The following is a 64830-nucleotide window of genomic DNA, read 5'->3' as shown; positions in this document are numbered from 1 at the left end:
CCTCCCTGATGAACAGTCCCTCCCCATCTTTCCTGTAGGCCCCTTCAGGTACTAGGCGGCCGCAATTAGGTCTCCCCGGAGCCTTCTCTTCTCCACGCTGAACAATCCCAACTCTCTCAGCCTGTCCTCATAGCAGAGGGGCTCCAGCCCTACGATCAACTTCGTGGCCTCCTCTGCACTCGCTCCAACAGCGCCATGTCTCTCCGCTGAAACCGGGGCAGGCCCCACCTCAGCGCTGGCACCAGCCCCAGGGAGGTGATGGCCATGTGACGATGGGCAGCGGTGGCCATGGCACTGTGATGTCACTGTGCGTTTGTGACACGGGCGCCCTGGCTGGTACAAAGGGAGCTGCTCCCAGAGCTGGGGAAGCATCTGGAGGAGAACCCAACCTGGGTGCTACTGGGCAGGAGTTTGGAGAGGAGTCGCCAACGACCTGTCCTGTGTCCGCCGTGCAGTGGAAGGCACCCCACGGAAAAGAGGAGGTGAGGGCAGAGGATGCCCACGGTCCCCGCAGGCCTCGGCCGGGGGTCTGCGCGTGTCTGCCAGCGGCGGGGGGGAAGGCAGCTGCCTGGGCCGGGGCAGGGCCGGGTGGGGAGGACGCATGTGTGCTGCTGGGGCTTATGGGGGGGGGCGGGGGGGGGACCGGTCCCGGGTGCCCCCCACCCACCCCCTCCTGCCACGTGCCCAGCCACCCCCGGCTGGCGCAGGCCCAGCCGGGCACAGAACTAGTGCGTGTGCGCGCACAGGACCGCTGCCTGCGGGGGCTGCAGGCGCGTGACTACAGGTGGCTGACGGTGCTCCTCTCTGGGGGGAGGCTCCCGTGCCAGCCCTGGGCAGCCCTGACCGTGACCGTGACCGTGGCTCCCCCCGCGCAGGTCCAGCCATGCAGCTAGAAGCCGTGAAGCAAGGCCTCCGCATGCTCTGGGAGCAACTGGCGCAGCGTTTTGCGTGGTCGGTAAGGCGCACGCAGCCGCTGCGGTGTCTGGTAGGTGTGGAGCGTTGCCCGTGTCCCCGGGGGGCTGGGGCTGCGAGACCTCTGGAGATCATCTTGTCTCGTGCCCTGGCCCCTGCTCGAGCAGGGCCAGCAAGAGCCAGGCGCTCGGGACCACGTCCAGGCGTGGACCGTGTCCAGCGTTGGGCCTGGGGGTCCCTCTGTCTGCCCGCAGTGCCTGCAGGGCTGGGAAGGAGAGGGGACGCCAGGGCAAAGGCAGTGCCCAAAGGGAGCCGGGAGGGGATAAGGCGGAGGGCAGTGCGCTCGTGGGAGTGTGCCGGTGCCCTGACGGCTGCTCCTCTTCCCCTCCTCTCCCGCAGCAGAACTTCCAGAAGGAAAAGAGGGAGACACCCGCAAGCCTGGAAGAGGCGCAGAAGGGAGAGGGGAGAAGGAGGCCCATCCTGACAGGCTCCGGGAGGGGGGTGCCAGTGCACCCAGCTAGCGCCGGCCGAGCCGGGCACAGGGCGAGGCACCGCTGGCCGGGGGCGGGTGTGCAGGCGGCTGATGGGCGCTGGGGCGTGGGAAGCTGGGGCAGCGCCACGGGCGAGGCGGGTCTACGTCTGTGCCAGGGAATCTGATGGTTCCCCATTCCTGCAGGCAGCAGAGGCTCCGGGGACCGATGGAGGAGCCGGCACAGATTCTGTGCAGAGCTCCACCAACATGGCAAAGAGCAAGGAGCTACTGCCAGCATATGGTAGGTGTGGAGTGGCTCCCGGTCCGCGGGGGCCGGGGCTGCAGGCCCTGAGCCCCTGCTCTCCTTTCCGCATGCAGGAGGAGACGCATCGGGATGTGCGTGAAGCCATAGACAAGTTCAACAGCAAGGTCGGTGTCCTCTCCTCTGCACAAGTCCCAGGGCAGAGTCGGCTGGGGCTGAGAGCTTTGAAGGGACTTCTGGAGGTCATCTTGTCTTGACCCGCTCAAGGAGGGTCACCTCACGCCGGTCGCCCAGCGGCTCTGGGCAGGAGCGTGACCGGGGAGGACGTTTTCCCCAGACACTGGGGGCATCCACCACTTACTTCCCTATGCCTGGCCCTGCCAGTCGCCCAGTCTCCCAGTGCCCTGGGGCTGGAGGGGGGTGAGGGTGCCCAGGTCCCAGCCCAGCCGCCCGCACGATGCGCCCGTTGTTTTGCAGGGGGACAAGCACTATGCCCAGATGAAGGCCTGGCTGCAGGAGGACAAGCGCTACAATGAGGTAGTGCCAAAAGTGCTGGGGGAAAACGGGTGGGTGCCCACGGGCCCTGCGCGACTAGGGGGGGCTGGAGGAGGGCCGCGGCGGGCTCAGGGACTCAGACCCTTCCTTCTCCCAGGTGCTGCGCCAGGAAATAGGGCAGCTTGAAGAGGCAGTGGAGCAGGAAGAGATCTGGTGAGCTGGGCCCCTGCCCCACACGGCTGTCCGGTGGGGGGCCTCTGCGGCACCCGGAGCGATGGGGCTGCCAGTGCCGGTGCCAGGCAATGGGGTGGGGGGGGACGTGCAGCACGCACATGTGCAGCATGTGTGACAGGGGAGCCCAGTCCCTGCCTGGGGTGGGGTATGTTTGGAAGGGGACCCCCCGCGTGGCCGTGGAGGTCCGTAACTCGTCCAACCAAGCCCTGTTGCCTGCAGGCAGCAGCAGAGGAAGAAGGAGGCAGAGGCGCCGCAGACTGTGCTGCCGGAGGTGGTGGAAGCACAGCTGGTAAGCGGGAGAGGGGTCCGTGGAGGTCAGAGCCATGCGTGGGCTGTAGTCCCGCGCAAGGCGGAGGGGCACCGCGCAACCCCAGCTGTCCCGACCGCGCGGCAGTGCCTGACAAGTGTCCTTGCTCTGTGTTGACCTGCAGGAGAGGGACCTGCTGGCAAGGAGACGTGGCTTCACGTATTGGCTGCAGTGAGTGTCCCCTCTGGGTCCCCTGGGGCCCGCTCCCGGGCAGCGGCTGCGATGGGCCGCACACCTGCTCCAGCCGCCGGGGCTCACAAGTCCAGGCTGCTGGGGAGCTGCTGGCCGGCTGTGGCCTTTGCCGCTGGCGAGTGCTCAGCGTCCGTTTACCCTGGGCCGGGGCGTTCTCCCAGGCTTGCGGAGTCTCCTGCCCCACCCTGCCCGAGGCAGCAACGCGAAACGGCTGGGGAGGCAGCCCCCGGGACTCCCAGGACAGCCCCCTCCATCCCATAGGCAAGATGGGCTGGCGATGCATCCACCCTGCCCTCTCTCCCATCCCTCTTCTGCCCCACAGGATACTCTGCCTGCTCCTGCTGGGCCTGCAGCTGGCCGTCGGCTTCGCTCTGGCTGCTGCGGTGCTCTACGCCGCCTCCTACGACCCCGAGCTCTTCTACCGCCTGCTGCCGCATCTGCTGTGTGAGGAGACCTACACCCACCTGGCCTACGCCCTGGGAAAGATCCTCCCCGTGGCCAGTGAGGGGCTGCTGCCCTTTTGACAGCCCCCGCCAATAAAGCCTTTTCTGTCTCCACCTCCATCTGCTCGGGCGTCTTTGCTGGGGCTCAGGGAGAGGGTCCTGCCCCGCGGTCCGCTCCCCCCAGCCCCTCCAGGCCAGGCCCAGTCTCATCTGCAAGGCACCGGGCGCCGCCACCCTGCCTGCCGCAAGCCAGGCCCCTGCGTGCCAGCCTCACCCGGCATCCCTCCCTCCCTCCTCCCTCCTCCCTCCCTCTGTCCCCGCAGGATTGATGGCGCTGGATAGTCAGGTGGAACCCCTGGTCTCCTCAGGCCATGGTCGGGGTTTTACTCCCCCTTTTCGGCAGCCCTTTAGCAATGTGCAGGCCACCCCGTAAGCGTGGCTGAGACTGCTCGGGCTCCAGCAGCCGGGAACTCATTTACACCGAGGCCGGCAAACGCAGATCGGCCGTCCCTGCACATGTGCACACCTGTGGTGCACGCGCCTGCGTGAGAGCGTGTGCGTGTGCCTGCTGGGAGTCCACGCGCAGCTTGGCTCGTGCCGGGTGCTGGGGTGGGCAGCTCTGACAGTCACATCGTCCAAGAACAGGGAAACCCCACGGGGAGACGCCGACACAGGGTGCCCGCGCTTGCTCCCGCCCGTGCCCTAAGAGTGGGTGCTGAGACGATGCCCTGTTTCACCGGTGGCCGCCGTGGGGCCCTGTCGTGGTTCAGCCCCACTGGCAGCTGAGCACCACGCAGCCACTCGCTCACTCCTCACCCCCGCTGAGGTGGGCAGGAGAATGGGAAGGAAAAGGCAAAACCTGGTGGGTTGCCCAAAGCTCCCTCCAACCTGGCCTTGAACACTGCCAGGGAGCCAGGGGCAGCCACAGCTTCTCTGGGCAACCTCTGCCAGGGCCTCGCCACCCTCACAGGGAAGAATTTCTGCCTCACATCTCATCTCCGTCTCCCCTCCTCAGCTTAAACCCATTCCCCCTTCTCCTGCCACCACGCTCCCTGATGAACAGTCCCTCCTCATCTTTCTTGGAGGCCCCTTCAGGTACTGGAAGGCCGCAATTGCTTGGAGGAGAACATTGTTGGCCAAAGCAGCCTTCTGATGACACATTTGGACCCCAAACCTTGAGGAAAATGCCCTGGGCAGCCCTGACTGTGACCGTGACCGTGGCTCCCCCCGCGCAGGTCCAGCCATGGAGCTGGAAGCGGTGAAGCAAGGCCTCCGCATGCTCTGGGAGCAACTGGCGCAGCGTTTTGCGTGGTCAGTAAGGCGCACGCAGCTGCTGCGGTGTCTGGTAGGTGTGGAGCGTTGCCCGTGTCCCCGGGGGCTGGGGCTGCGAGACCTCTGGAGATCATCTTGTCTCGTGCCCTGGCCACCTTCCCCCTCCCCCCCCACCATCTCCACTCCTGCAACGAGTGGTGCCGGTCTCTGCACCGTCCTGTGCTCAACCTGGGTGGGGGACACAAGAGGGGATTTGGTGACAGTTGCCTCCTCACCCCCTCCCTCATCACACCCCTCCCTCAGCAAGGGGACACCCCGGCATCCGGGCTGTACCGTGGGCTCTCCGGCGTGCCGCCAGGATCATGGCGATGCTGAGCAGCCCCAGGAGGATGCCCAGAGCCACAGCACCATCTCCAGCACCTCGGAGGGGTCGGGGATTTGGGGCACTAAGGGGAGACACGCGGGGGGTCACTGGTGTCTCCCCAGCAGCCCCGTCCCCGTCCCCATGCTCACCCCAGTAGGCAATGACGGAGGAGTTGTCCCCTTCATGGGTGACCATGCAGGTGTAGACGTCACTAGCGCTGGGCGTCACCGGCAGGTAGGAGAAGCGGACGAAGGCCAGGTGGGCCGTGGGGTATAGTGGGTGTGGGTGACCCCTTGGGTGACAGGGACCCCATCCAGCTGCCAACTGATCTCCACCGCCGGCAGGAAGACGTTTCCCACCAGACACACCAGCGTGTTGGGTTCACCCAACGCCAGTGGTCGCACCAGGAAGACGTCGGCCACCGGGACACCTGCAGTGGGTGAGAGGGGACGGGGTGGGATAGAATCCATCAAAGGACCATTTTGGGTGGGAAGGGACCTCTGAAGGTCATCTCCTCCCTCAGCAGGGGCATCTTCAACAAGCTCCTGTTGCTCACAGCCCCGTCCAGCCTGACCTGGAGTGCTTCCAGGTGTCACCGAAATCCGGGAATCAACCTCGGAACACCAATGTAGTGTTAAAAGGCAGGCATTCTTTATTGCAGCGCTGGATGCACGGGGGATAGCTCCACCCAACGTGCATGCCAGGTGATCACCAACACACAGGTTATGTAGGATGAAAACATACATATTCATCGTTTTTCTCAGAAAAGGCAGTCCTATGAGAATCATTCCTCAGAATCCATTTCCATATTCTCCTCCCCGTCACGCATGCTCAGTGATTGGAGTCGGTGGTCCTCAAGGGGTCTCTGATGGTCGTCAGTGGTCTCGCACCTGTGTCCGCTGGGTGTCCCTCTTCGTGCAGGCATGCGCAGTACCCTTGTTGTAGGTTCACCTGTCCATAGCAACTCCCTTAATAAGATTAAGATCTCCAAACCTATTGTTCAGTTTGGTAGGGACTGTACATGGAACGCAGCAGCATTGTACCTTGCCATGATCAGTTAGCTTCATTACCTATTACCTTGGTTACAAACTAATTAGCTCAACCTGATTCTATAGTTTCTGTTTCATGGCCCCTATCCCACGGTTACACTTCCCCCCTTTGGAAGTTTTGAAATAATAACTTTTGAATACTTCCACTCATATTTTCCTATCCTAGACACGTTACAGATATTCTCAAACTTGTAACCATAGCATCTATACCCCAGTGTGTCTGCTCATGTTTCTCTTTTGCAAGTTCTAACATAACTTGTGGAGGTTACTATTGCCTTATTTTCTGGTGTTACCCACCATCCTTCCATATCCTGAGATGCCTTTAAGTGCTCTGCCAATTGTTCACCTAGTTGACTGTATCTTGCTTTTAAATTTGGAATTTTCATCTGTTTTACTGGTACTAGTGCAAGGACACCTTGTTCAGCAGCCTCCTTTGCAGTTTTATCCGCCAATCGATTACCTATATTTATAGCCGTCTGACCAAATTGTTGTGCCTTGCAATGCATTATGGCCACTTCCTTCGGTTCCTGCACATCTTGTAGGAGTTGAAGAACTTCCTCCTTATGTCTTATTGGTGATCCTTGGGCTGATAACAGTCCTCTCTCTTTCCAGATAGCTCCATGAGCATGGATCACACCAAATGCATATTTGGAATCCGTCCATATGTTTACCCTTTTCCCTTCTGCCATCCATAAAGCCTGCTTTAGCGCCACCAGTTCTGCTTTCTGCGCTGATGTATTGGCAGGTACCGTCCCTGATTCCAATATCTTGGTGGCGGTGACAACAGCATACCCGGCTATTTGCCTTCCTTCTTGCACGAAACTGCTTCCATCCGCAAACAGTTCCAGATGAGGATCCTTCAAAGGTTTGTTCTTCAGGTCTGGTCTGCTGGAATAAACTTGTTCAATGGTCAGCAGGCAACCATGTTCCAATTTCTCGGTAGGATTTTCTGTTGACAGGAACATTGCCGGATTTACAGTTGCTGTGGTTTTTAATTCCACATCATCTTATTCCAATAGGACAACCTGGTCTTTCAACATTCTGCTAGGGGATAGCCAGTGACCCCCCTTTTGTTCTAAGACAGTTATTACCATATGTGGTACATATACCCCTCTCTTTTGGCCCATAGTCAATTTTCCAGCTTCCTGAATCAGCAGCACCGTTGCTGCCACGGCACGCAAACATCCCCGCCATCCTTTACTCACGGTGTCAAGTTGTTTGGAGAAGCACCCCACCGGCTGCTTCCAGGATCCCAGCCGTTGTGCCAGCACTCCAAGGGCCAGATGTTGCCTTTCGTGCACAAACAGCTCAAAAGGTCTGGTTAGATCAGGGGCCATCATTAATGCCTTTTTGAGTTCTTTGAATGATTTGTGGCATTCAGGTGTCCAAATCAAGTATTGGTCTTTGGATTCCTTCAGGGCTTCATACAGGGGTTTCACATACAGTCCATAATTTAGAATCCAGAGTCAACACCACCCAATTATTCCCAGAAAGGCTCTCAGTTCCTTTGGACTGCTAGGTTCGGGGATCTGACAAATGGCTTCTTTTCTTTCCGCTTCCCAATTGTCTCTCGTCCTTGAGATGTCTCAAATCCCAAATAAATCACTGCTTCTTTCCCCATCTGGGCCTTGTTTCTAGAAACTCTATATCCTCCTTGGCCCAGGAAATGCAATAAACTGATGGTCATTTTAAAACATGTTTCTTTGCTTCCTGCTGCTATCAGGATGTCATCCACATACTGTAATAATATCCCTTCTCCTTGATTCTGTTTCTTCCACATTTCTAACTCTTTTGCCAATTGATTTCCAAATATTGTAGGGCTATTTTTAAATTCCCTGTGGAAGCACAGTCCACGTTAGTTACGTTTTTCGTCCTGGTAGCAGGACTTTCCCATTCAAAAGCAAATATGCTTTGACTTTTTGTATCCAGAGGTATGCAGAAGTAGGCCTCCTTTAAATCCAGTACAGTAAACCATTTATGTTCCTCCTTCAAAGAGGTCAGGAAAGTGTATGGATTGGCCACTACTGGGTGTATATCTCGAACTATTTGATCTACGGCCCTTAAATCCTGAACTAATCAGTATTCCTTACCTCCTGATTTCCTTACTGGTAATATAGGGGTATTGTATTCTGATTCACATTCTACTAACAGCCCATATTCTAAAACTTTTATGGTTAATTCCTCTCATCCCTTTCGAGCCTCCCACTTAATAGGATACTGTTTTTGTCTTACCGGCTTGGCCCCAGGTTTTAAAGTCACCTTTGCCGGTTCTGCCAGTTTGGATCGTGCCGGAACTTCACTTGCCCATACCAAAGGGGTTACTGCATTGTCCACCACTTCTGGAATCTGTTCCTCCTTGGAGGACTCCTGTAAGCATAAACACTCTCGCCTCTATGGCTTTCAATTCTGGTATTAGTAATCTGATTTCTCCATCTTTAAAAATAATTTGTGCATCTAATTTGCTTAATAAATCTCGTCCCAATAAGGGCAACGGACATTCGGGCATGTACAAAAATTGACCCGCTGTTTTTCCCAGCTTCAATTTTTAACAGTTTCAAGAAAGGCTAGTTCTCTTTTCGCCCTGTCGCACCAACACCCTCTGCTGATTTATGGTTGAGTTTCGCTTTACACGTATTCAATACCGAATATGTAGCCCCCGTATCTACTAAAAACTCCGTTTCTTCATTCCCTAGCTTTAATGTAACCAGGGCCTCAGCTAGGGTTGATTCCCCCTGGTCCCCTTCATGATTCATTATCCAAAGTCATCAATTTAACAGCCTGGAGTGTTGGACCTAATCTTCCAGCTTTAGGGCAGTCTCTTCTCCAATGCCCAGGCTTATTGCAAGCATTTTACGTAAGTCTCTGGACTCAGCCCCTTCCAATTTTTTGGAGCTTTTTCCTGATGTCTGGGGCTGATTGTCCCATAAATATAGAGGCCAATTGTATAGCTTCCTCCGGTTTTTCTGGTTCCAAATTACTGTAGTTTCTAGCAGTCACCTTCAGTCTTTCCATAAAGGCTGAAGGGGACTCATTTCATTCTTGTCTCACTTCATCAAGTTTAGACCCATTAATTGCCTTTGGCATTGCATGTCTAGCACCAAATAAAATCCACTTCTGAGATCTAGTCAGCATCCCTCTGGGTCCCTGGCTGATTAGGGTCCCACTCAGGATTTGTGGATGGAAAATTCTGGTCCACTGTCCCTTGTATAATCCCATTTGCATGAGCTCCTTCCACTTGTTTTCTGGCCGTATTTAATACCATTTTCTTTTCAGTGTCTTCCAACAAAGTATCCAATATTACTTGCAAATCCTCCCAATCGGGGTTTTGGGTTCTGATCATTGTTTCTACTACTTTGGCAACCCTTTCGGGATCATCCCGATAAGTGCCCGCAGTTTCTTTCCATGCTCTTAAATCAATTATTGAGAAGGGAACTTTTACCATTACCGGACCCTCATTGCCAACTGCCTGTCAAAGAGGGGCCTGGAGGGGAGTTAATCTGTCTCCTCCCCCTCTTCCCCTTGTCCTCCCAGCAACCGGGCTGAATCCTTCTGCCTCCCCTTCCACAGGAGGGGTGGAAGCATTATTAACCTCCAGATTTTGATCCCCCTGATCATTTCCTAGCCTTCTACGAGGTGCAACCAATAATTCAACATCATCGTCTTCAAATTCACATGTAAAACACCGTTTACCAATATCACAAGCTGAGCAAACTTTTTTCAAATTTTTATCAGGTTCCTGCCCATTTAATGCCATTACCGCAGAACTAGGTGAAACCAATTCACATTGCCTTTGCCATTCCGGATGATTTTGCAGTGTGAAAAACAAATCCACATATGCCATTTCATTCCGTTTACCTTCCCTCTTACAAAATAGCACCAATCGCAAAATTGTGTTATACTGCAACGTCCCATTTTCCGGCCACTTTTCCCCATCTCTAAAGTACACAGTGGCCACCAGTGATTACAATATTCAATCTATTCTTTCCGAGTCAAAGGATCAATTCTTCCCAGATCTTTCCAATGTTCCAAAATACATCCCAGGGGTGTTTTTCGCGGGATTGGTTTCTTACTCGGAAAAGTACCCATCTCCCAGGGACTTAGTGGTTGGGATTGTGCACTATCACAAGCACTAGTCGGAGGGACCCCAAGTCGCGTTGGAGCTCCCTCAGGGATTTCTCTCAGTGCGGGCCTGTCCCGCCACGGTGGTGAGAGAAATCTCAACCTTGGAGGCTTCCCCTCCCCTGTGGGCCCTGCTCCACAGGCTTTTGCCTAGCAGAGACTTTTACCTGAGACGTCTCCCTAGCCCAACTCTGCGCAGCTTTCACCGCGCCTTACGAGCACGGTGCTCTTGGTGCGGGCCTGTCCTGCCACGGTGGTGAGAGCCACAGGGCTCCTTGAATAAGGCCTTCAACTTGTGCTCTTGGTGCGGGCCTGTCCTGCCACGATGGTAAGAGCAAATATTCAAAAAACTAACTATTTAAGTCAAATAAGAATGCCTTTACCTCTCCCAGGGGTCTTGCTCAAAGCTCTTCAGTCCGGGGATCGGAGGTTCTCCCGGAGAATTCCCCAGTGCCGGCTGGAGGTCCTGCGATCCCACGGATCCGTCGAGGTTCAAAAGCAGGGTCCCATCTGGGTCGCCAGAAACTGTCACCAAAATCCGGGAATCAACCTCGGAACACCAATGTAGTGTTAAAAGGCAGGCATTCTTTATTGCAGCCCTGGATGCACAGGGGATAGTTCCACCCAACGTGCATGCCAGGTGATCACCAACACACAGGTTATGTAGGATGAAAACATACATATTCCTCGTTTTTCTCAGAAAAGGCAGTCCTATGAGAATCATTTCTTAGAATCCATTTCCATATTCTCCTCCCCGTCACACATGCTCAGTGATTGGAGTCGGTGGTCCTCAAGGGGTCTCTGGTGGTGGTCAGTGGTCTTGCACCCACGTCCGCTGGATGACCCTCTACTTGCGGGCATGCGCAGTACCCTTGCTGTGGGTGCACCTGTCCATAACGACTTCATAAGATTAATATCTCCAAACCTATTGTTCAGTTTGGTAGGGACTGTACATGGGACGCAGCAGCATTGTACCTTGCCATGGTCAGTTAGCTTCATTACCTATTACCTTGGTTACAAACTAATTATCTCAACCTGATTCTATAGTTTCAGTTTCACAGCTGTCGTGGTTTTACCCCAGCCAGCAGCTGAGTACCACGCAGCCGCTCGTTCACTCCCCCCCCATCGGGATGGGAAAGAGAATTGGAAGAGTTAAAGTGAGAAAACTCGTGGGTTGAGATAAAGACAGTTTAATAGGTAAAGCAAAAGCCGCGCGCACAAGCAAAGCAAAGCAAGGAATTCATTCACCACTTCCCATGGGCAGGCAGGTGTTCAGCCATCTCCAGGAAAGCAGGGCTCTATCAAGCGTAACGGTTACTTGGGAAGACAAACGCCATTGCTCCGAATGCCGCCGCCCCCCCCCCCCCCTTCCTCCAAGCTCCTTATAAACTGAGCATGACTGTCATATAGTATGGAATACCCCTTTGGTCAGTTTGGGTCACCTGTCCTGTCTGTGTCTCCTCCCAACTTCTTATGCATCCCCAGCCATCCCGCTGGCAGGGCAGTGCAAGAAGCAGAAAAGGCCTTGGCCTCGTGTAAACACTGCTCAACAATAAGTCCATAGAACAAAAACATCTCTATATTATCAATGCTGTCTCCAGCACAAATCCAAAACATATCCCCACACTAGCTACTATGAAGAAAAATCAATCCTCTCAGCTGAAACCAGGACAACAGCCCCTATCCTACGGTTACAAGTCCACGTGGGAACAGGACACCTCAAAACGCCTGTGGCCATGAAGAAGTCCAGAGCAGAGCCCCTGCCCTTCTGCAGACACTGCCCGCTCTCCTCTCCTCCATCCCGCAGCAGCACATGTCCCTCTCTGCCCTGCCCAAGCCCACCCTGCCCAGGCACAGCACCATGGCCTTCAAGAAAGCTTTGGGGGTGACCATGGAGTCTGGCCGTGCTGGTTCCTGGGGGCTTTTTGTCCTGATTCCTGCCTGCCCAGGAAGGCCATTTGCAGCCAGCGCAGTTGGAGCAGTGCTTGGAGCAGGAGCCTGGGGGCAGCTCCCTGCAGGATGAGCACGGGCAGTGGGGGGCGGAGGCGGGGGGGCACTCAGAACTCAGGCACCCCCTTCTCTTCCTTCTGGGCACCCCCAAACTTTGCCAGCACCCTGTGTCCCCAGGATGCCCCTGCTCTCTCAGCATCCTTCTCCACCACACAATCCTGTTGGGAGCAAGACTGAGTTGTCTTTCCCTGATCCCCTTCCTCGCTGGGCACTCGGGACAGGCGGCTGCGGCTCGTTGCTGCTTTTGGGGATGGGGCTGAGTGTGCGAAAGCATCTTGGTAACCGAGTGGCTTTAGGTGCAGCAGCAGAGGAGCCTTCTGAGTGCAGAAAGCATTTCCCAACCTGGGGCTCTTTTAGGGGGATATTTAGCAATATTGATGGCTGTGGCTGCTGCTGCTGTGGGGTTTGGTGCTGCAGTGGGGACTGTGGGATGGGATAGGTGGGATGGGATGGGATGGGATGGATGGGATGGATGTGATGGATGGGATGGGATGGGAGGGTGCTGGGAGCAGGGGCTGGGGGTGGCCAAGCCTGGCAGGGCGCAGGAAGGGGTGGGGGACACACAAGAAGCAGGGGGCTGGGGCTGTGGGAACCAAGAACAAAGCAGAGGCCAGGCAGCCCCGCTGGTCGGAGCCGGTACCGAAGGTTAGAGCCGCTCCTGGTGAATGCCACATCCCTGTAGGTAATGGGTGGAGGATGGCCAGGGCTGGGGACGAGATCCCCCTGCTGCACTGACCTGGGGGGTTGTGGGCCATCCTTCTGCTCCCCCTGCCCTCTTTTGAAGGTGGCCTCTGGTAGACAGCGGGTGAGACATAAGGCACAGTTTGGCCCCTTTCGGGGTCCAGACGAGCCCGCAGCCCCAATGTGAGTGGGGCCGTGCGAGGGCCGCTGAGGGAGGTTTGAGGCCAGGCAGCCCTTTTGGGGCTGGCACCTTTGGCCTGGGAGCAGGGGCTGGATGCTGACAGTTTGGAGGCTGGACGAGCGAGAGTGACAGTAAGCCATGCTCGGACTTTAGGTGTCTAGCCAAGGGCGCAGCCCCAGGTTTGGCCCTGGTGGGACCCCATGTCTCCCTGTGTCCCCCCGTAGATGACGGCACCATCCCAGTTTGGCCAAGTCTGGCTCTGATGGGAGCTCATGTCACCACATGGTTGAGAGTGCCATCCCAGCATGGCCCAGTCCTGCCCTGGTGGGACCCCCACACCATGCCATGTCCCCATCCAGGTGTCAGTGCCATCCCACTTTGTCCCAGTCAGTTACTGGTTCTTCACCTCCCAGTGTCCCAACACTTTTTTTTCTTTCTGTTTTTACAGTTTTGCCCCTTTTTCGCACCGTTTCTGCCCATTAAAGCTCATGGTGGTGACATCACCAATGGCACTGTGTCCTGTCGGGGGTAAGTTGGGGGGGGGGGCGTGGTGGATGTCCCGCAAAAAGGAGGGGAGGGTCCTGCGGGCGGGCAGGAGGACCCGGGGGGACGCCCGCTGCCGTTGCCATGGTCACCCGTTGCCACGGCGACCCCGCAGAGAGAGGCTGGAGTGCCATCCCCTTGGCAACGCTCGTCCCACCCCCCCCACGCACCGCCATTGGCTGCCGTGCTCCCGCCTTACGTGCACTGATTGGCTGGTGCAGAAGCGGAAGTAAGAGGAGGGGGCCCTGAGCTGGGAGGCGGCCCCAGAGCAGTGCAGGGCCTGAAGTGGGAGCTGGGCTGAGCCTGGGAAAGGGCCTGAGCCTGGAAGGGCACCTCAGCTGGGCCAGGTCCTGAGTGAAACTGGTCTGGAGCCTTGGACTGGTGTGGGATGTTAAGTGGTAGAGAGTCTGGGCTGGGCCTGGGCTGGGCCTAGAGGCCTGGGCTGAGTTGTGACTTGAAGTGGTGCAGAGCCCTAAACTGGAACAGCTGTCAGCTGGGCTGAGACCTGAACTGGGCCAGGAGCTGAGCTGGGACTGCTGAGAAATTCTTTTACCAAACAAGGATTAGCTTTGACTTTAAGAAGGCCTATGAGTAATTAACATGTATGGAGAAGATATCCTACCCTTGAGAACAGAAACCTCCTGGCAGGATTGCCCAGACAGGGTTGATCAGGAAGAACAGCTTGGCCGGACAACACCTGATCTAACCTGGTTTACCGTTTTAGACCTGAAGGGTGCCTTCTTTTGCCTCCCTCTCCGTAAAGCCAGCCAGAAAATATTTGCATTCGAATGGGAAAATCCTAAAAGCGGTCGTAAAACTCAGCTTACTTGGACGGTGTTACCACTAGGGTTCAAAAACAGCCCTACTATATTTGGTAATCAACTCGCAAAAGATCTTGAGTCTTGGGAAGCCCTGCCTGAGGAAGGGAAACCGTTGCAATATGTGGATGACATCCTGATTGCCACCAAGGCAAAGGACGCTTGTATGACCTGGACGGTGAGTCTGTTAAATTTTGGGGGGCTCCAGGGATACCGGGTATCCAAGAAAAAGGCCCAAGTAATGCAGCGCAAAGTGATTTATCTGGGCTATGAAATTAGTGCTGGACAAAGGACTTTGGGACAGGCCCGAAAAGAGACAATATGCCAAACCCCGAGACCACAAACAGTGAAAGAGTTACGAACTTTCCTGGGGATGACTGGGTGGTGCCGACTATGGATCTATAATTATGGACTGCTTGTTAAACCCCTGTACGCACTAACAACCACTGAGCAGAAACCCCTTAAATGGAGCAAAGAGACCATACAGGCCTTTGAGCTGCTAAAGAAGGCCCTGATGTCGGCCCCAGCCTTAGGACTCCCAGATGTGAATAAACCATTTTTCCTTTTTTCCCACGAGAAGCAGGGGATTGCCCTAGGAATATTAGCGCAAGATCTGGGCCCGTATCGACGAGCAGTTGCCTACTTTTCCAAACAATTGGATGCAACTGCAGAGGGCTGGCCTGGATGCTTGCGAGCGGTTGCGGCTGTAGTACTAAACATCCAGGAAGCCCGAAAATTCACCCTGGGCCAGAAAATGACTGTGTTAGTGTCCCATACAGTATCTGCAGTACTGGAAGCGAAAGGTGGACGCTGGCTTTCCCCACAAAGATTCTTGAAATAGCAGGCTATAATGGTAGAACAAGATGATGTGGAGATTGTAGTCACTAACATTGTCAATCCAGCCTCTTTCCTCAGTGGAAACACAGGAGAACCAGTGCATCGAGACTGTCTGGAGACCATCGAGGCAACATATTCGAGCCGCTCGGACCTGAGAGACAGTCCTATAGAAAACACGGAAAACTGGTTCACGGATGGAAGCAGCTATGTCCTAAGCGGTAAAAGACATGCCGGATATACCATTACCACCAGCCAGGAAGTAACAGAGTCAGGGCCCTTGCCCATGAATACCTCTGCGCAGAAGGCAGAAATAATTGCTCTGACCCGTGCCTTGGAATTGGCCCGAGGCAAAGCTGTAAATATCTATACAGACTCGAAATATGCCTTTGGAGTCGTGCATGCACATGGAGCAATTTGGAGGGAGAGAGAATTACTGAATTCACAAGGCAAAAACATCAAGCATGCGGAGGAGATCCTGAAGCTGTTGGAGGCAGTCTAACTCCCTGAGAAAGTGGCAATCATGCACATGAAGGCGCATCAGAAAGTGAACTCGGAGTTGGAAAGAGGAAACGAGCTGGCGGACAGAGAGGCAAAACAGGTAGCCAAAACAAAGGTAAAAACAGAAGGGGCTTTGGTCCCTGACGGACGAATCTCCCTAGAAGGTAAGCCAGAATATACCAAGGAGGATCAGAAGCTAATCACAGATCTAGAAGGGTCATATAATAAAGAGGGGCGGGCTCTCACCCCACAAGGGAAACTAATCATTCCCTCCTATCTAACATGGTCTCTGATAAGGGAAGAACATAGGAAGAGGCATTGAGGGGCAGAGGCCCTATATAAACACCTAATTAGAGAGATGGTAGCTAGAAATTTATACGCCACTGTGAGACAAGTGACTCAACAGTGCGATCTTTGCCTCCAGACTAATCCCAAGAATACCCCCAAACCGGAAATGGGCCAAATTGGGAAAGGCAACGGGCCTGGGCAACAATGGCAGATTGATTTTTCGGAACTCCCGAGAAAAGAGGGGTATTGATATTTATTGGTATTAACTGATACCTTTTCAGGTTGGCCAGAAGCATTTCCTACCAGGACAGCCAAGGCTCGGGAGGTAACCAGAACATTAATACAAGAAATAATACCACGCTTTGGGGTTCCAGCAACCATATCTTCTGATAGAGGACCACATTTCATTTCAAAAATAGTACAACAAATTAGCCGCCATTTGGGTGTAGATTGGCAGCTTCATACCCCATATCGCCCTCAGTCAAGTGGCCAAATAGAAAAAATGAACCACTTAATTAAACAGCAAATTGTGAAATTGGGACAGGCAACTAACTTGGCCTGGCCTCAGTCTCTTCCTTTGGCTCTCTTGCGCATATGAACCAGGCCAAGAGCAAAAGAGGGGCTGAGCCCTTTTGAAATTTTGTATGGACGACCCTATGGAATACAGAAGGGGATGTCCACACAAGCGGGGGATGAAATCATGACCTCCTACCTGGTGGCATTAGGCAAACAACTCAGCAAAATTGAGAAACACGTGGTTGGGACTCGAAGTAGGGGTTTGGATAGGCCTGTACATAACATACAACCTGGAGACTCTGTATATGTTAAGTCTCTTGCAGAGAAAACCCTGGAGCCACAGTGGGAGGGACCGTTTCAAGGGCTCCTTACTTCTTTTACTGCAATCAAGATTAAAGAACAGAACGCCTGGGTCCATCACTCCAGAGTGAAGAAATCTTGCAAAACCCCATGGAGGGTAAAACAGGTGCAACCTGGAAATTATATTTTTCATGTTCTTAACTCCAGAATATGGATGGGATGACAACTTGTTCATACAGTTTACCCATAACGTAACAAATACATTAAATCTGTCTAATTGCTGGGTGTGCACTGCTCTCCCCAGAAATGATGGAGGCGAAACGAAGTTCCCTTTCTTTGGGATACCGGTGTCTTATGATAATTGGAGCTGGCCATATGATAATTTAGTTACATCCTCCTTGCCTACGGGAGAAAGTATAACCTGGAGAGTGGGAGGGTCTTGTGCAGATGGTCAACAAGAGGTTAAGCTCCCTACTGGAGAATCTATATGTTGGGGTTATGAATCCCCATTGCCGAAAAAAAACCGTAACAGACTTAAAATATTCTTGCGGACCTCATGTTGCCCACCCTGTAAAATTTGACTTACAAGTTCTAGGAAAACCGATTTTTATAGAACGATTAAATAAAACTGCTCCAAAGGTTGGAAACTTTAATTTTAATCTGAGCACTATTAATGGAACTAAGTGTACTCGACAAAGCGATAACTCTTCAGAGTGTCCTCTCACAATTAGAACAGGACTGCAGCTTAATTACACATATGACTGTGTACCCGATGGATTATGGTGGTTATGTGGAGACGGTCAGGCCAGGAAGTTCCTACCTCATTATTGGGATGGAACTTGTACTTTAGGATATGTAATTCCCCAAGAGTCCATATTCAATCACTCTTATCCACCTCCAGGAATAATTAGAACTCACTGGAGAAAAACACGTCGTGTTCCATCGAATCCCCTCGTAGAAAAGCCTTCAAGCTTTCACAGTTTTGTAAGATGGCTATTCCCCCCACTTGGCGTTAATGAATTAAAAAAGGCCATAGTAAATATCTCGGCCACAATAGAAAAGCTCGAAAACCTGACGATGGATGCCCTTTAGGGACTCCAGACAGAAGTATCATCCTTAAGCAAGGTAATATTACAAAACCGCATGGCCCTGGACCTTCTGACCGCGAAAGATGGGGGAGTGTGCATACTAATAAATCAAACCTGCTGTTCCTATATAGACCAGGAGAAACGAGTTGAGACAGACTTAGAAGCTATCTGGGAGCAGACTAGAATTCTTCACGAAGTGACTAAAGATGATACTTCGTGGGAGTTCTCTGAGTTATGGAACAAGTTAACATCTTGGTTGCCAAATTTATCATGGTTAAGGCAATTGTTTGTTGTGACAATTATGATTATAACGCTGGCTCTAGTATTGTGTGTGACAATTCGGTGCGCTTTATGGTGTTGTCAGAACACGGGTGATTCTTACAGTAAGTGGAAGAAAAATCAATTACGGAGGAAGCTAGAATCCAATAAATACTTTGAAAAGATGTTAGATAAGGAACAGCTATATTAAAAACAGAGTATTAAATTAGGGGCAGTAAAAGAATTTACTGATTTTCTAGAAAAGGGGGAGAATGAGACGGGGAACTGGGAACTGTGAATTGCGTTTCTACTGACTAGCTTGCAATTGTATAGCACGAAGGGGTTAACCGAACGGAATTTGTGGTGTGAGGGCTTACACAAATCAAGCGAAGCAAGAAGCTCCATGGACCTTGTCAAGGATGACTCCTGATAACAACTAAAAGTCTCTCTCAAGAGACCGGCTGAAACCAACCTTGCAATTTGGACAAGAATCAAGGAGTAACTGAGTCTGCGCAAGAACAAGAGGTTACTTGCGGTGATGAAGAAGAGCCATCAGCCTTCATCTTTATGACCCCCCACGACCACCACCAGGAGGTGCTGCGCAAGCGCAGGGAGGAGGAGTTATGGAAATAATTCCTTGAGATTAATTTTAATACGACGCGGGGACAGGTTATGAATATGTATAGGCATGTTTTGTAATCTTATGAATATGTAATCACTACACTGTATAAAACTAAAACAAAGTAGCAACGTAGCACGCACGATTTTGGTGGGATGACCCCCGTGCTGCCCAGCGCTGAATAAACATACCTACTTTACAATTTTCCCAGTTGTGGAGTCTGATTTTCCGCACGTCACGTTGAGGATGAGGAGGGCAAGGGAAGTGTTTGACAGTGTCAGGATGGCCGAGTGGTCTAAGGCGCCAGACTCAAGGCTCTGCTTTCCCTGCCCCGGGGTTTTCTGGTCTCCGAATGGAGGCGTGGGTTCAAATCCCACTTCTGACACACCTTTTCCTTCGAAAAACCTTAATTTTTTTAGAATTGTTTTTAAAGAATTGCCCCCATCATCCCCACACCTGAGTTAAGGAAACGCCGATTCTTCTCCTCCCCGCAAAAAACCCCAACCCAAAGTTGCTCCTGTGACCGTCTCTACCGTTCGCCGCTTGCAAAGTGCAGCCACGCGTGGAGAAAAAGCACGGGAAGCGGAGGGGGAAGGGAGGGGAAGCGGGCTGGACGCTGCCCCGCGGGTCCCTCGGTTGTGGGGAGAGGCGGGGGCAGTGCAGACGCCCCCTCCGTGGGGGTCCCGTGGAGCGGACACATGTGGGGCTGCGGCAGTACCGTGTTATCACCGCTTCCCTGGTGCTCTACTGGTTAGGATTCGGCGTGCTCACCGCCGCGCTGCGGCTTCGATTCCTGGTCAGGGAAACTCGTGGGGGTTTTTTCCCCCCCTTCAATAAAATAATTTCTTTTCCCCTGCTGATGATACTGGCAATAGGCTTTTTCGCAGCAAATGCAACCCTCGAAGCAGACACAGCAACCACCACCATTGTTCTAAAAGCCAGCTGGCACCCTTGCTGCACAGCACGTGGCTGGGCTGATCTTGCTTCTTTTTAAGAATCACTGCTTGAATTGTCATGGCCAATAACGAGGAATACGTTTAACAGAACTGGGATATCACCACCACTATCCTAGGGCAATTTCGACTAGTGGGACTTTTTCCCCTGCTTGCAGCAACTCCCATCATCTGCTGGTGATTTAAATACATATATTCAAGTATATATAACCACCTACTTGCAGCAAGAAGGGCATGAAAGCCCTTATTTCTCTAAGGTAAACCACCTACAGATCCTCACTAACGAAACACCGAGCCACAGCCCAACCCCTCATCATCCTTTCCTGCAAAAGAAACCCCTGACACCACCAAAGGCTGCTGCATTTGGGCTTTATTGCAACACCATGTTATTTCATTTGACAGACTCCCCAACTCCACGTGGTGCGTTGCTCAGGTCTTCCCAGCCTGGTGGTTATGCTGGTCTTTTCAGCAGCCGGGGTGTGTTGGTGTTTTAATTCCTCTCCCTTGGGCTTTAGGTCTTGCTCGGCACCCATCCAAAGCTCAAGGGAAGGAAGACGTTTCGCTAGTGTCTGTTTCTGAAGAGCACGGTGGGCATCTGCTTCCACCTCCTCTTCGGCATCACGTGCTGCAGGGCAGCTTGCACGTGCGTGGGGCTGATGAGGGGATCACGGCTCTTCCTCCGCAGCCGCTCGGCCTCGCTCAGCACCTGCTGGTAGATGTTCTCCACGAAGCTGATCATGAGCCCCTTTGCCCGGTGCGAGAGGAACCGGCTGTCACGCTTGATCTGGTTGAGCATCTTGGCATTGACGGAGCGGAAGGAGCGTTTCAAAGCCCTTTTCCTCTGCTTTGCCACATGTTGACGCTTTGCCTGCCCCCGATGCTTCCTCTGCTTGGCTGGAGATCTCCTGCCACGACTTTTCTGCCTCCTTCCATGCTGGGATCTCCTTTCCTTCTGGGATCTTCTTCCCTGCTGGGTCCTCCTCTTTCGTTCCCTAGCAGATGCCATGGCTCAGCTTTGTAGGGTTGTGAGGGTCACTCGAGGGGTTTTTAGAAGTGAGAGGACAAACATCCCCGCCTCCCCACTTTATGCAAGTGAGCATGCAAATGAGGGGCAGCTCTGAGCCCTACTATTGGCCAAAGGAACAATGCCCCCTCCCCACTTCATAATGGATAGAATCCTGACCGGTGCTGGTCACTGAGGTCCCTCTGGGCCAGGTCAACCAGGCATGATGAGTGCCCGCAAGGTTTGAAGACCTCCAGGACCCCTCACCTCTCTGGGATGCTGTCACGTGAAAGGGTACAAGTCTGATACGTGGCTGAGGGAGGCCCTCCCGTTGAGTCACGAGGTTCAGAAAGGACCCCCTTGCTTTCTAAACTCCTTCTCAGAGAGGAGCCTAGGTGCGGCTAGGTCCAGTCTTAGGTCAACGGTTTATGTCTAAAGGGTTATGTGTGTAGCCACTTATCAGAGTGTATTGGGTCTGGCTGAGATGGAGTTAATTCTCCCCACAGCAGCCCTCATGGTGCTGTGCTGTGTAGTGGTAGCTAGCAAACTGTTGATAACACACCAGTGTTTTGGCTACTACTGAGCAGTGCCAGCACACCTCAAGGCTGTCTCTACAACATTTCTTTTTCCCCAGCAGCAGGCTGGGGGTTGGCAAGATCTTGGGAGGGGACACAGTCAGGACAGCTGACCCAAACTGACCAAAGGGATATTCCATACCATATGACGTCTGCTCAGCAATAAGAAACTGAGAATAGGGGGAGGAACAGGGCGGGGGCATTCGTTGGTTTTGGTTTTTTTACAATGTTTGTCTTCCAGAGTAAGGGGCACGTATACTGAAGCCCTACTTCCCGGGAAGTGGCCGGACATCGCCTGCTGATGGGAAGTAGAGAATAATCTTTGCTTTTTGCTTTGCTTCCGTGCGCGGCTTTTTGCTTTAGCTACATTAAACTGCCTTTATCTCGACCCACAAGTTTGGGATTGTTTTTCTCCATCTTCCTTTCTCCCCTCCCTGCCTTGCTGAGGAGGCGAGTGATAGAGCGGCTCTGGTGGGCACCTGGCCCCCAGCCAGGGTCAACCCACCACACAGAGTCAACGTTTGCCTGTCAGAGCCCCACTAAGGACTTTCACTGAAACAGTTGCGCAAAGTTGAAAAGAGAAATAGGTAATTTATTGAAGCGACAGATATAAAAGTTTGGAATTGCCATTGATAAATGCACTAACTGCAACAATTTTGAGCTCAAGTTAATAGTTCAGCGCTTTTGTTAATGATAGTTTTCCCGGGGTAACATCCGACATAATTGGAGGCGCAAGTCTTACCAAAGAGGCGTCCCTGCTTGGGGAGGAGAGAGGTCCAGGCCCGTCGACCCGTCCGGATAGTTGGAGTTCTCGTCCTCAGAAAAGAGGATTCTAAATGCCAGATTTATACTTTTGGCGAGGTGGGACTAAGTCAGGTATTGTGTGTCGATTGGCCCTTAACAAGGCTTGTTGTGCAGTTGATCGGGGCTGGGGGGGGGAAGTGGCAGAGAACAAAGGCATTCAGTACAGAGGAGCGGTGGTCTGTTTAGTTTTACCAAAGTAACGTCAAGCTGTGAAGGCTCCCCCTCACGCCAGGCGTCACTTAGTTGATTGAGGAGTAGACCCGTGAGGCGCTGCATCTTGTTAAGATGAACAAATTGCTCATCTCCTGCTCCTGTTCAGGTCCAGTGCTTACCAGTGCAAGATAAGCAAGTTGCTCAATCCCTGCTCTCGCCCAAGCTGGACTCCCCCAGGGCCCCTTCTGCTGCGTCATAATGGCCCTGTATTCGGCACCAACAAGCCTGGACAAGTCCAGCATCCGACAGATGCTCACCCTCCAGTGGAAATCTTCCACCCCGAGTCAAAACTAGCATTTACGTCTCAGAGTGTTGCCCCAATCTCAAAAGTTTTGTCTCACAGTTGCACAATCAAGCCAAGTACGTGCAACACATGTCTTGGGAGTCTTCTGCCTGAGAAAATCCTGACAAGAAAATCCTTTGAAAGAACATCTTTCCTCAGCAGAAACTGCCTGCACACCTTAGACCTGCGTCTGTCAGCTTGGAGATTCATTAAGGCTAATTACTTTATTAACAAATCCACCCAGAAACACCCTGGGTTTTTCCCTCCCCATGCTTTACATACATAGCTCATTTTCTTATCCATATGTAAATGGTCACTCATACACACACCTCCCATATTTCTTTCAAGTTCCTCAATGCGCTGTCAAGAACACAGCTGATGTCCCACACCAATGTCTACCTGCTCCAGTTCTGGAGAACCAAACCCTGACTTTTCTCCTCCCTTCAGTAAGAAAAAACAACATTAAAATCAGAAGACAATTATTTGGAAGCAAATCATTGTCCTTTCTTCCTCCATCCCACGCCCACTGATTCAGTTTGGTTTTCATCCCTCCTGCTGTCCTCCAAGCCTCATGTCGTAATTGATTTCAGGTGGAAACTTGGTTTCCAGTAGTCTTCAGGGAAGCAGCAGACAGGAGCAGGAACATGGGAGGAACTTCTTCTGCAATTGGTGTCATGCATTATTTATATGCAGACAATAAACCCTGTCATTTGAGGTTGATCCTAAAGCAACTTGTTAGGACACGCATTAATCTAGCTCTTATCAAAACAAAATGAATCAAAACTGCCCTCCAGAATCTCCAGCTGTCCTGGGAACATGTGTACATACTGATTTCATCATGTAATCCCCAAATACCCCAAGAATATCATTGCTTCATATGAAAGCACAATATGTGGATCTTCAGTGTAGACACCCACACGTATCAAGAATACAACCTGGCAATCACAAGCCAGTAAAAAAAAAAAATAAAATCAGACACCTTTTTTTTTTTCCCCCCAGAAAAATATTGCCTTTGCCTTTTCCAGATGTTAAACCTGAACCAAAGTGGTGGGTTTTCTTAAATAGAAAATCCTTCAGTTTTACTTAGAACGAAAGTTTCCACAGACATTTGTCACCCAGTTTTAATGAGGACAAAGGGGAATTTGTGGACACCACGATGAAATCTGGTCAACTGAATGCAAAGAATCAGTTCCTAATTTTGCCTTGATACAGGCAGAGATAGGTCCTGGAATTAAAAACGTCACCATTTTGGAAGAGACTGACCCTACCAATGGCACAGCCAAGGTGATACTAAAAGCACAATGAACCTCCTTGGCCACCTCAGCAGCACTACTGGGAATATGGTTTTGGGGAAGATTAGATTGCCCCAGGACTGGGCTACCTACAGAATCAGGCAGAGGAAATGGCAGCACAAAATCTCCACCGTGCTATAGAAACACACCTACACTCCATCAATGAGCACATTGCTGGGTAAGACCCACATCTCGGCTTTTTCCAAGAAGACCCATTGCACATAACGCCACAAAAGTCCACCAGAACCAAGAGATCCCACAGATACAAATCTATTCAGTGGTTCCTACTGGGCTGCAACAATTAACCCTTGTTCATCGGTGGCTTAAGCAATTTGGAAGCACCATTCCCCTAAGACCAGGGTAACCCAAAGGGATCTTAATTCGTAACTTCCTGAGAGCATGAGTTCATGGAAGGGGTAACGCAGGGGCTGTCCCTGCAATGCTCACAGTCTTGACCTTCCCATGGTTCTGCAATCCCCTCTTCTGGGGTGTTATTTAAAACAGTAGACCAATGTTGCATCATGAGTGGGCACCACCACCTGATCTTCCCAAGCCCCACGTCCCTTGCCGTGATTCTCCAAAACTCTACTCAAACTTTGGGAGTTGAACTCAATGGTCCTTGGGTTTCCTTGAGATATTTTATGATTAAACTTACTAAAACCCCACAATATTGTGGATACTTGAACAGGATAGACCGTGGTGATGAGGAGACTTGAGCTGTTGCGATCAAAGAACTAGAGGAAGTGGTACTGAAAGAGGACAGAAAAATAAAAATAATACCACCAAAGCAGCACTGTGCTCTCAACCTTACTGTCTGGATGGCCAGGGAAGACGTCCAGACATTTAAAGACCAAACTTTTAATAACACAAAGGAATAAGTTTGCTTCTGCTTTGATGCACGTAGCTCTGGGTTCCAATGCAAGGAGAACTGAAAACATTGCAGAAAAAAAAAAGAGGATTTCAATAAGAAAATAGTACTAAGAAAAGCCAATCACTACTGATGCTTGCAAAACCAATTCCAGCAAAACACTTTGCGGGGAAGCCCCTTCCATGAGACTGGCATCTGACTTGGTGCTGATATATCACCGCTCAGGGTCCAGAAGTCTGGGAAGAACCAACTTTGAGTTTCATTTCCTCAATCAAATCAGCAAATGGTCTGATTGACTGAAAAAGACAGTCTTTAGGCATAAGGCAAAGACAGAAGGTACAAGAAAGTTTGGAGGGAAAGGGTGGTGTGTGGTGGGTTTATTCTTATTGTTTTTCAGGAGCAGACCAGCCAAGATGCCGACACAGAGTTAGGCATGTCTATAGGGTGGGTAAGATGTGGTGAACCAGCCAAGGGATGGTTCCGCAGGTTGGTTTGTGGTGCTTTGGTAGATCAAAGATCTTCATTCTGGAAAAAAATGCTGGTATCACCCAGTTTTTGCCATTTCAGTGAAGGCATCTGAGGTCTGAGTTCCCTCTATAGTAACAAAGACAGGATAAAATCAAAATTGTGCAACTCTTAACATGAGTTAAGAGTTAACAGAGATGACCTGTTACCTGGAAATGCCCATTTTCATCACCAGAAAGGATATTTTGGATGCTAGCTCAGAGGTCTCCCTGGGATGCAGAACAAATCCCATGATACTTAGATAATTTAAATGGATACACCTTTGTGCAGTACAAGGAAAAGCCAAACCTGATATTTCACTGCTGGGAAGTTCTCTGCCCTTCACAAGAAGGGTGCGGTCACCCTTACCGTATTCTAACAATCATAACACTTCCTAAAATGTGCCATAGACTGATGGCTGACGTCCAAAACTGGCAACACCAGTGAGTAAAGAAAGAAAAAAAACCCACCCAAATTGCTGAGGGGTGCTGACTACATACTCAATTGCCGCTTCCCTTTCTTATGACAAATTACACTTTGCTCTCTTCTGGGGTGTACTGATTGGTAGAATTTTTTTGAACCACCACAGCTGGGTTGCCTTTTTTTTTTTTTTTTTTAAGCAGGGTATAAAATGAAAGCAAATCTCAGCAGAAGACTTGTCTTCCTACTGGAACAATGACTAGGATTGGTGAGTGACTCTCCCCTTACCTGTTTTTTTCAGTTTTCTCTCATCTTCAGTGCCTGGCTTTGTTTTTTTCCATCTGGTGGAACATCTGCCTTATGTCATCTTCTGACAGCATAACCGCAGACCTCCGTTTCTTCAGCTAGGGTATTTCACGATCACCTGGAGCTCAACTTTGCAGCACTGTGGGCAGTGGGAGACCTCCCTTCCAAGTGTAGGGAGTGGGATATTCCTAGTTATGCAGGGAGAGATGGAAACACAGGCACAAGCTCAGAGTCTCCAGAGACCTTCCTGGAGGACGCCACCTTGCATCAGGTTTGGGGTTTCTCCACGTCTAGCCACAACACAAGAAGGTCTGATGGAAGATGGAGATCCATCAGATGTTTCCAAGAGCTGATCTCAATGCATTTTCTCTCCTCCCATGGAGAGCCCAATCTCCAGAAAGGATCTCTTTTGTCGTCCCCATTATCCATGAGCCTTTGAGATTGCCACACTGGGTGAGATGAGGGCAGCAAGACTGGCTGCTGGCTGTACACCACTATGAACACCTGGAGAACAGGTGAGAAGTGTTCATGATGATGATGATCCTGATGATATCCTAAGCATGGAGGCAGCATCCTCATGACAGCGCTCAGCATGATGGCTGGAGAACCAGCCTCCTTCTCCCCTCTCCCTTCTGCGCCTCTTCCAGGCTTGCGGGTGTCTCCCTCTTTTCCTTCTGGAAGTTCTGCTGCGGGAGAGGAGGGGAAGAGGAGCAGCCGTCAGGGCACCGGCACACTCCCACGAGCGCACTGCCCTCCGCCTTATCCCCTCCCGGCTCCCTTTGGGCACTGCCTTTGCCCTGGCGTCCCCTCTCCTTCCCAGCCCTGCAGGCACTGCGGGCAGACAGAGGGACCCCCAGGCCCAACGCTGGACACGGTCCACGCCTGGACGTGGTCCCGAGCGCCTGGCTCTTGCTGGCCCTGCTCGAGCAGGGGCCAGGGCACGAGACAAGATGATCTCCAGAGGTCTCGCAGCCCCAGCCCCCGGGGACACGGGCAACGCTCCACACCTACCAGACACCGCAGCAGCTGCGTGCGCCTTACCGACCACGCAAAACACTGCGCCAGTTGCTCCCAGAGCATGCGGAGGCCTTGCTTCACGGCTTCTAGCTGCATGGCTGGACCTGCGCGGGGGGAGCCACGGTCACGGTCACGGTCAGGGCTGCCCAGGGCTGGCACGGGAGCCTCCCCCCAGAGAGGAGCACCTGTCAGCCACCTGTAGTCACGCGCCTGCAGCCCCCGCAGCCAGCGGTGCTGTGCGCGCACACGCACTAGTTCTGTGCCCGGCTGGGCCTGCGCCAGCCGGGGGGGGCTGGGCACGTGGCAGGAGGGGGTGGGTGGGGGGCACCCGGGACCGGTCCCCCCCCGCCCCCCCCCATAAGCCCCAGCAGCACACATGCGTCCTCCCCACCCGGCCCTGCCCCGGCCCAGGCAGCTGCCTTCCCCCCCGCCGCTGGCCGACACGCGCAGACCCCCGGCCGAGGCCTGCGGGGACCGTGGGCATCCTCTGCCCTCACCTCCTCTTTTGAGATTGTTCAGCATGGAGAAGAGAAGGCTCCGGGGAGACCTAATTGTGGCCTTCAAGTACCTGAAGGGGCCTACAGGAAAGATGGGGAGGGACTGTTTCTCAGGGAGTGTGCTGACACGAGAATGGGGAATGGGCTTAAGCTGACGGAGGGGAGATGGAGATGAGATGTGCGGCAGAAATCCTTCCCTGTGAGGGTGGTGAGGCCCTGGAACAGGTTGCCCAGAGAAGCTGTGGCTGCCCCTGGCTCCCTGGCAGTGTTCAAGGCCAGGTTGGAGGGGGCTTTGGGCAAGCTGGGCTAGCGGAGGGTGTCCCTGCCCATGGCAGGCGGGGTTGGAACTGGATGGGCTGTGAGGTCCCTTCCAACCCAAACCATTCTATTATTCTATGATTCTATGGCGTCATGCTCAGCATAGAAGGGCGCTAGTCGGGGAGGGGCGACACGGCTCCAGGCCATGCAGACACCCTGCTTGCAGAGTCTTGCTGGGTAAAAAACTGGCTGGAAGGCCGAGCCCAGAGAGCTGTGGTGAACGGAGTTAAATGCAGCTGGCGGCCGGTCACAAGCGGTGTTCCCCAGGGCTCCGTCTTGGGGCCAGTCTTATTTAATAAGGTTAAATGGGTTGACAGGTGGGCTTGATGATCTTAGAGGTCTTTTCTAACCTGAAAGATTCTATGATTCTCTGAGTGCCAGGAGGAAGGCGGTCTGTGCCGTGCTCAGAGAGCCGCGGCTGCCGCAGGCGGGGGGACACCAGGAGGAAGGGGTGGGGGCACGCGGGGGCAGGCAGGCAGGCAGTGACCGCCGTGCTTCAGGCCTGGCCCCTCGAGCGGCTGCGTGCAGCGGCGCCGCATTCCGGAGTTGGCAGGCTGCGTCGCTCCAGCCTCCATGCGGCAGGGCCTTTCCCCTCGGCAGCCAAAGCGTGGGGCTGTGGGGAGGGAGAAGGGCAGGGCCTGTGGGCCTGTGGGGAGCTGTGGGGAGCTGTGGGGAGCTGTGGGGAGGAGGGAGGGGGCTTGGAGGGTCTGTGGGTCTGTGGGGGACAGAGTTTGCTGGCCTCAGTGTAAATGAGTTCCCGGCTGCTGGAGCCCGAGCAGTCTCAGCCACGCTTACAGGGTGGCCTGCACATTGCTAAAGGGCTGCCGAAAAGGGGGAGTAAAACCCCAACCATGGCCTGAGGAGACCGGGGGTTCCACCTTCTTATCAAAAAATATTATTATTATTATTATTACTATTACTATTATTATTACTAATATTATTAGTTGTTGGGGAAAATATTTTCCATCCAGTCACTTTTCCTTAAATCCCACAAAGCTCCTTCCTTTCTCCAGGTTCCTATGAGCCATGTTATGTACCTTGTTTTATACTAACCATACCTCCTGCTTCGAGGAGTTACACACGTAAATCTTCTATAGTCAAATGGGACATTTAATGAACATCTCCTGTGTGATACAATTCCTTTACAGGATGACGTTTGATTAACACATTTGTGGCTCATAGGAATAGCACAGCCAAGCTCCCTGTTAATTCACATAAGGTGGTTGGTTTTGAACACTAATTTCTTTGTCTTTTGATTTCACAAGTTGTGACTGTTTCTTGCACTGCTTCTCATAAGCACCCCTAAATGGATGGTTTGGTACATGATTTGCGCAGTTTTAGGCTTGCGGCACCCTTAGCTACTTATAGTCATGCCGTTAGGTGATTGAGGGTGGTTTTTGTAGTAAGGATTTCTGGCACTTCACACCCCTCAGTGTCTTCAAAACCTTTTTTGTTTTAGCTTCTAAGTAATTTTGTTATTCCGGGTGGTGGTACAAATGTCAGATACGGCAGCGTCGGTAGCATCACTAACACAAGGTGCTTCTTGCATGTAGCCCAAAATCATCAGATTCGTATTTTGTTGCATAAAACACCTTTGCAAAGTTGGGAGTTCAAAAAGATCCTGTCATCTTGTGCTCTCTTCTTAGGTGATTGTCAAATGCAAGAAAATAGGCGCTAAACCTTGTTTTCCCTTTTAGTTTGATTTAACCTGTGCAGGACTGTGAAGCACTAGATTGTCCATCTTCTCTTAGAGACTGCTCCGTGTGACTGCTGCCTGGGATTTTGTTTTGCTCACTCCTGTTCTCAGCTTGGAAGAAACACCCCTGAGGTCTCACTCACCCCCGGTTTCAGCTTCCTGGAGCACTTGCCCATCTGTTTTGGCTTTGTGTGGGAAGAGTTTGGAATTGGGGGGGGTGGCCCCCAAGTCCAACAGAGCCAACGCCAGCCGGCTGCAAGACGGACCCGCTGCTGGCCAAGGACGAGCACATCAGTGACAGTGGTAGCGCTTCTGGGATAACAGAGTTAAGAAGGGAAAGAAAAAAAAGAAGCGGCAGCTTTTGCAGCCAGATTAAGATGTGAGAAACTCTGCAGACACCCAGGTCAGTGCAGAAGGAGGGGCAGGAGGTGCTGCAGGCGCAGGAGTAGAGATTCCCCTGCAGCCCGTGGTGAAGACCATGGTGAGGCAGGCTGTCCCCCTGCAGCCCATGGAGGAAGGATGATGGTGGAGCAGAGATTCCACCTGCAGCCCCTGGAGGACCCCACTCTGGAGCAGGTGGAGACACCTGAAGGAGGCTGTGACCCCGTGGGAAGCCCACGCTGGAGCAGACTCCTGGCAGGACCTGTGGCCCCATGGAGAGAGGAGCCCACGCCAGAGCAGGTTTGCTGGCAGGACTTGGGACCCCGTGGGGGACCCACGCTGGAGCAGTTGGTGAAGAACTGCAGCCCGTGGGAAGGACTCACGTTGGAGAAGTTGGTGGAGGACTGTCTGCCGTGGGAGGGACCCCACGCTGGAGCAGGGAGGAGTGTGAGGAGTCTTCCCCTGAGGAGGAAGGAGCAGCAGAGACAAGGGGTGATGACCTGACCACAGCCCCCATTCCCCGTCCCCCTGTGCTGCTGGGGGGGTGTAGGTAGAATTGGGGAGTGTAGTTGAGCCCGGGAAGAAGGGAGGGCTGGGGGGAGGTGTTTGAAGATTTGGGTTTATTTCTCATTGCTCTACTCTCTTTTGCTTGGTAATAAATTAGATGACTTTTTTCCTCTAAGTTGAGTCTGTTTTGCCCATGATGGTAATTGGTGAGTGATCTCTCCCTGTCCTTCTCTCGACCCACCAGCCTTTCGTTACCCTTTTCTGCCCTGTCTAGTACAGGAGGGGGAGTGATGGAGCAGCTCTGGGGGGCACCTGGCCTCCAGCCAGGGTGAACCCACCACAGCCGGACACCGCTTGTGCCCAGTGTCCCTTATGGCGGCATCTCTGTCACCAGGCATCGCATGTGCCTGGCCCTGCCTGCGCCTGGTGTCCCTCGTGCCTGACATTGCTTGTGCCCGCCATCGCTTGTGCCCAGTGTCCCTTGTGCCTGGCATCACTTGTGCCCAATGCACGTGTCACCGCTCCTACCCGGCCCCGCTCGTGCCACGGGGGGGGTGTGGGGGGTGTGGGGGTTGGGGGGTGTGTCCCCTCAGTGGGACACCACAGGTTCCCCTGTACAAAACCACCCCGTTGCCACGCAGCATCTTTATTGTTGGCACCGCAGTGTCACCCCAAGGTGACGGTGACACGGGGGGGCCATTGGGGCCGGGAGGTCACGGTCCTGGGGGTCCTCAGATGCTGCCTGGGGAGCAGACGGGGTAGCAGAAGGGGTGACATGCCCCTTGGGGACAGGGGGCAGGGACGGGCTGGATGTGCCGGTACCTGCAGGGGAGTTGTCTCCGGGGAGGGCAGTGTAACCTGCAAGAGGGAGTAGAGGGGGTGAGGAGGCTCTGTGTCACCCCGGGCCACAGTCCCTGTAGAAGCGCCAGACGGGGCAGGTGAGGAGGACGGGCGCCTGGGCGTTGCCCGTCTTGGAGGGGATGATGCGGGCTTGGGGTGGTGCTGGAGCGGGGAGGGGGGACAGTCAGTGAGTCCCCTCCCCACCCATGAGATGTCCCCATGCGATGTCCCTGTGCAACATCCCTCTGCAATGCTCCATGCAACATCCTCGTGAAACGTTCAATGCACCATCCGCATGCAATGCTCCATGCAACACCCGCGTGCAACCCCCATGCAACATCCCCGTGCAACACCCCACCCCACCCCCTACGCCACGTCCCCGTGCAAAGCCCCTGTGCACGATGCCCCTGTGCAAAGCCCCCGTGCGCCGCAGGGCTCACTGCACCGCATCACTGTCTGGGCCCAGGAAGGTGCCTACGAGGGGGATGCGGGGGTGGGCAGGGTCCCCAGGGGTTGGATCCCCCCCACATCCTACCTGCCCCCAGCAGCTCAGCACCAGCCCCAGCACTCCCACCACCCACATGGGCCACGGTGGGGGCCCGTGCATCCGGCCTCTCCCTGCAGCGCCCGACCTTCATTCACACCACCGGCCCGCTCCCTCCTCCTCCTCCTCCTCCTCCTCCTGCTCCTCCTCAGGGCTTATCCCCAGGGATTTGGCCCCAGCACCCCACATCACCAGCGATGGGCAGCGCAGGGCTTCGCCCCGAGGGGACTGTGCCCCAGGGCTGGGCTTGGCACCGCGGGAATCCCCCCTGTCCCTTCCCAGTGGAGAAACTGAGGCACACCTCTTGGGTGTGGCTCTCTGGGCAGTGCAATCCTGCTGCACCCCAATATCAGACAGCGGAGAAGCCACCACCATGTCCTCCCTGTGGCCAGCTGCTGCCTTTGGCAGCAACCTCCACCCTTTGGCAGTGGGGAAACTGAGGCACGACTCTGGGGAATGGCTCTTTGGGGATGGGGTACGAACCAGCCCAACCCCAATATTAGGCAGCGGAGAAGTCATGGCTGCAGCCATCTCCCGGCCTTCCCCAGTGGGGAAACTGAGGCACGCTCCTCTGGGATGGCTCTTTGGGGGGCGTGATGCAGCTGAACCTCAATATCAGACAGTGGAGAAACCACCGCAGCGCGGAGTGGGAGACAGGCGAGGACAAGGGGCGCAGCCACAGATGAGGAGTTTAATTGCTGGGAGGTTGGGGCGGGGCAGGAGGGAGCTTATTCCCACCTTCCCCCTCCCCCCCCCACCATCTCCACTACTGCAACGAGCGGCGCCGGTCTCTGCACCGTCCTGTGCTCAGCCTGGGTGGGGGACACAAGAGGGGATTTGGTGACAGTTGCCTCCTCACCCCCTCCCTCATCACACCCCTCCCTCAGCGGGGGGACACCCCGGCATCCGGGCCGTACCGTGGGCTCTCCGGCGTGCCGCCAGGATCATGGCGATGCCGAGCAGCCCCAGGAGGATGCCCAGAGCCATGGCAGCACCGCACAGCGCCATCTCCAGCACCTCGGAGGGGTCGGGGGTTTGGGGCACTAAGGGGAGACACGCGGGGGGTCACTGGTGTCTCCCCAGCAGCCCCGTCCCCGTCCCCATGCTCACCCCAGTAGGCAATGACGGAGGAGTTGTCCCCTTCATGGGTGACCATGCAGGTGTAGACGTCACTAGCGCTGGGCGTCACCGGCAGGTAGGAGAATCGGACAAAGGCCAGGTTGGCCGTGGGGGTGTAGTGGGTGTGGGTGACCTCTTGGGTGACAGGGACCCCATCCAGCTGCCAACTGATCTCCACCGCTGGCGGGAAGACGTTTCCCACCAGACACACCAGCGTGTTGGGTTCACCCAACACCAGCGGTCGCACCGGGAAGACGTCGGCCACTGGGACACCTGCAGTGGGCGAGAGGGGACGGGGTGGGATAGAATCCATCAAAGGACCATTTTGGGTGGGAAGGGACCTCTGAAGGTCATCTCCTCCCTCAGCAGGGAATCTTCAACCAGCTCCTGTTGCTCACAGCCCCGTCCAGCCTGACCTGGAGTGCTTCCAGGTGTCACCGAAAGCCGGGAATCAACCTCGGAACACCAATGTAGTGTTAAAAGGCAGGCATTCTTTATTGCAGCCCTGGATGCACGGGGGATAGCTCCACCCAACGTGCATGCCAGATGATCACCAACACACAGGTTATGTAGGATCAAAACATACATATTCATCATCTTTCTCAGAAAAGGCAGTCCTATGAGAATCATTTCTCAGAATCCATTTCCATATTCTCCTCCCCGTCACGCATACTCAGTGATTGGAGTTGGTGGTCCTCAAGGGGTCTCTGATGGTCGTCAGTGGTCTCGCACCCGTGTCCGCTGGGTGTCCCTCTTCGTGCAGGCATGCGCAGTACCCTTGTTGTAGGTTCACCTGTCCATAGCAACTCCCTTAATAAGATTAAGATCTCCAAACCTATTGTTCAGTTTGGTAGGGACTGTACATGGAACGCAGCAGCAGTGTACCTTGCCATGGTCAGTTAGCTTCATTACCTATTACCTTGATTACAAACTAATTAGCTCAACCTGATTCTATAGTTTCTGTTTCACGACCCCTATCCCACAGTTACACTTCCCCGCTTTGGAAGTTTTGAAATAATAACTTTTCAATACTTCCACTCATATTTTCCTAACCTAGACACATTACAGATATTCTCAACCTTGTAACCATAGCATCTATACCCCAGTGTGTCTGCTCATGTTTCTCTTTTGCAAGTTCTAACATAACTTGTGGAGTTACTATTGCCTTATTTTCTGGTGTTACCCACCATCCTTCCATATTCTGAGATGCCTTTAAGTGCTCTGCCAATTGTTCACCTAGTTTACTGTATCTTGCTTTTAAATTTGGAATTTTCATCTGTTTTACTGGTACTAGTGCAAGGACACCTTGTTCAGCAGCCTCCTTTGCAGTTTTATCCGCCAATCGATATATTTATAGCCGTCTGACCAAATTGTTGTGCCTTGCAATGCATTATGGCCACTTCCTTCGGTTCCTGCACATCTTGTAGGAGTTGAAGAACTTCCTCCTTATGTCTTATTGGTGATCCTTGGGCTGATAACAGTCCTCTCTCTTTCCAGATAGCTCCATGAGCATGGATCACACCAAATGCATATTTGGAATCCGTCCATATGTTTACCCTTTTCCCTTCTGCCATCCATAAAGCCTGCTTTAGCGCCACCAGTTCTGCTTTCTGCGCTGATGTATTGGCAGGTACCGTCCCTGATTCCAATATCTTGGTGGCGGTGACAACAGCATACCCGGCTATTTGCCTTCCTTCTTGCACGAAACTGCTTCCATCCGCAAACAGTTCCAGATGAGGATCCTTCAAAGGTTTGTTCTTCAGGTCTGGTCTGCTGGAATAAACTTGTTCAATGGTCAGCAGGCAACCATGTTCCAATTTCTCGGTAGGATTTTCTGTTGACAGGAACATTGCCAGATTTACAGTTGCTGTGGTTTTTAATTCCACATCATCTTATTCCAATAGGACAACCTGGTCTTTCAACATTCTGCTAGGGGATAGCCAGTGACCCCCCTTTTGTTCTGAGACAGTTATTACCATATGCAGTACATATACCCCTCTCTTTTGGCCCATAGTCAATTTTCCAGCTTCCTGAATCAGCAGCACCGTTGCTGCCACAGCACGCAAACATCTCGGCCATCCTTTACTCACGGTGTCAAGTTGTTTGGAGAAGCACCCCACCGGCCGCTTCCAGGATCCCAGCCGTTGCGCCAGCACTCCAAGGGCCAGATGTTGCCTTTCGTGCACAAACAGCTCAAAAGGTCTGGTTAGATCAGGGGCCATCATTAATGCCTTTTTGAGTTCTTTAAATGATTAGTGGCATTCAGGTGTCCAAATCAAGTATCGGTCTTTGGATTCCTTCAGGGCTTCATATAGGGGTTTCACATACAGTCCATAATTTAGAATCCAGAGTCAACACCACCCAATTATTCCCAGAAAGACTCTCAGTTCCTTTGGACTGCTAGGTTCGGGGATCTGACAAATGGCTTCTTTTCTTTCGCTTCCCAATTGTCTCTGTCCTTGAGATGTCTCAAATCCCAAATAAATCACTGCTTCTTTCCCCATCTGGGCCTTGTTTCTAGAAACTCTATATCCTCCTTGGCCCAGGAAATGCAATAAACTGATGGTCATTTTAAAACATGTTTCTTTGCTTCCTGCTGCTATCAGGATGTCATCCACATACTGTAATAATATCCCTTCTCCTTGATTCTGTTTCTTCCACATTTCTAACTCTTTTGCCAATTGATTTCCAAATATTGTAGGGCTATTTTTAAATCCCTGTGGAAGCACAGTCCACGTTAGTTACGTTTTTCATCCGGTAGCAGGACTTTCCCATTCAAAAGCAAATATGCTTTGACTTTTTGTATCCAGAGGTATGCAGAAGTAGGCCTCCTTTAAATCCAGTACAGTAAACCATTTATGTTCCTCCTTCAAAGAGGTCAGGAAAGTGTATGGATTGGCCACTACTGGGTGTATATCTCGAACTATTTGATCTACGGCCCTTAAATCCTGAACTAATCAGTATTCCTTACCTCCTGATTTCCTTACTGGTAATATAGGGGTATTGTATTCTGATTCACATTCTACTAACAGCCCATATTCTAAAACTTTTATGGTTAATTCCTCTCATCCCTTTCGAGCCTCCCACTTAATAGGATACTGTTTTTGTCTTACCGGCTTGGCCCCAGGTTTTAAAGTCACCTTTGCCGGTTCTGCCAGTTTGGATCGTGCCGGAACTTCACTTGCCCATACCAAAGGGGTTACTGCATTGTCCACCTCTTCTGGAATCTGTTCCTCCTTGGAGGACTCCTGTAGCATAAACACTCTCGCCTCTATGGCTTTCAATTCTGGTATTAGTAACCTGATTTCTCCATCTTTAAAAATAATTTGTGCATCTAATTTGCTTAATAAATCTCATCCCAATAAGGGCAACGGACATTCGGGCATGTACAAAAATTGACCCGCTGTTTTCCCAGCTTCAATTTTTAACAGTTTCAAGAAAGGCTAGTTCTCTTTTCGCCCTGTCGCACCAACACCCTCTGCTGATTTATGGTTGAGTTTCGCTTTACACGTATTCAATACCGAATATGTAGCCCCCGTATCTACTAAAAACTCCGTTTCTTCATTCCCTAGCTTTAATGTAACCAGGGCCTCAGCTAGGGTTGATTCCCCCGGTCCCCTTCATGATTCATTATCCAAAGTCATCAATTTAACAGCCTGGAGTGTTGGACCTAATCTTCCAGCTTTAGGGCAGTCTCTTCTCCAATGCCCAGGTTATTGCAAGCATTTTACGTAAGTCTCTGGACTCAGCCCCTTCCAATTTTTGGAGCTTTTTCCTGATGTCTGGGGCTGATTGTCCCATAAATATAGAGGCCAATTGTATAGCTTCCTCCGGTTTTTCTGGTTCCAAATTACTGTAGTTTCTAGCAGTCACCTTCAGTCTTTCCATAAAGGCTGAAGGGGACTCATTTCATTCTTGTCTCACTTCATCAAGTTTAGACCCATTAATTGCCTTTGGCATTGCATGTCTAGCACCAAATAAAATCCACTTCTGAGATCTAGTCAGCATCCCTCTGGGTCCCGGCTGATTAGGGTCCCACTCAGGATTTGTGGATGGAAAATTCTGGTCCACTGTCCCTTGTATAATCCCATTTGCATGAGCTCCTTCCACTTGTTTTCTGGCCGTATTTAATACCATTTTCTTTTCAGTGTCTTCCAACAAAGTATCCAATATTACTTGCAAATCCTCCCAATCGGGGTTTTGGGTTCTGATCATTGTTTCTACTACTTTGGCAACCCTTTCGGGATCATCCCGATAAGTGCCCGCAGTTTCTTTCCATGCTCTTAAATCAATTATTGAGAAGGGAACTTTTACCATTACCGGACCCTCATTGCCAACTGCCTGTCGAAGAGGGGCCTGGAGGGGAGTTAATCTGTCTCCTCCCCCTCTTCCCCTTGTCCTCCCAGCAACCGGGCTGAATCCTTCTGCCTCCCCTTCTACAGGAGGGGTGGAAGCATTATTAACCTCCAGATTTTGATCCCCCTGATCATTTCCTAGCCTTCTACGAGGTGCAACCAATAATTCAACATCATCGTCTTCAAATTCACATGTAAAACACTGTTTACCAATATCACAAGCTGAGCAAACTTTTTTCAAATTTTTATCAGGTTCCTGCCCATTTAATGCCATTACCGCAGAACTAGGTGAAACCAATTCACATTGCCTTTGCCATTCCGGATGATTTCGCAGTGTGAAAAACAAATCCACATGTGCCATTTCATTCCATTTACCTTCCCTCTTACAAAATAGCACCAATCGCAAAATTGTGTTATACTGCAATGTCCCATTTTCCAGCCACTTTTCCCCATCTCTAAAGTACACAGTGGCCACCAGTGATTACAATATTCAATCTATTCTTTCCGAGTCAAAGGATCAATTCTTCCCAGATCTTTCCAATGTTCCAAAATACATCCCAGGGGTGTTTTTCGCGGGATTGGTTTCTTACTCGGAAAAGTACCCATCTCCCAGGGACTTAGTGGTTGGGATTGTGCACTATCACAAGCACTAGTCGGAGGGACCCCAACTCGCGTTGGAGCTCCCTCGGGGATTTCTCTCGGTGCGGGCCTGTCCCGCCACGGTGGTAAGAGAAATCTCAACCTTGGAGGCTTCCCCTCCCCTGTGGGCCCTGCTCCACAGGCTTTTGCCTAGCAGAGACTTTTACCTGAGACGTCTCCCTAGCCCAACTCTGCACAGCTTTCACCGCGCCTTACGAGCACCGTGCTCTTGGTGCGGGCCTGTCCTGCCACAGTGGTGAGAGCCACGGGGCTCCTTGACTAAGGCCTTCAACTTGTGCTCTTGGTGCGGGCCTGTCCTGCCACGATGGTAAGAGCAAATATTCAAAAAACTAACTATTTAAGTCAAATAAAAATGCCTTTACCTCTCCCAGGGGTCTTGCTCAAAGCTCTTCGGTCCGGGGATCGGAGGTTCTCCCGGAGAATTCCCCAGTGCCGGCTGGAGGTCCTGCAATCCCACGGATCCGTCGAGGTTCAAAAGCAGGGTCCCATCTGGGTCGCCAAAAACTGTCACCGAAATCCAGGAATCAACCTCGGAACACCAATGTAGTGTTAAAAGGCAGGCATTCTTTATTGCAGCGCTGGATGCACGGGGGATAGCTCCACCTAACGTGCATGCCAGGTGATCACCAACACACAGGTTATGTAGGATGAAAACATACATATTCCTCGTTTTTCTCAGAAAAGGCAGTCCTATGAGAATCATTTCTTAGAATCCATTTCCATATTCTCCTCCCCATCACACATGCTCAGTGATTGGAGTCAGTGGTCCTCAAGGGGCCTCTGATGGTGGTCAGTGGTCTTGCACCCATGTCCGCTGGGTGACCCTCTACTTGCGGGCATGCGCAGTACCCTTGCTGTGGGTGCACCTGTCCATAACGACTTCATAAGATTAATATCTCCAAACCTATTGTTCAGTTTGGTAGGGACTGTACATGGGACGCAGCAGCATTGTACCTTGCCATGGTCAGTTAGCTTCATTACCTATTACCTTGGTTACAAACTAATTAGCTCAACCTGATTCTATAGTTTCAGTTTCACAGCCCCTATCCTACGGTTACAAGTCCACGTGGGAACAGGACACCTCAAAGTGCCTGTGGCCATGAAGAAGTCCAGAGCAGAGCCCCTGCCCTGCTGCAGACACTCCCCACTCTCCTCTCCCCCATCCCGCAGCAGCACATGTCCCTCTCGGCCCTGCCCAAGCCCACCCTGCCCAGGCACAGCACCATGGCCTTCAAGAAAGCTTTGTGGGTGACCATGGAGTCTGGCCGTGCTGGTTCCTGGGGGCTTTTTGTCCTGATTCCTGCCTGCCCGGGAAGGCCATTTGCAGCCAGCGCAGTCGGAGCAGTGCTTGGAGCAGGAGCCTGGGGGCAGCTCCCTGCAGGATGAGCACGGGGAGTGGGGGTTGGAGGCGGGGGGCACTCACAACTCAGGCACCCCCTTCTCTTCCTTCTGGGCACCCCCAAACTTTGCCAGCACCCTGTGTCCCCAGGATGCCCCTGCTCTCTCAGCATCCTTCTCCACCACACAATCCTGTTGGGAGCAAGACTGATTTGTCTTTCCCTAATCCCCTTCCTCGCTGGGCACTCGGGACAGGCGGCTGCGGCTCGTTGCTGCTTCTGGGGATGGGGCTGAGTGTGCGAAAGCATCTTGGTAACCGAGTGGCTTTAGGTGCAGCAGCAGAGGAACCTTCTGAGTGCAGAAAGCATTTCCCAACCTGGGGCTCTTTTAGGGGGATATTTAACAATATTGATGGCTGTGGCTGCTGCTGCTGTGGGGTTTGGTGCTGCAGTGGGGACTGTGGGATGGGATAGGTGGGATGGGATGGGATGGGATGGGATGGGATGGGAGGGTGCTGGGAGCAGGGGCTGGGGGTGGCCAAGCCTGGCAGGGCGCAGGAAGGGGTGAGGGACACACAAGAAGCAGGGGGCTGGGGCTGTGGGAACCAAGAACAAAGCAGAGGCCAGGCAGCCCCGCTTGTCGGAGCCGGTACCGAAGGTTGGAGCCGCTCCCGGTGATGCCACATCCCTGTAGGTGGAGGGTGGAGGATGGCCGGGGCTGGGGACGAGATCCCCCTGCTGCACTGACCTGGGGGGTTTGTGGGCCATCCTTCTGCTCCCCCTGCCCTCTTTTGAAGGTGGCCTCTGGTAGACAGCGGGTGAGACATAAGGCACAGTTTGGCCCCTTTCGGGGTCCAGACGAGCCCGCAGCCCCAATGTGAGTGGGGCCGTGCGAGGGCCGCTGAGGGAGGTTTGAGGCCAGGCAGCCCTTTTGGGGCTGGCACCTTTGGCCTGGGAGCAGGGGCTGGATGCTGACAGTTTGGAGGCTGGACGAGCGAGAGTGACAGTAAGCCATGCTCGGACTTTAGGTGTCTAGCCAAGCGCGCAGCCCCAGGTTTGGCCCTGGTGGGACCCCATGTCTCCCTGTGTCCCCCCGTAGATGACGGCACCATCCCAGTTTGGCCAAGTCTGGCTCTGAAGGGAGCTCATGTCACCACATGGTTGAGAGTGCCATCCCAGCATGGCCCAGTCCTGCCCTGGTGGGACCCCCACACCACGCCATGTCCCCATCCAGGTGGCAGTGCCATCCCAGTTTGTCCCAGTCAGTTACTGGTTCTTCACCTCCCAGTGTCCCAACACTTTTTTTTCTTTCTGTTTTTACAGTTTTGCCCCTTTTTCGCACCGTTTCTGCCCATTAAAGCTCATGGAGGTGACATAGGCAGTGGCACTGTGTCCTGTCGGGGGTGGCACTTGGGGACACTTGGGGGGGGGGGCGTGGTGGATGTCCCGCAAAAAGGAGGGGAGGGTCCTGCGGGCGGGCAGGAGGACCCGGGGGGTGCCCGCTGCCGTTGCCATGGTCACCCGTTGCCACGGCGACCCCGCCCAGAGGCTGGAGTGCCATCCTCTTGGCAACGCTCGTCCCACCTCCCACGCACCGCCATTGGCTGCCGTGCTCCCGCCTTACGTGCACTGATTGGCTGGTGCAGAAGCGGAAGTAAGAGGAGGGGGCCCTGAGCTGGGAGGCGGCCCCAGAGCAGTGCAGGGCCTGAAGTGGGAGCTGGGCTGAGCCTGGGAAAGGGCCTGAGCCTGGAAGGGCACCTCAGCTGGGCCAGGTCCTGAGTGAAACTGGTCTGGAGCCTTGGACTGGTGTGGGATGTTAAGTGGTAGAGAGTCTGGGCTGGGCCTAGAGGCCTGGGCTGAGTTGTGACTTGAAGTGGTGCAGAGCCCTAAACTGGAACAGCTGTCAGCTGGGCTGAGACCTGAACTGGGCCAGGAGCTGAGCTGGGACTGCTGAGAAACTCTTTTACCAAACAAGGATTAGCTTTGAATGTAACAAGGCCTATGAGTAATTAATGTGTACGGAGAAGATATCCTACCCTTGAGAACGGAAACCTCCTGGCAGGATTGCCCAGACAGGGTTGATCAGGAAGAACAGCTTGGCCGGACAACACCTGATCTAACCTGGTTTACCGTTTTAGACCTGAAGGATGCCTTCTTTTGCCTCCCTCTCCGTAAAGCCAGCCAGAAAATATTTGCATTCGAATGGGAAAATCCTAAAAGCGGTCGTAAAACTCAGCTTACTTGGACGGTGTTACCACAAGGGTTCAAAAACAGCCCTACTATATTTGGTAATCAACTCGCAAAAGATCTTGAGTCTTGGGAAGCCCTGCCTGAGGAAGGGAAACCGTTGCAATATGTGGATGACATCCTGATTGCCACCAAGGCAAAGGACGCTTGTATGACCTGGACGGTGAGTCTGTTAAATTTTGGGGGGCTCCAGGGATACCGGGTATCCAAGAAAAAGGCCCAAGTAATGCAGCGCAAAGTGATTTATCTGGGCTATGAAATTAGTGCTGGACAAAGGACTTTGGGACAGGCCCGAAAAGAGACAATATGCCAAACCCCGAGACCACAAACAGTGAAAGAGTTACGAACTTTCCTGGGGATGACTGGGTGGTGCCGACTATGGATCTATAATTATGGACTGCTTGTTAAACCCCTGTACGCACTAACAACCACTGAGCAGAAACCCCTTAAATGGAGCAAAGAGACCATACAGGCCTTTGAGCTGCTAAAGAAGGCCCTGATGTCGGCCCCAGCCTTAGGACTCCCAGATGTGAAGAAACCATTTTTCCTTTTTTCCCACGAGAAGCAGGGGATTGCCCTAGGAATATTAGCGCAAGATCTGGGCCCGTATCGACGAGCAGTTGCCTACTTTTCCAAACAATTGGATGCAACTGCAGAGGGCTGGCCTGGATGCTTGCGAGCGGTTGCGGCTGTAGTACTAAACATCCAGGAAGCCCGAAAATTCACCCTGGGCCAGAAAATGACTGTGTTAGTGTCCCATACAGTATCTGCAGTACTGGAAGCGAAAGGTGGACGCTGGCTTTCCCCACAAAGATTCTTGAAATAGCAGGCTATAATGGTAGAACAAGATGATGTGGAGATTGTAGTCACTAACATTGTCAATCCAGCCTCTTTCCTCAGTGGAAACACAGGAGAACCAGTGCATCGAGACTGTCTGGAGACCATCGAGGCAACATATTCGAGCCGCTCGGACCTGAGAGACAGTCCTATAGAAAACACGGAAAACTGGTTCACAGATGGAAGCAGCTATGTCCTAAGCGGTAAAAGACATGCCGGATATACCATTACCACCAGCCAGGAAGTAACAGAGTCAGGGCCCTTGTCCATGAATACCTCTGCGCAGAAGGCAGAAATAATTGCTCTGACCCGTGCCTTGGAATTGGCCCGAGGCAAAGCTGTAAATATCTATACAGACTCGAAATATGCCTTTGGAGTCGTGCATGCGCATGGAGCAATTTGGAGGGAGAGAGAATTACTGAATTCACAAGGCAAAAACATCAAGCATGCGGAGGAGATCCTGAAGCTGTTGGAGGCAGTCTAACTCCCTGAGAAAGTGGCAATCATGCACATGAAGGCGCATCAGAAAGTGAACTCGGAGTTGGAAAGAGGAAACGAGCTGGCGGACAGAGAGGCAAAACAGGTAGCCAAAATAAAAGTAAAAACAGAAGGGGCTTTGGTCCCTGACGGACGAATCTCCCTAGAAGGTAAGCCAGAATATACCAAGGAGGATCAGAAGCTAATCACAGATCTAGAAGGGTCATATAATAAAGAGGGGCGGGCTCTCACCCCACAAGGGAAACTAATCATTCCCTCCTATCTAACATGGTCTCTGATAAGGGAAGAACATAGGAAGAGGCATTGAGGGGCAGAGGCCCTATATAAACACCTAATTAGAGAGATGGTAGCTAGAAATTTATATGCCACTGTGAGACAAGTGACTCAACAGTGCGATCTTTGCCTCCAGACTAATCCCAAGAATACCCCCAAACCGGAAATGGGCCAAATTGGGAATGGCAACGGGCCTGGGCAACAATGGCAGATTGATTTTTCGGAACTCCCGAGAAAAGAGGGGTATTGATATTTATTGGTATTAACTGATACCTTTTCAGGTTGGCCAGAAGCATTTCCTACCAGGACAGCCAAGGCTCGGGAGGTAACCAGAACATTAATACAAGAAATAATACCACGCTTTGGGGTTCCAGCAACCATATCTTCTGATAGAGGACCACATTTCATTTCAAAAATAGTACAACAAATTAGCCGCCATTTGGGTGTAGATTGGCAGCTTCATACCCCATATCGCCCTCAGTCAAGTGGCCAAATAGAAAAAATGAACCACTTAATTAAACAGCAAATTGTGAAATTGGGACAGGCAACTAACTTGGCCTGGCCTCAGTCTCTTCCTTTGGCTCTCTTGCGCATATGAACCAGGCCAAGAGCAAAAGAGGGGCTGAGCCCTTTTGAAATTTTGTATGGACGACCCTATGGAATACAGAAGGGGATGTCCACACAAGCGGGGGATGAAATCATGACCTCCTACCTGGTGGCATTAGGCAAACAACTCAGCAAAATTGAGAAACACGTGGTTGGGACTCGAAGTAGGGGTTTGGATAGGCCTGTACATAACATACAACCTGGAGACTCTGTATATGTTAAGTCTCTTGCAGAGAAAACCCTGGAGCCACAGTGGGAGGGACCGTTTCAAGGGCTCCTTACTTCTTTTACTGCAATCAAGATTAAAGAACAGAACGCCTGGGTCCATCACTCCAGAGTGAAGAAATCTTGCAAAACCCCATGGAGGGTAAAACAGGTGCAACCTGGAAATTATATTTTTCATGTTCTTAACTCCAGAATATGGATGGGATGACAACTTGTTCATACAGTTTACCCATAACGTAACAAATACATTAAATCTGTCTAATTGCTGGGTGTGCACTGCTCTCCCCAGAAATGATGGAGGCGAAACGAAGTTCCCTTTCTTTGGGATACCGGTGTCTTATGATAATTGGAGCTGGCCATATGATAATTTAGTTACATCCTCCTTGCCTACGGGAGAAAGTATAACCTGGAGAGTGGGAGGGTCTTGTGCAGATGGTCAACAAGAGGTTAAGCTCCCTACTGGAGAATCTATATGTTGGGGTTATGAATCCCCATTGCCGAAAAAAACCGTAACAGACTTATAATATTCTTGCGGACCTCATGTTGCCCACCCTGTAAAATTTGACTTACAAGTTCTAGGAAAACCGATTTTTATAGAACGATTAAATAAAACTGCTCCAAAGGTTGGAAACTTTAATTTTAATCTGAGCACTATTAATGGAACTAAGTGTACTCGACAAAGCGATAACTCTTCAGAGTGTCCTCTCACAATTAGAACAGGACTGCAGCTTAATTACACATATGACTGTGTACCCGATGGATTATGGTGGTTATGTGGAGACGGTCAGGCCAGGAAGTTCCTACCTCATTATTGGGATAGAACTTGTACTTTAGGATATGTAATTCCCCAAGAGTCCATATTCAATCACTCTTATCCACCTCCAGGAATAATTAGAACTCACTGGAGAAAAACACGTCGTGTTCCATCGAATCCCCTCGTAGAAAAGCCTTCAAGCTTTCACAGTTTTGTAAGATGGCTATTCCCCCCACTTGGCGTTAATGAATTAAAAAAGGCCATAGTAAATATCTCGGCCACAATAGAAAAGCTCGAAAACCTGACGATGGATGCCCTTTAGGGACTCCAGACAGAAGTATCATCCTTAAGCAAGGTAATATTACAAAACCGCATGGCCCTGGACCTTCTGACCGCGAAAGATGGGGGAGTGTGCATACTAATAAATCAAACCTGCTGTTCCTATATAGACCAGGAGAAACAAGTTGAGACAGACTTAGAAGCTATCTGGGAGCAGACTAGAATTCTTCACGAAGTGACTAAAGATGATACTTCGTGGGAGTTCTCTGAGTTATGGAACAAGTTAACATCTTGGTTGCCAAATTTATCATGGTTAAGGCAATTGTTTGTTGTGACAATTATGATTATAACGCTGGCTCTAGTATTGTGTGTGACAATTCGGTGCGCTTTATGGTGTTGTCAGAACACGGGTGATTCTTACAGTAAGTGGAAGAAAAATCAATTACGGAGGAAGCTAGAATCCAATAAATACTTTGAAAAGATGTTAGATAAGGAACAGCTATATTAAAAACAGAGTATTAAATTAGGGGCAGTAAAAGAATTTACTGATTTTCTAGAAAAGGGGGAGAATGAGACGGGGAACTGGGAACTGTGAATTGCGTTTCTACTGACTAGCTTGCAATTGTATAGCACGAAGGGGTTAACCGAACGGAATTTGTGGTGTGAGGGCTTACACAAATCAAGCGAAGCAAGAAGCTCCATGGACCTTGTCAAGGATGACTCCTGATAACAACTAAAAGTCTCTCTCAAGAGACCGGCTGAAACCAACCTTGCAATTTGGACAAGAATCAAGGAGTAACTGAGTCTGCGCAAGAACAAGAGGTTACTTGCGGTGATGAAGAAGAGCCATCAGCCTTCATCTTTATGACCCCCCACGACCACCACCAGGAGGTGCTGCGCAAGCGCAGGGAGGAGGAGTTATGGAAATAATTCCTTGAGATTAATTTTAATACGACGCGGGGACAGGTTATGAATATGTATAGGCATGTTTTGTAATCTTATGAATATGTAATCACTACACTGTATAAAACTAAAACAAAGTAGCAACGTAGCACGCACGATTTTGGTGGGATGACCCCCGTGCTGCCCAGCGCTGAATAAACATACCTACTTTACAATTTTCCCAGTTGTGGAGTCTGATTTTCCGCACGTCACGTTGAGGATGAGGAGGGCAAGGGAAGTGTTTGGCAGTGTCAGGATGGCTGAGTGGTCTAAGGCGCCAGACTCAAGGCTCTGCTTTCCCTGCCCCGGGGTTTTCTGGTCTCCGAATGGAGGCGTGGGTTCAAATCCCACTTCTGACACACCTTTTCCTTCGAAAAACCTTAATTTTTTTAGAATTGATTTTAAAGAATTGCCCCCATCATCCCCACACCTGAGTTAAGGAAACGCCGATTCTTCTCCTCCCCGCAAAAAACCCCAACCCAAAGTTGCTCCTGTGACCGTCTCTACCGTTCGCCGCTTGCAAAGTGCAGCCACGCGTGGAGAAAAAGCACGGGAAGCGGAGGGGGAAGGGAGGGGAAGCGGGCTGGACGCTGCCCCGCGGGTCCCTCGGTTGTGGGGAGAGGCGGGGGCAGTGCAGCCGCCCCCTCCGTGGGGGTCCCGTGGAGCGGACACATGTGGGGCTGCGGCAGTACCGTGTTATCACCGCTTCCCTGGTGCTCTACTGGTTAGGATTCGGCGTGCTCACCGCCGTGCTGCGGCTTCGATTCCTGGTCAGGGAAACTCGTGGGCTTTTTTTCCCCCCCTTCAATAAAATAATTTCTTTTCCCCCGCCGATGATACTGGCAATAGGCTTTTTCGCAGCAAATGCAACCCTCGAAGCAGACACAGCAACCACCACCATTGTTCTAAAAGCCAGCTGGCACCCTTGCTGCACAGCACGTGGCTGGGCTGATCTTGCTTCTTTTTAAGAATCACTGCTTGAATTGTCATGGCCAATAACGAGGAATACGTTTAACAGAACTGGGATATCACCACCACTATTGAATAGGGGAATCTAATTAGCGTATAACAATTTAAAAAAAAAAAAAAAAAAAAAGAATATAACTTGGCAATACTTGATTCAGGCCCCACAAACTCAGGCTTCGCCTGTCTCATGCTCCAGTACAAAAGAAAACAATTAATAAAATAGTTGGAATGCAGAAGCAGGATAAGAGAAGCCGTAAATTAGGGAATAGTCCTTGGGTATGAACTAGAAAAGACACAAAGTTTGAGGCAACCTGATAAAGGGAGGCCCAACATGCCAACAAGCCTGGGACCATCTGGGCAGGATGGATAACAAGGTTGCTGAGCTTGCAAAACGGGGATAATGAAGAAGAGGTCACCCAACTCTGTACACTGAAGAAGAGGAGAAAGAGGAAGATTTGAGGAGGACGACCCCTGACGACCACCTGAGAAAGAAACTGCGCAGGCGTATCAGGACATTAGCATATATTCAGGAGTTCCCGGAATAATAATGAATATGTATTAAATGTATCAGAAACCTAATGAATATGTAAACTCTTTTGTAATATAAATCACGAACAATTTGTTTCTCGTCGAGACGCACGTTCGTGGAAATATCCCGGTGCGACTCCCAGCGCTGCAATAAAGGATACCTGCTTAATAGTCACATTGGCTATTGAGTGAATTTTCTTTGATTCACTATCCTAGGGCAATTTCGACTAGTGGAACTTTTTCCCCTGCTTGCAGCAACTCCCATCATCTGCTGGTGATTTAAATACATATATTCAAGTATATATAACCACCTACTTGCAGCAAGAAGGGCATGAAAGCCCTTATTTCTCTAAGGTAAACCACCTACAGATCCTCACTAACGAAACACCGAGCCACAGCCCAACCCCTCATCATCCTTTCCTGCAAAAGAAACCCCTGACACCACCAAAGGCTGCTGCATTTGGGCTTTATTGCAACACCATGTTATTTCATTTGACAGACTCCCCAACTCCACGTGGTGCGTTGCTCAGGTCTTCCCAGCCTGGTGGTTATGCTGGTCTTTTCAGCAGCCGGGGTGTGTTGGTGTTTTAATTCCTCTCCCTTGGGCTTTAGGTCTTGCTCGGCACCCATCCAAAGCTCAAGGGAAGGAAGACGTTTCGCTAGTGTCTGTTTCTGAAGAGCACGGTGGGCATCTGCTTCCACCTCCTCTTCGGCATCACGTGCTGCAGGGCAGCTTGCACGTGCGTGGGGCTGATGAGGGGATCACGGCTCTTCCTCCGCAGCCGCTCGGCCTCGCTCAGCACCTGCTGGTAGATGTTCTCCACGAAGCTGATCATGAGCCCCTTTGCCCGGTGCGAGAGGAACCGGCTGTCACGCTTGATCTGGTTGAGCATCTTGGCATTGACGGAGCGGAAGGAGCGTTTCAAAGCCCTTTTCCTCTGCTTTGCCACATGTTGACGCTTTGCCTGCCCCCGATGCTTCCTCTGCTTGGCTGGAGATCTCCTGCCACGACTTTTCTGCCTCCTTTCCATGCTGGGATCTCCTTTCCTTCTGGGATCTTCTTCCCTGCTGGGTCCTCCTCTTTTGTTCCCTAGCAGATGCCATGGCTCAGCTTTGTAGGATTGTGAGGGTCACTCGAGGGGTTTTTAGAAGTGAGAGGACAAACATCCCCGCCTCCCCACTTTATGCAAGTGAGCATGCAAATGAGGGGCAGCTCTGAGCCCTACTATTGGCCAAAGGAACAATGCCCCCTCCCCACTTCATAATGGATAGAATCCTGACCGGTGCTGGTCACTGAGGTCCCTCTGGGCCAGGTCAACCAGGCATGATGAGTGCCCGCAAGGTTTGAAGACCTCCAGGACCCCTCACCTCTCTGGGATGCTGTCACGTGAAAGGGTACAAGTCTGATACGTGGCTGAGGGAGGCCCTCCCGTTGAGTCACGAGGTTCAGAAAGGACCCCCTTGCTTTCTAAACTTCTCAGAGAGGAGCCTAGGTGCGGCTAGGTCCAGTCTTAGGTCAACGGTTTATGTCTAAAGGGTTATGTGTGTAGCCACTTATCAGAGTGTATTGGGTCTGGCTGAGATGGAGTTAATTCTCCCCACAGCAGCCCTCATGGTGCTGTGCTGTGTAGTGGTAGCTAGCAAACTGTTGATAACACACCAGTGTTTTGGCTACTACTGAGCAGTGCCAGCACACCTCAAGGCTGTCTCTACAACATTTCTTTTTCCCCAGCAGCAGGCTGGGGTGGGCAAGATCTTGGGAGGGGACACAGTCAGGACAGCTGACCCAAACTGACCAAAGGGATATTCCATACCATATGACGTCTGCTCAGCAATAAGAAACTGAGAATAGGGGGAGGAACAGGGCAGGGGCATTCGTTGGTTTTGGTTTTTTTACAATGTTTGTCTTCCAGAGTAAGGGGCACACTTATTGAAGCCCTACTTCCCGGGAAGTGGCCGGACATGGCCTGCTGATGGGAAGTAGAGAATAATCTTTGCTTTTTGCTTTGCTTCCGTGCGTGGCCTTTTGCTTTAGCTACATTAAACTGCCTTTATCTCGACCCACAAGTTTGGGATTGTTTTTCTCCATCTTCCTTTCTCCCCTCCCTGCCTTGCTGAGGAGGCGAGTGATAGAGCGGCTCTGGTGGGCACCTGGCCCCCAGCCAGGGTCAACCCACCACACAGAGTCAACATTTGCCTGTCAGAGCCCCACTAAGGACTTTCACTGAAACAGTTGCGCAAAGTTGAAAAGAGAAATAGGTAATTTATTGAAGCGACAGATATAAAAGTTTGGAATTGCCGTTGATAAATGCACTAACTGCAACAATTTTGAGCTCAAGTTAATAGTTCAGCGCTTTTGTTAATGATAGTTTTCCCGGGGTAACATCCGACATAATTGGAGGCGCAAGTCTTACCAAAGAGGCGTCCCTGCTTGGGGAGGAGAGAGGTCCAGGCCCGTCGACCCGTCCGGATAGTTGGAGTTCTCGTCCTCAGAAAAGAGGATTCTAAATGCCAGATTTATACTTTTGGCGAGGTGGGACTAAGTCAGGTATTGTGTGTCGATTGGCCCTTAACAAGGCTTGTTGTGCAGTTGATCGGGGCTGGGGGGGGGAAGTGGCAGAGAACAAAGGCATTCGGTACAGAGGAGCGGTGGTCTGTTTAGTTTTACCAAAGTAACGTCAAGCTGTGAAGGCTCCCCCTCACCCCAGGCGTCACTTAGTTGATTAGGGAGCAGACCCGTGAGGCGCTGCATCTTGTTAAGATGAACAAATTGCTCATCTCCTGCTCCTGTTCAGGTCCAGTGCTTACCAGTGCAAGATAAGCAAGTTGCTCAATCCCTGCTCTCGCCCAAGCTGGACTCCCCCAGGGCCCCTTCTGCTGCGTCATAATGGCCCTGTATTCGGCACCAACAAGCCTGGACAAGTCCAGCATCCGACAGATGCTCACCCTCCAGTGGAAATCTTCCACCCCGAGTCAAAACTAGCATTTACGTCTCAGAGTGTTGCCCCAATCTCAAAAGTTTTGTCTCACAGTTGCACAATCAAGCCAAGTATGTGCAACACATGTCTTGGGAGTCTTCTGCCTGAGAAAATCCTGACAAGAAAATCCTTTGAAAGAACATCTTTCCTCAGCAGAAACTGCCTGCACACCTTAGACCTGCGTCTGTCAGCTTGGAGACTCATTAAGGCTAATTACTTTATTAACAAATCCACCCAGAAACACCCTGGGTTTTTCCCTCCCCATGCTTTACATACATAGCTCATTTTCTTATCCATATGTAAATGGTCACTCATACACACACCTCCCATATTTCTTTCAAGTTCCTCAATGCGCTGTCAAGAACACAGCTGATGTCCCACACCAATGTCTACCTGCTCCAGTTCTGGAGAACCAAACCCTGACTTTTCTCCTCCCTTCAGTAAGAAAAAACAACATTAAAATCAGAAGACAATTATTTGGAAGCAAATCATTGTCCTTTCTTCCTCCATCCCACGCCCACTGATTCAGTTTGGTTTTCATCCCTCCTGCTGTCCTCCAAGCCTCATGTCGTAATTGATTTCAGGTGGAAACTTGGTTTCCAGTAGTCTTCAGGGAAGCAGCAGACAGGAGCAGGAACATGGGAGGAACTTCTTCTGCAATTGGTGTCATGCATTATTTATATGCAGACAATAAACCCTGTCATTTGAGGTTGATCCTAAAGCAACTTGTTAGGACACGCGTTAATCTAGCTCTTATCAAAACAAAATGAATCAAAACTGCCCTCCAGAATCTCCAGCTGTCCTGGGAACATGTGTACATACTGATTTCATCATGTAATCCCCAAATACCCCAAGAATATCATTGCTTCATATGAAAGCACAATATGTGGATCTTCAGTGTAGACACCCACACGTATCAAGAATACAACCTGGCAATCACAAGCCAGTAAAAAAAAAAAAAAATAAAATCAGACACCTTTTTTTTTTTTTTTTCCCCAGAAAAATATTGCCTTTGCCTTTTCCAGATGTTAAACCTGAACCAAAGTGGTGGGTTTTCTTAAATAGAAAATCCTTCAGTTTTACTTAGAACGAAAGTTTCCACAGACATTTGTCACCCAGTTTTAATGAGGACAAAGGGGAATTTGTGGACACCACGATGAAATCTGGTCAACTGAATGCAAAGAATCAGTTCCTAATTTTGCCTTGATACAGGCAGAGATAGGTCCTGGAATTAAAAACGTCACCATTTTGGAAGAGACTGACCCTACCAATGGCACAGCCAAGGTGATACTAAAAGCACAATGAACCTCCTTGGCCACCTCAGCAGCACTACTGGGAATATGGTTTTGGGGAAGATTAGATTGCCCCAGGACTGGGCTACCTACAGAATCAGGCAGAGGAAATGGCAGCACAAAATCTCCACCATGCTATAGAAACACACCTACACTCCATCAATGAGCACATTGCTGGGTAAGACCCACATCTCGGCTTTTTCCAAGAAGACCCATTGCACATAACGCCACAAAAGTCCACCAGAACCAAGAGATCCCACAGATACAAATCTATTCAGTGGTTCCTACTGGGCTGCAACAATTAAACCCTTGTTCATCGGTGGCTTAAGCAATTTGGAAGCACCATTCCCCTAAGACCAGGGTAACCCAAAGGGATCTTAATTCGTAACTTCCTGAGAGCATGAGTTCATGGAAGGGGTAACGCAGGGGATGTCCCTGCAATGCTCACAGTCTTGACCTTCCCATGGTTCTGCAATCCCCTCTTCTGGGGTGTTATTTAAAACAGTAGACCAATGTTGCATCATGAGTGGGCACCACCACCTGATCTTCCCAAGCCCCATGTCCCTTGCCGTGATTCTCCAAAACTCTACTCAAACTTTGGGAGTTGAACTCAATGGTCCTTAGGTTTCCTTGAGATATTTTATGATTAAACTTACTAAAACCCCACAATATTGTGGATACTTGAACAGGATAGACCGTGGTGATGAGGAGACTTGAGCTGTTGCGATCAAAGAACTAGAGGAAGTGGTACTGAAAGAGGACAGAAAAATAAAAATAATACCACCAAAGCAGCACTGTGCTCTCAACCTTACTGTCTGGATGGCCAGGGAAGACGTCCAGACATTTAAAGACCAAACTTTTAATAACACAAAGGAATAAGTTTGCTTCTGCTTTGATGCACGTAGCTCTGGGTTCCAATGCAAGGAGAACTGAAAACATTGCAGAAAAAAAAAAGAGGATTTCAATAAGAAAATAGTACTAAGAAAAGCCAATCACTACTGATGCTTGCAAAACCAATTCCAGCAAAACACTTTGCGGGGAAGCCCCTTCCATGAGACTGGCATCTGACTTGGTGCTGATATATCACCGCTCAGGGTCCAGAAGTCTGGGAAGAACCAACTTTGAGTTTCATTTCCTCAATCAAATCAGCAAATGGTCTGATTGACTGAAAAAGACAGTCTTTAGGCATAAGGCAAAGACAGAAGGTACAAGAAAGTTTGGAGGGAAAGGGTGGTGTGTGGTGGGTTTATTCTTATTGTTTTTCAGGAGCAGACCAGCCAAGATGCCGACACAGAGTTAGGCATGTCTATAGGGTGGGTAAGATGTGGTGAACCAGCCAAGGGATGGTTCCGCAGGTTGGTTTGTGGTGCTTTGGTAGATCAAAGATCTTCATTCTGGAAAAAAATGCTGGTATCACCCAGTTTTTGCCATTTCAGTGAAGGCATCTGAGGTCTGAGTTCCCTCTATAGTAACAAAGACAGGATAAAATCAAAATTGTGCAACTCTTAACATGAGTTAAGAGTTAACAGAGATGACCTGTTATCTGGAAATGCCCATTTTCATCACCAGAAAGGATATTTTGGATGCTAGCTCAGAGGTCTCCCTGGGATGCAGAACAAATCCCATGATACTTAGATAATTTAAATGGATACACCTTTGTGCAGTACAAGGAAAAGCCAAACCTGATATTTCACTGCTGGGAAGTTCTCTGCCCTTCACAAGAAGGGTGCGGTCACCCTTACCGTATTCTAACAATCATAACACTTCCTAAAATGTGCCATAGACTGATGGCTGACGTCCAAAACTGGCAACACCAGTGAGTAAAGAAAGAAAAAAAACCCACCCAAATTGCTGAGGGGTGCTGACTACATACTCAATTGCCGCTTCCCTTTCTTATGACAAATTACACTTTGCTCTCTTCTGGGGTGTACTGATTGGTAGAATTTTTTTGAACCACCACAGCTGGGTTGCCTTTTTTTTTTTTTTTTTAAGCAGGGTATAAAATGAAAGCAAATCTCAGCAGAAGACTTGTCTTCCTACTGGAACAATGACTAGGATTGGTGAGTGACTCTCCCCTTACCTGTTTTTTTCAGTTTTCTCTCATCTTCAGTGCCTGGCTTTGTTTTTTTCCATCTGGTGGAACATCTGCCTTATGTCATCTTCTGACAGCATAACCGCAGACCTCCGTTTCTTCAGCTAGGGTATTTCACGATCACCTGGAGCTCAACTTTGCAGCACTGTGGGCAGTGGGAGACCTCCCTTCCAAGTGTAGGGAGTGGGATATTCCTAGTTATGCAGGGAGAGATGGAAACACAGGCACAAGCTCAGAGTCTCCAGAGACCTTCCTGGAGGACGCCACCTTGCATCAGGTTTGTGGTTTCTCCACGTCTAGCCACAACACAAGAAGGTCTGATGGAAGATGGAGATCCATCAGATGTTTCCAAGAGCTGATCTCAATGCATTTTCTCTCCTCCCATGGAGAGCCCAATCTCCAGAAAGGATCTCTTTTGTCGTCCCCATTATCCATGAGCCTTTGAGATTGCCACACTGGGTGAGATGAGGGCAGCAAGACTGGCTGCTGGCTGTACACCACTATGAACACCTGGAGAACAGGTGAGAAGTGTTCATGATGATGATGATGATCCTGATGATGTCCTAAGCATGGAGGCAGCATCCTCATGACAGCGCTCAGCATGATGGCTGGAGAACCAGCCTCCTTCTCCCCTCTCCCTTCTGCGCCTCTTCCAGGCTTGCGGATGTCTCCCTCTTTTCCTTCTGGAAGTTCTGCTGCGGGAGAGGAGGGGAAGAGGAGCAGCCGTCAGGGCACCGGCACACTCCCACGAGCGCACTGCCCTCCGCCTTATCCCCTCCCGGCTCCCTTTGGGCACTGCCTTTGCCCTGGCGTCCCCTCTCCTTCCCAGCCCTGCAGGCACTGCGGGCAGACAGAGGGACCCCCAGGCCCAACGCTGGACACGGTCCACGCCTGGACGTGGTCCCGAGCGCCTGGCTCTTGCTGGCCCTGCTCGAGCAGGGGCCAGGGCACGAGACAAGATGATCTCCAGAGGTCTCGCAGCCCCAGCCCCCGGGGACACGGGCAACGCTCCACACCTACCAGACACCGCAGCAGCTGCGTGCGCCTTACCGACCACGCAAAACGCTGCGCCAGTTGCTCCCAGAGCATGCGGAGGCCTTGCTTCACGGCTTCTAGCTGCATGGCTGGACCTGCGCGGGGGGAGCCACGGTCACGGTCACGGTCAGGGCTGCCCAGGGCTGGCACGGGAGCCTCCCCCCAGAGAGGAGCACCGTCAGCCACCTGTAGTCACGCGCCTGCAGCCCCCGCAGCCAGCGGTGCTGTGCGCGCACACGCACTAGTTCTGTGCCCGGCTGGGCCTGCGCCAGCCGGGGGGGGCTGGGCACGTGGCAGGAGGGGGTGGGTGGGGGGCACCCGGGACCGGTCCCCCCCCGCCCCCCCCCATAAGCCCCAGCAGCACACATGCGTCCTCCCCACCCGGCCCTGCCCCGGCCCAGGCAGCTGCCTTCCCCCCCGCCGCTGGCAGACACGCGCAGACCCCCGGCCGAGGCCTGCGGGGACCGTGGGCATCCTCTGCCCTCACCTCCTCTTTTGAGATTGTTCAGCATGGAGAAGAGAAGGCTCCGGGGAGACCTAATTGTGGCCTTCAAGTACCTGAAGGGGCCTACAGGAAAGATGGGGAGGGACTGTTTCTCAGGGAGTGTGCTGACACGAGAATGGGGAATGGGCTTAAGCTGACGGAGGGGAGATGGAGATGAGATGTGACGGCAGAAATCCTTCCCTGTGAGGGTGGCGAGGCCCTGGCACAGGTTGCCCAGAGAAGCTGTGGCTGCCCCTGGCTCCCTGGCAGTGTTCAAGGCCAGGTTGGAGGGGGCTTTGGGCAAGCTGGGCTAGCGGAGGGTGTCCCTGCCCATGGCAGGCGGGGTTGGAACTGGATGGGCTGTGAGGTCCCTTCCAACCCAAACCATTCTCTGATTCTATGATTCTATGGCGTCATGCTCAGCATAGAAGGGCGCTAGTCGGGGAGGGGCGACACGGCTCCAGGCCATGCAGACACCCTGCTTGCAGAGTCTTGCTGGGTAAAAAACTGGCTGGAAGGCCGAGCCCAGAGAGCTGTGGTGAACGGAGTTAAATGCAGTTGGCGGCCGGTCACAAGCGGTGTTCCCCAGGGCTCCGTCTTGGGGCCAGTCTTATTTAATAAGGTTAAATGGGTTGACAGGTGGGCTTGATGATCTTAGAGGTCTTTTCTAACCTGAAAGATTCTATGATTCTCTGAGTGCCAGGAGGAAGGCGGTCTGTGCCGTGCTCAGAGAGCCGCGGCTGCCGCAGGCGGGGGGACACCAGGAGGAAGGGGTGGGGGCACGCGGGGGCAGGCAGGCAGGCAGTGACCGCCGTGCTTCAGGCCTGGCCCCTCGAGCGGCTGCGTGCAGCGGCACCGCATTCCGGAGTTGGCAGGCTGTGTCGCTCCAGCCTCCATGCGGCAGGGCCTTTCCCCTCGGCAGCCAAAGCGTGGGGCTGTGGGGAGGGAGAAGGGCAGGGCCTGTGGGCCTGTGGGGAGCTGTGGGGAGCTGTGGGGAGCTGTGGGGAGGAGGGAGGGGGCTTGGAGGGTCTGTGGGTCTGTGGGGGACAGAGTTTGCTGGCCTCAGTGTAAATGAGTTCCCGGCTGCTGGAGCCCGAGCAGTCTCAGCCACACTTACAGGGTGGCCTGCACATTGCTAAAGGGCTGCCAAAAAGGGGGAGTAAAACCCCAACCATGGCCTGAGGAGACCGGGGGTTCCACCTTCTTATCAAAAAATATTATTATTATTATTATTACTATTACTATTATTATTACTAATATTATTAGTTGTTGGGGAAAATATTTTCCATCCAGTCACTTTTCCTTAAATCCCACAAAGCTCCTTCCTTTCTCCAGGTTCCTATGAGCCATGTTACGTACCTTGTTTTATACTAACCATACCTCCTGCTTCGAGGAGTTACACACGTAAATCTTCTATAGTCAAATGGGACATTTAATGAACATCTCCTGTGTGATACAATTCCTTTACAGGATGACGTTTGATTAACACATTTGTGGCTCATAGGAATAGCGCAGCCAAGCTCCCTGTTAATTCACATAAGGTGGTTGGTTTTGAACACTAATTTCTTTGTCTTTTGATTTCACAAGTTGTGACTGTTTCTTGCACTGCTTCTCATAAGCACCCCTAAATGGATGGTTTGGTACATGATTTGCGCAGTTTTAGGCTTGCGGCACCCTTAGCTACTTATAGTCATGCCGTTAGGTGATTGAGGGTGGTTTTTGTAGTAAGGATTTCTGGCACTTCACACCCCTCAGTGTCTTCAAAACCTTTTTTGTTTTAGCTTCTAAGTAATTTTGTTATTCCGGGTGGTGGTACAAATGTCAGATACGGCAGTGTCGGTAGCATCACTAACACAAGGTGCTTCTTGCATGTAGCCCAAAATCATCAGTTTCGTATTTTGTTGCATAAAACACCTTTGCAAAGTTGGGAGTTCAAAAAGATCCTGTCATCTTGTGCTCTCTTCTTAGGTGATTGTCAAATGCAAGAAAATAGGCGCTAAACCTTGTTTTCCCTTTTAGTTTGATTTAACCTGTGCAGGACTGTGAAGCACTAGATTGTCCATCTTCTCTTAGAGACTGCTCCGTGTGACTGCTGCCTGGGATTTTGTTTTGCTCACTCCTGTTCTCAGCTTGGAAGAAACACCCCTGAGGTCTCACTCACCCCCGGTTTCAGCTTCCTGGAGCACTTGCCCATCTGTTTTGGCTTTGTGTGGGAAGAGTTTGGAATTGGGGGGGGTGGCCCCCACGTCCAACAGAGCCAACGCCAGCCGGCTGCAAGACGGACCCGCTGCTGGCCAAGGACGAGCACATCAGTGACAGTGGTAGCGCTTCTGGGATAACAGAGTTAAGAAGGGAAAGAAAAAAAAGAAGCGGCAGCTTTTGCAGCCAGATTAAGATGTGAGAAACTCTGCAGACACCCAGGTCAGTGCAGAAGGAGGGGCAGGAGGTGCTGCAGGCGCAGGAGCAGAGATTCCCCTGCAGCCCGTTGTGAAGACCATGGTGAGGCAGGCTGTCCCCCTGCAGCCCATGGAGGAAGGATGAGGGGGTGTAGAGATTCCACCTGCAGCCCCTGGAGGACCCCACACTGGAGCAGGTGGAGACACCTGAAGGAGGCTGTGACCCCGTGGGAAGCCCACGCTGGAGCAGACTCCTGGCAGGACCTGTGGCCCCATGGAGAGAGGAGCCCACGCCAGAGCAGGTTTGCTGGCAGGACTTGGGACCCCGTGGGGGACCCACGCTGGAGCAGTTGGTGAAGAACTGCAGCCCGTGGGAAGGACTCACATTGGAGAAGTTGGTGGAGGACTGTCTGCCGTGGGAGGGACCCCACGCTGGAGCAGGGAGGAGTGTGAGGAGTCTTCCCCTGAGGAGGAAGGAGCAGCAGAGACAAGGGGTGATGACCTGACCACAGCCCCCATTCCCCGTCCCCCTGTGCTGCTGGGGGGGTGTAGGTAGAATTGGGGAGTGTAGTTGAGCCCGGGAAGAAGGGAGGGCTGGGGGGAGGTGTTTGAAGATTTGGGTTTATTTCTCATTGCTCTACTCTCTTTTGCTTGGTAATAAATTAGATGACTTTTTTCCTCTAAGTTGAGTCTGTTTTGCCCATGATGGTAATTGGTGAGTGATCTCTCCCTGTCCTTCTCTCGACCCACCAGCCTTTCGTTACCCTTTTCTGCCCTGTCTAGTACAGGAGGGGGAGTGATGGAGCAGCTCTGGGGGGCACCTGGCCTCCAGCCAGGGTGAACCCACCACAGCCGGACACCGCTTGTGCCCAGTGTCCCTTATGGCGGCATCTCTGTCACCAGGCATCGCATGTGCCTGGCCCTGCCTGCGCCTGGTGTCCCTCGTGCCTGACATTGCTTGTGCCCGCCATCGCTTGTGCCCAGTGTCCCTTGTGCCTGGCATCACTTGTGCCCAATGCACGTGTCACCGCTCCTACCCGGCCCCGCTCGTGCCACGGGGGGGGTGTGGGGGGTGTGGGGGTTGGGGGGTGTGTCCCCTCAGTGGGACACCACAGGTTCCCCTGTACAAAACCACCCCGTTGCCACGCAGCATCTTTATTGTTGGCACCGCAGTGTCACCCCAAGGTGACGGTGACACGGGGGGGCCATCGGGGCCGGGAGGTCACGGTCCTGGGGGTCCTCAGATGCTGCCTGGGGAGCAGACGGGGTAGCAGAAGGGGTGACATGCCCCTTGGGGACAGGGGGCAGGGACGGGCTGGATGTGCCGGTACCTGCAGGGGAGTTGTCTCCGGGGAGGGCAGTGTAACCTGCAAGAGGGAGTAGAGGGGGTGAGGAGGCTCTGTGTCACCCCGGGCCACAGTCCCTGTAGAAGCGCCAGACGGGGCAGGTGAGGAGGACGGGCGCCTGGGCGTTGCCCGTCTTGGAGGGGATAATGTGGGCTTGGGGTGGTGCTGGAGCGGGGAGGGGGGACAGTCAGTGAGTCCCCTCCCCACCCATGAGATGTCCCCATGCGATGTCCCTGTGCAACATCCCTCTGCAATGCTCCATGCAACATCCTCGTGAAACGTTCAATGCACCATCCGCATGCAATGCTCCATGCAACACCTGCGTGCAACCCCCATGCAACATCCCCGTGCAACACCCCACCCCACCCCCTACGCCACGTCCCCGTGCAAAGCCCCTGTGCACGATGCCCCTGTGCAAAGCCCCCGTGCGCCGCAGGGCTCACTGCACCGCATCACTGTCTGGGCCCAGGAAGGTGCCTACGAGGGGGATGCGGGGGTGGGCAGGGTCCCCAGGGGTTGGATCCCCCCCACATCCTACCTGCCCCCAGCAGCTCAGCACCAGCCCCAGCACTCCCACCACCCACATGGGCCACGGTGGGGGCCCGTGCATCCGGCCTCTCCCTGCAGCGCCCGACCTTCATTCACACCACCGGCCCGCTCCCTCCTCCTCCTCCTCCTCCTCCTCCTGCTCCTCCTCAGGGCTTATCCCCAGGGATTTGGCCCCAGCACCCCACATCACCAGCGATGGGCAGCGCAGGGCTTCGCCCCGAGGGGACTGTGCCCCAGGGCTGGGCTTGGCACCGCGGGAATCCCCCCCTGTCCCTTCCCAGTGGAGAAACTGAGGCACACCTCTTGGGTGTGGCTCTCTGGGCAGTGCAATCCTGCTGCACCCCAATATCAGACAGCGGAGAAGCCACCACCATGTCCTCCCTGTGGCCAGCTGCTGCCTTTGGCAGCAACCTCCACCCTTTGGCAGTGGGGAAACTGAGGCACACCTCTGGGGAATGGCTCTTTGGGGATGGGGTACGAACCAGCCCAACCCCAATATTAGGCAGCGGAGAAGTCATGGCTGCAGCCATCTCCCGGCCTTCCCCAGTGGGGAAACTGAGGCACGCTCCTCTGGGATGGCTCTTTGGGGGGCGTGATGCAGCTGAACCTCAATATCAGACAGTGGAGAAACCACCGCAGCGCGGAGTGGGAGACAGGCGAGGACAAGGGGCGCAGCCACAGATGAGGAGTTTAATTGCTGGGAGGTTGGGGCGGGGCAGGAGGGAGCTTATTCCCACCTTCCCCCTCCCCCCCCACCATCTCCACTACTGCAACGAGCGGCGCCGGTCTCTGCACCGTCCTGTGCTCAGCCTGGGTGGGGGACACAAGAGGGGATTTGGTGACAGTTGCCTCCTCACCCCCTCCCTCATCACACCCCTCCCTCAGCGGGGGGACACCCCGGCATCCGGGCCGTACCGTGGGCTCTCCGGCGTGCCGCCAGGATCATGGCGATGCCGAGCAGCCCCAGGAGGATGCCCAGAGCCATGGCAGCACCGCACAGCGCCATCTCCAGCACCTCGGAGGGGTTGGGGGTTTGGGGCACTAAGGGGAGACACGCGGGGGGTCACTGGTGTCTCCCCAGCAGCCCCGTCCCCGTCCCCATGCTCACCCCAGTAGGCAATGACGGAGGAGTTGTCCCCTTCATGGGTGACCATGCAGGTGTAGACATCACTAGCGCTGGGCGTCACCGGCAGGTAGGAGAATCGGACAAAGGCCAGGTTGGCCGTGGGGGTGTAGTGGGTGTGGGTGACCTCTTGGGTGACAGGGACCCCATCCAGCTGCCAACTGATCTCCACCGCTGGCGGGAAGACGTTTCCCACCAGACACACCAGCGTGTTGGGTTCACCCAACACCAGCGGTCGCACCGGGAAGACGTCGGCCACTGGGACACCTGCAGTGGGCGAGAGGGGACGGGGTGGGATAGAATCCATCAAAGGACCATTTTGGGTGGGAAGGGACCTCTGAAGGTCATCTCCTCCCTCAGCAGGGAATCTTCAACCAGCTCCTGTTGCTCACAGCCCCGTCCAGCCTGACCTGGAGTGCTTCCAGGTGTCACCGAAAGCCGGGAATCAACCTCGGAACACCAATGTAGTGTTAAAAGGCAGGCATTCTTTACTGCAGCGCTGGATGCACGGGGGATAGCTCCACCCAACGTGCATGCCAGATGATCACCAACACACAGGTTATGTAGGATCAAAACATACATATTCATCATCTTTCTCAGAAAAGGCAGTCCTATGAGAATCATTTCTCAGAATCCATTTCCATATTCTCCTCCCCGTCACGCATACTCAGTGATTGGAGTCGGTGGTCCTCAAGGGGTCTCTGATGGTCGTCAGTGGTCTCGCACCCGTGTCCGCTGGGTGTCCCTCTTCGTGCAGGCATGCGCAGTACCCTTGTTGTAGGTTCACCTGTCCATAGCAACTCCCTTAATAAGATTAAGATCTCCAAACCTATTGTTCAGTTTGGTAGGGACTGTACATGGAACGCAGCAGCAGTGTACCTTGCCATGGTCAGTTAGCTTCATTACCTATTACCTTGGTTACAAACTAATTAGCTCAACCTGATTCTATAGTTTCTGTTTCACGACCCCTATCCCACAGTTACACTTCCCCGCTTTGGAAGTTTTGAAATAATAACTTTTCAATACTTCCACTCATATTTTCCTATCCTAGACACATTACAGATATTCTCAACCTTGTAACCATAGCATCTATACCCCAGTGTGTCTGCTCATGTTTCTCTTTTGCAAGTTCTAACATAACTTGTGGAGTTACTATTGCCTTATTTTCTGGTGTTACCCACCATCCTTCCATATTCTGAGATGCCTTTAAGTGCTCTGCCAATTGTTCACCTAGTTTACTGTATCTTGCTTTTAAATTTGGAATTTTCATCTGTTTTACTGGTACTAGTGCAAGGACACCTTGTTCAGCAGCCTCCTTTGCAGTTTTATCCGCCAATCGATTACCTATATTTATAGCCGTCTGACCAAATTGTTGTGCCTTGCAATGCATTATGGCCACTTCCTTCAGCTCCTGCACGTCTTGTAGGAGTTGAAGAACTTCCTCCTTATGTCTTATTGGTGATCCTTGGGCTGATAACAGTCCTCTCTCTTTCCAGATAGCTCCATGAGCATGGATCACACCAAATGCATATTTGGAATCCGTCCATATGTTTACCCTTTTCCCTTCTGCCATCCGTAAAGCCTGCTTTAGCGCCACCAGTTCTGCTTTCTGCGCTGATGTATTGGCAGGTACCGTCCCTGATTCCAATATCTTGGTGGCGGTGACAACAGCATACCCGGCTATTCGCCTTCCTTCTTGCACGAAACTGCTTCCATCCGCAAACAGTTCCAGATGAGGATCCTTCAAAGGTTTGTTCTTCAGGTCTGGTCTGCTGGAATAAACTTGTTCAATGGTCAGCAGGCAACCATGTTCCAATTTCTCGGTAGGATTTTCTGTTGACAGGAACATTGCCAGATTTACAGTTGCTGTGGTTTTTAATTCCACATCATCTTATTCCAATAGGACAACCTGGTCTTTCAACATTCTGCTAGGGGATAGCCAGTGACCCCCCTTTTGTTCTAAGACAGTTATTACCATATGCGGTACATATACCACTCTCTTTTGGCCCATAGTCAATTTTCCAGCTTCCTGAATCAGCAGCACCGTTGCTGCCACAGCACGCAAACATCTCGGCCATCCTTAACTCACGGTGTCAAGTTGTTTGGAGAAGCACCCCACCGGCCGCTTCCAGGATCCCAGCCGTTGCGCCAGCACTCCAAGGGCCAGATGTTGCCTTTCGTGCACAAACAGCTCAAAAGGTCTGGTTAGATCAGGGGCCATCATTAATGCCTTTTTGAGTTCTTTAAATGATTAGTGGCATTCAGGTGTCCAAATCAAGTATCGGTCTTTGGATTCCTTCAGGGCTTCACATAGGGGTTTCACATACAGTCCATAATTTAGAATCCAGAGTCAACACCACCCAATTATTCCCAGAAAGGCTCTCAGTTCCTTTGGACTGCTAGGTTCGGGGATCTGACAAATGGCTTCTTTTCTTTCGCTTCCCAATTGTCTCTCTCCTTGAGATGTCTCAAATCCCAAATAAATCACTGCTTCTTTCCCCATCTGGGCCTTGTTTCTAGAAACTCTATATCCTCCTTGGCCCAGGAAATGCAATAAACTGATGGTCATTTTAAAACATGTTTCTTTGCTTCCTGCTGCTATCAGGATGTCATCCACATACTGTAATAATATCCCTTCTCCTTGATTCTGTTTCTTCCACATTTCTAACTCTTTTGCCAATTGATTTCCAAATATTGTAGGGCTATTTTTAAATCCCTGTGGAAGCACAGTCCACGTTAGTTACGTTTTTCATCCGGTAGCAGGACTTTCCCATTCAAAAGCAAATATGCTTTGACTTTTTGTATCCAGAGGTATGCAGAAGTAGGCCTCCTTTAAATCCAGTACAGTAAACCATTTATGTTCCTCCTTCAAAGAGGTCAGGAAAGTGTATGGATTGGCCACTACTGGGTGTATATCTCGAACTATTTGATCTACGGCCCTTAAATCCTGAACTAATCAGTATTCCTTACCTCCTGATTTCCTTACTGGTAATATAGGGGTATTGTATTCTGATTCACATTCTACTAACAGCCCATATTCTAAAACTTTTATGGTTAATTCCTCTCATCCCTTTCGAGCCTCCCACTTAATAGGATACTGTTTTTGTCTTACCGGCTTGGCCCCAGGTTTTAAAGTCACCTTTGCCGGTTCTGCCAGTTTGGATCGTGCCGGAACTTCACTTGCCCATACCAAAGGGGTTACTGCATTGTCCACTTCTTCTGGAATCTGTTCCTCCTTGGAGGACTCCTGTAACATAAACACTCTCGCCTCTATGGCTTTCAATTCTGGTATTAGTAATCTGATTTCTCCATCTTTAAAAATAATTTGTGCATCTAATTTGCTTAATAAATCTCGTCCCAATAAGGGCAACGGACATTCGGGCATGTACAAAAATTGACCCGCTGTTTTCCCAGCTTCAATTTTTAACAGTTTCAAGAAAGGCTAGTTCTCTTTTCGCCCTGTCGCACCAACACCCTCTGCTGATTTATGGTTGAGTTTCGCTTTACACGTATTCAATACCGAATATGTAGCCCCCGTATCTACTAAAAACTCCGTTTCTTCATTCCCTAGCTTTAATGTAACCAGGGCCTCAGCTAGGGTTGATTCCCCCGGTCCCCTTCATGATTCATTATCCAAAGTCATCAATTTAACAGCCTGGAGTGTTGGACCTAATCTTCCAGCTTTAGGGCAGTCTCTTCTCCAATGCCCAGGTTATTGCAAGCATTTTACGTAAGTCTCTGGACTCAGCCCCTTCCAATTTTCGGAGCTTTTTCCTGATGTCTGGGGCTGATTGTCCCATAAATATAGAGGCCAATTGTATAGCTTCCTCCGGTTTTTCTGGTTCCAAATTACTGTAGTTTCTAGCAGTCACCTTCAGTCTTTCCATAAAGGCTGAAGGGGACTCATTTCATTCTTGTCTCACTTCATCAAGTTTAGACCCATTAATTGCCTTTGGCATTGCATGTCTAGCACCAAATAAAATCCACTTCTGAGATCTAGTCAGCATCCCTCTGGGTCCCGGCTGATTAGGGTCCCACTCAGGATTTGTGGATGGAAAATTCTGGTCCACTGTCCCTTGTATAATCCCATTTGCATGAGCTCCTTCCACTTGTTTTCTGGCCGTATTTAA

The 64830-nt window shown here is 51.8% G+C and overlaps 3 protein-coding genes, 2 non-coding genes and 3 pseudogenes across 8 annotated transcripts; 5 read left to right on the top strand and 3 right to left on the bottom strand.

Annotated features, from left to right (window-relative positions):
- The first annotated feature begins 1705 nt into the window (after positions 1-1705).
- Positions 1706-3416, top strand: LOC142599860 (uncharacterized). Of its 4 annotated transcripts, none has more exons than XR_012833276.1 (4): positions 1706-2183; positions 2299-2354; positions 2504-2664; positions 2807-3416. XR_012833276.1 is itself a non-coding variant. In XM_075741618.1 (4 exons), the coding sequence occupies exons 1-4, from the start codon at positions 2145-2147 to the stop codon at positions 3396-3398; spliced, it is 858 nt and encodes a 285-aa protein (XP_075597733.1). In that variant the 5' UTR covers positions 1706-2144; the 3' UTR covers positions 3399-3416. The 4 variants fall into 4 exon arrangements, 2 of the variants coding, with proteins under 2 accessions (XP_075597733.1, XP_075597734.1); XM_075741618.1 differs by having other exon boundaries at positions 2494-2664; XR_012833275.1 differs by having other exon boundaries at positions 1924-2183; positions 2595-2664.
- A 1396-nt stretch (positions 3417-4812) lies between these two features.
- On the bottom strand, positions 4813-6967 carry LOC142599864 (class II histocompatibility antigen, M alpha chain-like; annotated as a pseudogene).
- Positions 6968-16047: 9080 nt separating this feature from the next.
- Positions 16048-18350, top strand: LOC142599863 (uncharacterized; annotated as a pseudogene).
- A 684-nt stretch (positions 18351-19034) lies between these two features.
- On the top strand, positions 19035-19143 carry TRNAL-CAA (transfer RNA leucine (anticodon CAA)). The gene is made up of 2 exons: positions 19035-19072; positions 19098-19143. It is a non-coding gene; the product is annotated as a tRNA-Leu (tRNA).
- Positions 19144-31671: 12528 nt separating this feature from the next.
- Positions 31672-33211, bottom strand: LOC142599862 (class II histocompatibility antigen, M alpha chain-like). Its single transcript, XM_075741620.1, has 3 exons — positions 32890-33211; positions 32697-32822; positions 31672-31709 (listed from the first exon to the last, which is right to left on the bottom strand). Exons 1-3 carry the CDS (start codon positions 33209-33211, stop codon positions 31672-31674), a joined length of 486 nt encoding a protein of 161 aa, XP_075597735.1.
- A 9628-nt stretch (positions 33212-42839) lies between these two features.
- LOC142599861 (uncharacterized) lies at positions 42840-45477 on the top strand (annotated as a pseudogene).
- A 684-nt stretch (positions 45478-46161) lies between these two features.
- On the top strand, positions 46162-46270 carry TRNAL-CAA (transfer RNA leucine (anticodon CAA)). Its single transcript has 2 exons — positions 46162-46199; positions 46225-46270. It is a non-coding gene; the product is annotated as a tRNA-Leu (tRNA).
- A 12816-nt stretch (positions 46271-59086) lies between these two features.
- Positions 59087-60967, bottom strand: LOC142599865 (class II histocompatibility antigen, M alpha chain-like; the record flags this gene model as incomplete). Its single annotated transcript, XM_075741622.1, has 3 exons — positions 59087-59193; positions 60493-60618; positions 60686-60967. Coding segments are annotated over 3 exons (515 nt in total), but the record flags the coding sequence as incomplete, so codon positions are not given.
- Positions 60968-64830: the final 3863 nt, after the last annotated feature.

This window comes from Balearica regulorum, unplaced genomic scaffold, assembly GCF_011004875.1.
Source record: "Balearica regulorum gibbericeps isolate bBalReg1 unplaced genomic scaffold, bBalReg1.pri scaffold_96_arrow_ctg1, whole genome shotgun sequence".
NCBI lineage: Eukaryota > Metazoa > Chordata > Aves > Gruiformes > Gruidae > Balearica > Balearica regulorum.
This window is presented reverse-complemented; position numbering and strand designations above follow the sequence as displayed.

What these genes read in the sequence shown, in the direction of transcription:
- LOC142599860 (XM_075741618.1), top strand. Translation starts at nt 2,145, where the DNA reads ATGAAGGCCTGGCTGCAGGAGGACAAGCGCTACAATGAG. An exon ending in AGGACAAGCGCTACAATGAG is followed by an intron (nt 2,184 to 2,298) that starts GTAGTGCCAAAA and finishes TCCTTCTCCCAG; the next exon opens with GTGCTGCGCCAGGAAATAGG. An exon ending in AGGTGGTGGAAGCACAGCTG is followed by an intron (nt 2,665 to 2,806) that starts GTAAGCGGGAGA and finishes GTTGACCTGCAG; the next exon opens with GAGAGGGACCTGCTGGCAAG.
- LOC142599862 (XM_075741620.1), bottom strand. Translation starts at nt 33,211, where the DNA reads ATGGATTCTATCCCACCCCGTCCCCTCTCGCCCACTGCAGGTGTCCCA. An exon ending in CTCCGTCATTGCCTACTGGG is followed by an intron (nt 32,823 to 32,889) that starts GTGAGCATGGGG and finishes GTCTCCCCTTAG; the next exon opens with TGCCCCAAACCCCCGACCCC. An exon ending in GGCACGCCGGAGAGCCCACG is followed by an intron (nt 31,710 to 32,696) that starts GTACGGCCCGGA and finishes TCCCCCTCGTAG; the next exon opens with GCACCTTCCTGGGCCCAGAC.